This window comes from Taurulus bubalis (genome assembly GCF_910589615.1).
Source record: "Taurulus bubalis genome assembly, chromosome: 10".
NCBI lineage: Eukaryota > Metazoa > Chordata > Actinopteri > Perciformes > Cottidae > Taurulus > Taurulus bubalis.
Window position 1 is genome coordinate 9,927,727 of NC_136598.1, and position 72,089 is coordinate 9,999,815.

General features: G+C 41.7%; 3 protein-coding genes across 4 annotated transcripts; 2 read left to right on the forward strand and 1 right to left on the reverse strand.

Annotated features, from left to right (window-relative positions):
• Positions 1-4,960: 4,960 nt before the first annotated feature.
• Positions 4,961-12,358, reverse strand: rcbtb2 (regulator of chromosome condensation (RCC1) and BTB (POZ) domain containing protein 2; the record flags this gene model as incomplete). 2 transcript variants are annotated; one of them, XM_079225310.1, is made up of 11 exons in its annotated part: positions 4,961-6,541; positions 6,659-6,789; positions 6,885-7,024; positions 8,706-8,832; positions 9,306-9,496; positions 9,796-9,938; positions 10,033-10,140; positions 10,394-10,552; positions 10,638-10,804; positions 11,157-11,307; positions 12,233-12,358. In XM_079225310.1, 11 exons carry the CDS (start codon positions 12,356-12,358, stop codon positions 6,401-6,403), a joined length of 1,584 nt encoding a protein of 527 aa, XP_079081436.1. In that variant the 3' UTR covers positions 4,961-6,400. The 2 variants fall into 2 exon arrangements, with proteins under 2 accessions (XP_079081436.1, XP_079081435.1); XM_079225309.1 differs by having other exon boundaries at positions 9,306-9,527; positions 9,785-9,938.
• Positions 12,359-16,262: 3,904 nt separating this feature from the next.
• fndc3a (fibronectin type III domain containing 3A) lies at positions 16,263-58,226 on the forward strand. The gene is made up of 26 exons (XM_079225135.1): positions 16,263-16,373; positions 19,369-19,512; positions 29,916-29,991; positions 39,978-40,054; positions 40,158-40,404; positions 40,705-41,019; positions 41,773-41,831; positions 42,635-42,801; positions 42,916-42,975; positions 43,067-43,205; positions 43,917-43,970; positions 44,089-44,213; positions 44,416-44,590; positions 45,165-45,251; positions 46,983-47,121; positions 47,943-48,011; positions 48,120-48,238; positions 49,229-49,334; positions 49,575-49,750; positions 49,878-49,991; positions 50,159-50,308; positions 51,560-51,900; positions 52,598-52,810; positions 53,144-53,310; positions 54,483-54,607; positions 55,740-58,226. The coding sequence occupies exons 2-26, from the start codon at positions 19,402-19,404 to the stop codon at positions 56,061-56,063; spliced, it is 3,735 nt and encodes a 1,244-aa protein (XP_079081261.1). The 5' UTR covers positions 16,263-16,373; positions 19,369-19,401; the 3' UTR covers positions 56,064-58,226.
• Positions 58,227-65,807: 7,581 nt separating this feature from the next.
• On the forward strand, positions 65,808-68,671 carry mlnr (motilin receptor; the record flags this gene model as incomplete). Its single annotated transcript, XM_079224512.1, has 2 exons — positions 65,808-66,585; positions 68,364-68,671. 2 exons carry the CDS (start codon positions 65,808-65,810, stop codon positions 68,669-68,671), a joined length of 1,086 nt encoding a protein of 361 aa, XP_079080638.1.
• Between the last annotated feature and the right edge of the window lie 3,418 nt (positions 68,672-72,089).

The window sequence follows — 72,089 nt, forward strand, 5'->3', positions numbered from 1 at the left end:
TATATATATATATATATATATATATATATATATACTACTTACTGGGCTTTTCAACAACAAATGCTTGTCCTGCAGCTAAAAATTGATTCCAATAATATTTCCCCACTTGGAACTGACTCCAGTGATACAAACATAATGTGCTGTAGTTTAGCAACATGAGACTAACTCCACAATGTTTCATCTCGACTTCACAGAGTTAGCAACAATACCCAAACAAATGAAGGAAAATCTTGCAGAGAATCAAAGAGACAGTGGGTGTTTTATGGCCACTGTGCCTCTCTTTGTCGCTCCACCACAAAATAAACACCATCAAGGCTAGAGTGAAATGTTCAAGAAAAATAGAAAAACCTGTACTATTGTCTTTCACTCGCAAAAATAGTTCCATCCAGCACATAAAAACAAGCTCTTCACATGCGAGTATGTGGTCGCTAAAAAAAAACATGTGCCTGAAATCCCTTGACTGTTAAATTTCTCACAATGCCAGGAAACTGTCTGGCACCCTCAAGGCCAAGACTGAAGGCTTCTAAAATAGAAGAGAAAGAGGCATGAGAAAGATAGCAGGTGACATAATAAACTGTTGTGTAACGGTGAGAGGTGGTCAGAAGCATAATCAGACACGGGTTACACATTTGGTGATGACTTCAAAATTCACGAATATCTTTTAAAGAATGCAACAGGAATATGACTTTACACTAAAGGTGTGTTCCTCAACATAGACTGTACCTTCATGTTTTACTTCCAAATTCCTATGCATTTGAAAAGCCTTTTTTTCTATTTTTACTAATTGGTCTGCTGGGGGAGCAGCATTGGAGCCGGTGACACCAACAGACTTAACAAGCTAGTTAAGAAGGCCGGCTCCATCATTGGCTGCAAGCAGGAGTTTCTGTAGCAGGTGGTGGAGAGGAGGACGCTGAAGAAACTTTTGTCCATATTGGACAACCCGGACCACCCTTTCTACCACCTAGTGCAGGGTCAGCGGAGCACTTTCTCCAAGAGATTCCTCACTCTCCGCTGCAACAAGGACCGCTACAGGAGAATATTCCTGCCTACGGCAATACGACTTTACAACGAGTCATCGCTTGCTAGATCTTCTGTGGATTAAACACTGTACATGTTTATGGTTATCTACAACTTCACACTTACCATATCATATTACATACATTATTATTGTTGTTGTTATTGTTTCTTTTTATTTACACCACACACACTAATAATGCACATACATACTTGCACTCTTGCACTTCTACTGTTTAAGTTAATTGAATTTAGTTAATTTAATTCCTAAATTAATACTCTGTTCTTCTTTCTTCTCACATTTTATGTTACTTTATTAGTATTATTATTGCATATATCTTGTATATATATATAAGTGTAAATGGCTGCTACTCGACACAAAATTTCCCTTTGGGGATTAATAAAGTATATATTCATTCAGTTTTAATGAACAGAAGCCTAGAGCATATTTTGGACAGGAGACAAATACAGCTGGTTAAACGTGTCGTAGACCAGAACTGTAAGCTGAAAGATGCTAAAATAGGATGAACCTGCAGTCAACAGGTAACCCCTATGATATTAGTCTTTTGGCTGGTAAAACATGCATTGTTTATGCAGCTGGTGTTCGTGAGCTTCAGAGGTGCTGGAAGGTGGATGTTGTAACCTTTGGACAGAGCCAGGCTAGCTGTTTCCCCATTTCCAGTCTTTGTGCCAAGCTAAGCTAAGCTAACGTACATACATGAGAGTGGAGTTAATCTTCTCACCAAACTCTCAGCTAGAGAGGGAATGACAGCACTTCCCAAATTGTTGAATTATTCATTTAAAGTGAGTAATAGCAATATTACTATTAGCTAATTAAAATGAGATTGTGTGTCACATTTTAAAATGTTATTAAATTTGATGAGGCATATGGACTTGTTTTGGACTCCAAAACCCCAAATAGGTTGGATTTGGGACTCAACTTTGGGATTTAAGAGATTTAAGACTTGATACTCATGTGACTTTCAAAACAATGACTTAATCCCATCTCTTGAAGACGATCTAAAATAACACATCCTTCGGCACTAAAACTCAAAATGAGCAACTCAGGTGAAAACTGCTGAACAAATGTCTAACTTGGCAAAAAGACATTCTGGACCACGGACTGCAACTCAAAGGGCTTTTTGGCTCATTCCCTCATGTTCACCTTGGAAACAGAGGCCGCACAAATGTTTAGCTGGCGTTAACAAATAAACAAATGACAAGTGAAACGGACACAAACCAACAGAACTGCAGTCCGCACATGGACGGCTGAGGCCAAGGATGTGTTCCACGACTGCCACAGAAAGTCTGAGTGCAGTCCAGAGCCCCGACACATCCAGAATCATCTTCAGGAATAAATACAACTAAAATATGTTTCACCAAAGAGACTAAAAGCTTTAAAATGTCCACACAAAGCAAAAAGGGGAAGAGATGTTTCATCAGTGAGACTGTAATATCCTTCTCCAGATTCCAACATTTGAATGAAGCCTTTTGTGATAGTGAGCATCCTAACATTATCATCTTTATCTTTGCTTGGAAAACACCTATGATTGAATTTATTGTCTTGACTGAATTTTAAAAAAAAGAAAAGAAAAAATGGGCTGCTGGTGCTCCCCCACACGGCCTTATCAACAGGCTTTTGACTGCTTTGTAAAACAAATACTCCCCACCCACAAATACACCCTCCCCCGCTAAAACCACCGACTGCATCTAAACTCATTTAAAATGCCCCTTTGCTGCATGTCTTATCAACAGTGTTGGCTTCTTGTTTTCACAGCGTTTTTTTTTTTTACTCGACAGTCTCTGTAGTGGCAAAGCCCAACAACTAAACAATTAACAACACTAAACTAACTCATTTTAAGGCTATATTTACAATTCTGAGAAGGTAAAGTGGTTTAGGAATCAGTAACTAGTGATTTTGGAAGCTGCGTAGCTTATTGTAAAGAGTGACCTACAATATTTCTGCCTTAGATTCATCATGTAATGTTGCATAATATAAGTAAATGGCATGCACCTTAGAGAAAAGGTTTTGAGTTAAGCTCTCTGCTTCACTTAAAACAAACATGAACGGGGTCGTCCAGTCTTCAGGCACCGCTGGCCCGAACACCATGTTTGGAATTTAAAGACCTCGGCTGTTGTTTCCATTTTCTGGATTAAACTCTGTATTTGAGCAATTCTTCACCATCAGCTATGCAGATGGTTTGCATTCTCCTGCTATATGTACATGTTTTACACATTTTACTGGTGTCTCGAGGGTAAAACAGGCTGTACTGCATGCTTGAATATAATGCCGGGAGGTATTTAGGAGGGGAAGACAAGCCAGTTGATGTTTGATTACAGATGTCACAGAAACTGGAGCAAGAGACTCAAGAAAAGGAACTAACACACTGTTAAAGCCAGAAAGGAAATGTGGTGTTATTATCACTTTGATCTACGAGCAGTGACTAGATAGCGCACCACACAGTAGACCAGAGCTGCCCCGATAGACATCAACGACACCAACATTCAGATAGCGGATTGTAAACCACATGAGGTGCAACTCTCTTCTATCAAACCAACAACTTCCTGTCAACACAGAGGAGGATGCTTGACTTTTAGTCAATACTTAACTACCACCTCTCTGAGTAGCAGTTATGGGTGATTCTTTATCTTGAATTATAGAAAACGGTTGGTGGTAAGTTTCCAAAGTATTATTGCTCATTGCTGTACGCAAGTACAATTTCAAGGTGACATCATACTTTTAGAGAGGGAAATGTCAAGGTTTTTTTTAAGTTAAATTTAAAAAAAGTATTTATTTTTAGGAAAACCAAAAGGGCTTTATTGGGATCAAATGAATCCGCAATTTAGTGCATTTCTGTCCAGGCTTTGCTTGTGGCAGAGTGCCAGTTACCGTTGGCAGCTGAGTGCAGTTCCTCATTTACTTGAAAAAAACGTTTAACTTGCGTGTTAGCTCCTTGGGGTAATTTTGTGTGACAATGCACATAAGTTTAGTCTGAGGCTTTATTCATATCACAACATATTAACTTGACTGACAGCCTAATTATGTACACTGTACTATTAAAAGGCCCCTTTTCCTCAGAGACACATGGTAGGGTGAAAAGGCAACTGTAATGCAAAGTTGAAGCAAATACAAAATCAGCAGAGGACCTTAACAACAAATATGTCTTATCTACTGTGGATCACAGTGGGTGCTATCTTCAAAGCCATTTGCCCATACATCTAACATCATTTGTTTTGGGAGTAGCCATTAGCTGGAACAAAGAAACTGAATTATGGTCCGTGAGCTGCTGATCTGGCTTTCATCACGATATTTCCAAACATGCTGTCTGTTAGGGCTCAACACACTATGAAGCTGATCATGTTTTTTAAATTTGTTTTATTCCCAAATTCTATATGTACTCCACACCACGATATTGGATCGTACCTTGTAAGATGTCTCCGCCCTTCTGACCAAACCCTGAATCTATCTGGCAGGTATTTGACAACTGGAAGAAGTCTGACTGGACGAAGCGACGCCGTAAAGCTGTAAAGGATGTAAACAGTCACACATGTAGAATAACAGGCGCTTCCTCTCGCAGGAAGACTTGGAACATCTGTCACATCTCAAGGTGCTAACACAAGTTACATTTTGTTACACATGTTCATTGCCGCCACTTCCTCTATACATGACATAACACGAGCAATAATAAGCATGTGTGGAGTGTGACATTTCTTCAAAACCACTGCCAGTTTCATTTGCTCGCATTGCACTCACTGGACATTACTTTAGGCAACTGCAATATGCAGATAAGATATGAGTTGATGTTTTGGTAAACTCATTTGAGAGCAGAGGGAGACAGGTGTGAAAACCTCAACATGTACCTTCTGGGACTCGGCAGGCTCATCATCCAAATGATCCCACCACAGACAGACCACCAATCACAGCAATAACACAGATATCAAATGATGTAGCTACTCAATTTAATACATGTCAGATTATCAAATGTTACCCTTTATGGCGCTGTCAGCAGTTTACAGCATTTTCCATACAAAATGAGAACAGACAGGCATTTTTTTGTCATTATCAAAAATATACCAAAAAAAGAATACAATTGGCTTGTTAAAGCGTTAGCTACATTTCTATTGAGATAGATCTGGAAATATAACGTGGAATTATCTGGTGACTACATTGTAAGACCTTGTGGTCCTATAATCAACAGTCAGTTGGCAATTCGACACTATTTAATTTCCACGAGGTGCTACCGGGTGAGGGTTATAAACAAAGACTTGTAAAAAGATCCAGAATATTGCTGCCAACATACAAACAATGATAGTTTAAAAAAAAAGAAAATTAAAACACACACACACACTTTTGTAAACATACCAAATTGTAAATGGAACACATCAGTAAAAAGCAGCTGCACCTATAGTGTGACATCCCCCACAGGCTACACAGGACTCCTTACGCTCCTGTAGGTCAGACCTGCCTGCACCTTTTTAATATTTGTCTGCTGACAGTGGCCAACTGTCAACAGCAAATATTAAGAGATGCAAACATCAATCAGGAACCATAAGCTTGGATGGCAAAGGTAATTAGTTACAATATAAAACAAAGTGGCAAAAGTAACTTCTGCAGGAGAACAGATGGTATGATTGACCAGATGCACTGTGTGGATTGTTGTTGTTTGTCTAATGTATGCACCACCCACCAAGACAAATTACTCGTATGTGTATTATACCTGGCAAATTAATGGTTCTGATTCAAGCTACAGTTGTTTAGAAAAAAAAAAGGGGTGCCAAATACAAGTTTTCTCCAAAAGAAGAACAGCTTGTGTTTTTTCCTCATTAAATACTACTTCTCAATCCAGAATGTTGGAGAATCAAGGCTTCACAGAAAACTTGAAGGGTCAATTCATGGCTACAGTGCGATATATGCACATTGCTAATTTGTCTCACACCTCAACGCCAAACCCTTGTATTGCAATGAGGAGCAGGCAGCACTTCCAGGCATCCTGTCTGAGCCGACTGTCATGAGGCGCCCCATCTGTCTGTTGATCAAACAAATCAGACACCTTCCGTTATTAGCCAAGCTTATTGTCGGTGACACAAAGACGGCCACTGTGGCACATCTCTCTATTCGCGCCTCTACGCGGTCTGCTCGTAAGGGGAAACCCAATATTTACGCCCCGAGCAGCTACTGTGTTTAGGATAGCTGTAGTCCGGCGCATCAGTTAGAGGGCGAAACCTAAAGTCCTTTTCCTCCAGCAGTCACATCCCCAGCGATAAAGGGTGGCGTTCTTTGAAGTGCTCGTCGGCCTGGTGTTTACTTTGGTCTCGGGTCGGCTCGCAGGACCTCAGCGACCTGAGACCTCATCGCGCTGAGTCCGTCGCTACCAGGGCCCTCTAGTCAGTTCTTGAAGGCCCCGTAGCGGCTGGCTTTACTAATGAAGTTCTTGAGCAGGTCGTGGTCCATGTCTGCAAAGGCCTGGGTCTGCGTGACAGCCGTTAGGTGGTTGACGCAAAACTTGAAGCAGAACTCCTCCAGGTCCTAAAAATGAAGAGGGCTGTCTGGTCAGTGCTGAGGAGTATAACCGACTAGCTACTTGAGAAGGCCCCCCCCACGCCATCACGTTGTTTGACTGTGTGCCAGGGGCTATGAGCTTACCCGCGCCTCATACTTGACAGCGGCAGAGAGCAGCGTGATGGCGTTCTCCTCAGTAATGCCTCTCTTGATCGTTTCCTGGCACAGCCTCTTCAGCCTGGTCTCTCTATAGTACGTGGCCAGGTCTAGCAAGCCTGCACACGGGGGAGCAACACACCAGTGAGCGCGTTTAGGGACCTCTGCATAGACGTTAAGTGTGTATAGGACTGTGGGCCTTGTGTGGGCTTACCAACAGCATCCTCTGGTGGCAGGTTGATGGTGTCCGTGTAAAGGTACTCCAGAAAGGCTCGGTACACCAGGTAGGAGAACTGGTGAATTTCTATGGCATCCTCATCAGTTTCGTTTAGCAGTGCACGGAAATGCTCACACCTGGAGAGGGAAGCGAAGGATGCTACTGCATGAGTCACTATATCTTGCAGTAGTAAATCAAAAACAATATCCTACTTCCACAGAACGCAAACCCTGGTTTACATTAACCTGTTGTCAACGTGATTGCATCACAGTGAGCTAACGCAGGGCAGTCTGCACTTGGGGCAAATTACATTACCAGCCAATGAAAACTAAATTTGCAGGACAAAAAAAATAATGAGCCTCGAGGTTCGCTGTGATCTGTCGCGCAACTCAAGCAAGAACGCTCATGCTGTACGGAAATAAAGGGGCTGAATATATGAATAAACTGCCGATAAAGACGGAACAATATCTACCCAAATCTGAAACGCTCCAGCCTCATTTTGAAAACATTCAGATGTAGAGTGAAAGATACGTGATTAGTAGTTAAGGAGCTAAAACTTTAGATCTTTATTTCTATTCATCAGTGTTCACGATTTGTCTGAATTCTATGCGAATCGTGTTTCCTCTCCCATATCTAAAACCCACCACCAGCCCAAGAGTTTAAAACTCTGAAAAAGTATGTAGAAACAGCCAAGGTTACTGTAACATTGTAATGTCGGAATAAAAATGAAGTATATTCACATATTCCTGTCATCTAACTTAAAATTCTGTCTTAATGCACACTTCCTGCTGGCAAAGGGTGAGGCCCTTTGCCAACAACTATAGCCCACAATATCTTTCCTTCTGCATTATAAATACTGATTACCATTTTCCCTTGCTGCTAATCCTGCGCCCCCCGCCCCCAACACGGTTGAGAAAACAACTGAGTCTTAATGCTCGGAGAGCATCTCAAACATGTCATTTGCATGTGATCTTGCCAAAGCACGCGTCTTGCTCGGTTTGCATGCATCTCCGTGTGAGCGTGTGCACGAGGGCTCGACGTCGCAGACAGTCTGGCTCCTTCCTACTGACGGTGCAAAAGAGCAAGTGATTGGAACACAGAGACTTTGTGTCCAAGTGCGGTTATAAAAAGAAAAGCAGGAAACAATAAGTCTGTCTTTGCCTCCCCGTGACATTAACAGGAAAGACGAGGAAACACTGTCAAACAGACTTCAGATATATAGGCAGCATTCACTAGGTATATGTTCAAGTCATTGTCACCATTGTGTTTGCTAAAATTGTTTTTTTCTCTGGATTTTATGTCAATTAACAATGACGTAATTCTGCAAAATCAAAGAGCGTTTCTGTTCCTCTGAAAAATCCCATTGTGGTATAGCAAGCGCTTCTATTACTCATGAGCAAGCACAACCTCGGAACGTGAAAAATAGACTCATGTGACCAAAATTGAGAAGCAGGATGCTCTGGTCAGTAAGAAAGGACAATCATCTCTTAAAAACAGAGTCAAGCAAAGAAGAGAGTACAGTGGACAGACATCAGAGAGGGAAACCTGGAGAGAAAGGATGATTGTGTGCATCCAAAAGTCATTTTTAATTTGTGTTAATAAGAACCAAAATAAGAAGATAGTCGAAACGAAATAAAATAGTCTGTGTGAGCAAGTATAGCTCAAAATGCTTACACTCTGTTTTTATTTTATTTTTTCTGGGCTTCCAATTCCATTTTTAAGGAGGCTATTGCACTGAAAAATATTATTGCGAAAGCAAAAAATAATATGAAGTTGCAAAAACTAAAAGGTGAGGAAATAAGTCCCTGTTTTCTGTACCTGATTTTCAGCAGGGCTTTGTGAACATGGATACACTTCCCGTCAACCAAGAACTTCAGGTCGGAAATCTCCGGGCTGTCAAACTCCTTCTTCAGAGACTGGGCCACGGTCAGGTAGTCATCGCCATCTGGCAAGAACAAAGAAAAGTGATTTCATATTTTAAGAACGATAAATAACAAATGCTTTTATTTTTTACGCCAGTCTTTGAAACTGGGCACATGCCAAATTAAGTGTTGTTTCTATTTTACAGTCCTGTAATAATATTTCACTGTAAAGATATAACTCACTTATGTCATAATCTAAAATGACGCCTTTAGACCCTATAGACACAACGGTACACAGATCTCAGAGTCCTCAGTTTGAGTTGAGTTCAAACGAAATCAGTCGGTAAACATATGATTGTTTAATGTGCACAGGAAGCAGACTTTCCTGTTTATGTCTTAACTTCCGGGAATTTCTACCTCGGACACAAATTTGCCCAGTGTTCACCTCTGAACAGTAACGAGGTGAATGGGACAATGTCAATTAATGACGATGTTATCGGGAATCTTGGGCTCTTCTTTCGTGTTGAAAATATCTATTTCCCTATCAGACTCTTACCTACTGAGAGGAGGTGCCACGTGACCGCTGGTGTGGCGAAGCAGGCGAACACGTCGTCCGTGCTGCTGAAATGGGTGAGGTGGGGGCTGGCCACAGCCTGACCTCGACACTGACCCCACATCAGAACCTGGCCACTCTGCGTCTTGGCAGCTGACGTGTGGCTAGTGTGACATGCAGCCACCTCCACCATCCTGGTGGCAAAAAAAAAACTCAAAGTACAGCCTTCTCATGCAGGTTGTATGTGGAAATACGTCTAATAAAGAGGCAAAGAAGGCCTTCTATCCTCGACAAATAGATTTCTACAATGCGCCCTGCTTCGCGAATACTTCTCTAGAGTCAGCAATCAGTCTCTTTTTACTCTATGATGTCAAACCATTTATGTCTATGAGGCATTTAGAAGCTAAATCTCTGAGGATCTTGTCATGGGGGCTTCAGTGACCTGTTGTTGTGTCAGAGAGGTGTTAGTGCTAATTAAGGACCAGGTACTAACCTCTCCTTGTCAGTGTTTATTAGGGTGGGGAGAGCTTGGTTACTCTTGTTGCCTGTTCCCAGCTGCCCATAGGAGTTGGCTCCCCAGGCGTAAACCATCCCCTCGTCTGTGAGTGCCAATGTGTGCGCATATCCACAGGCAACCTGTGTACGCAAGGGATTAAGCTGAACGTTAACTGAAATGAATCATAAAAAAAACCAAGAGATTTACGAGTTGTATCTCACCCTCGGCTCTCACCTGGACGATGTTGACACCTTGGAGAGCAGCGATCCTGCATGGGGTCTGCTGGTTGCCATTGTTGCCCAAACCAAGCTGTCCATTGCAATTGTAGCCCCAACCATAGATCTACACACGGGGGGACACATTTAGACGATGCACACACTACATACATGGTTTTCTGCTTCTATTAGCTTGCACCTGCATATTTGAAGTAATGTAAAAATCGGACACGGTCTTCTTAGTGGAAAAAAACACAACTTCTAATGAATCTGTATGTTTCTAAAAATATATACGTATGCCCTTCAGCCAACTGCTAAAGAAATTACCTACAGGTGGCACTGATTCGCTTGTTGTTCATGCCGAGTGACGAGACCATTACCTCTCCATTGTCCAACACAGCCATAGAGCAGAGCTGACCACAGGCTATGTTCACCACCACTTTGTTCTGCAGGCAGCTGCTGACCCGCCGCGGTGTCGGCTGGTTGGCCGTGGACCCTGAACCTACTTGGCCCGAGTTGTTGTAGCCCCAAGCGAACACCTGAACACAGAGGGACATGTTCACCGACCAAAGAGACACGCAGATTACGCAGAGAGGAAACCGGACACAACTGATGACAGGTTACCTCTCCATCAATCGTGAGGGCAATGGTGTGGTGGGAGCCACAGGCAACCTCTGTCACTCTCTTGCTCAGCAGGTTGGTGGAAACCAGGGCGGGGATCAGGCCGTGGTTGGTGGTGCCGTTGCCCAGCTGGCTGTAGCCGTTATGGCCCCAAGCAAACACCTCCCCGTCTACGGAGCAGCAGGCAAACTTTCATTCATGTTGTCTCAGTGGTTAATATTTTATCATTAGATAGGAAGCAGTGGACTTCACATGATTGAGAGCAGCGTAAAGACATCAGGATAAAAAGGTATTCAGGTTACACTCATATGAATACAAGCTATTAGACTACAATAATCTATTGTAATATGTTTTAGCTCTGTTTTGTTCTAGTTAGGGGAGTTTTGATCATGTCCTGGCAGCATTGACATAAAAAAATTCTAGACATTTGCATGCATCATCTTGTCGTTTGTGACTTCATCCCCATGCATCCTGAAGATACGTTCCCTCAGGGACAAATACGAGTTGTCTGGACGCTATTACCTGCGGTAGTAATCACCACATGTGGTCCCGTTCCATAGCTTAGGGACACAATCTTCTTTCCACACAAGACATCAATCCGGCGCGGCTCTATTGTGCTTTGAAGGTCTCCGAGGCCCAAACAGCCGCTGCAGTTGGTGCCCAGAGCAAAGGCCTGCAAAGACCAAACGCCACTGATGACATTGATGACAAGAAATTATACACTCTGGTGTTTCCTTAGATATACGGACACCACAGCCAACACAACATATTTGTGGAGACAACATACTGGGAAGATGCTGAAGAACAGAAACACTTTGTTAAGCGTATTATATTCATGATTTGAAATTAGGGAGGAGTCAAAAGTGTGACACGTCATTTCACAATCTCAATGAATTGTTCAAACCTTGTTAAATTTTTATCATTGCTAATCCATCTATTATGTTTTTGATAAATTGCCTGAGAAGTCTCCAAAATGTCGGGAAGTTGCAGGGATTTTGTCTTTGTATCTAGAAAATGAGTAATTAACAGGCTTCTCAGCGCTATTCACACAGATAAAACTACACCTGCAAACAAAAAGGTAATCTTTTGGGAGATTCCACTTTCAGAAATACTTCTGATTTCCCAGAATGTTTGTATACTATATGAAATATTATAGACTTAAATACTAACTGCGCAGGCAAGGCAGAAGGATATGTACGCCTCCATTTTAAGTGAACCCATCAAAATATAAATTTTGATTTCGCCACGAGCGACTGCTCCGAAAACATAAACTGATTGGGCCATAGGGACAAACAAATGAGCATGGGTGGCAAGTTGAGACAGGGCCTTTACCTTTCCACAGGATAAAAACGGAGCTTGCTCAGGTATTAGGCCCGTGAGGCTAAAGATAGCCTCAATCTATCTGCTTATCTCTGTACCTGGAACTGCGAGCTGCAGCAGACAAAGAGAGCGAGGCCTTCGCCGCTTCTCTGTCCACTTCTAAATGGACAATAATCAAACCAATATTATGAAAACAGATTACGTCTATCAGAGTCGTGCGACACACCTTCACGTAAACAAGAGGCTTTAAGCAGCCTTGCTTAAAGCCAAAGTGTTACCTCATCATTAACTGTGACATAGAGGGCTTCATTTGCAGCACTGCCAAAGACACAAGCCTGCCGAATAAGCCGTAGTTCCTCAGGAGGAAGGAGCGCAAACACAGGCCACTTCCCCACGTCCAGCATACTGCTCAGCTGTGGATTGAAAAGAACCCCCTGTTAGACAAATGGGAAAATTAGTCATCCAGAGATTTTGATTTAAAAATACATCATTCACAAAAGCAGGAAAGGTGAAGAACGGCCTTAATGGAAATTGGAAACATTTTACCGTGTCTTCATTGCACACAAATTCCTACTGCTGCTGCTTTTAAAAATGTTACAGATGTTAAATGGCAAACATCTGACCAAAAGAAGGCCAAACTAGACGGTTTAATTAATATGACAAATGGTGACTACTCTAAACTAGAAATGAAGTGTTGTCCAGTCTGAAAGCTGAGAGGAGGTTTTCCACGTCTCAAAAGTGACCAACACAGACAACAAGTGGGCACTTAGCCCAGTTTTGTAGACAGATTAAAACATGTTTGCCTGTTAACTTAGGTAAACCCATTAACAGTGTGTTTACTCTCAGGCGGGAAGTCCAGCTCACGCTACCTCCACCCACCATATCTAAAGCCTAATGCAATATTTCCAGTTCTATGGAATGTGAAGGATGCACTCTTGTTTTTAATATACATCATCAATGTTCTCAGGGCGGTATGTATGTGATGTGTACGCAATGGAGCATATTTATCATCCCAAAAAAAGGGAAAGAGGAAAAGAGGAATAACTTCTCGGTAAAATGATGGCGTAATTCTCAGCTGATTTCGAAGCACCAAGTGCGCCAAATGTGACTATATCATAGTACAATAACTTCCAAGTGTCAAAACGCTGTTTAGATGAGCATTATATATCACGGCAATAGTCTCAATGATCATTAACAAACAGTCGGAACTTGGCATGAGCCCAGGCCTCGTGAACCCCTCCCCAGCTGCGGTCAGCCTCCACACGGCTTCTCGGAGATGTCCAACACTTAAGTTTAGATCAATAAACGCCAAAGAGGACGCACATAAACAACGCTAAATTGTTACAAAACGTTGCGTTGCAAATACTTGCTCCCTGGGTTCACCAACTTGAAACGTAAAAGGTTGCTGGTGTGCATTTATCATTAGTGGTACCCTGACTATCAAACTAAACCATCCAACACAGAAGCATGAAGCCAATCATCGGAGCAGCTGACGGTCCGAGCCGTTGACATTACCTTGCCCCGGTGTCCTAGCTAGTGATTCGTCCGCGGTGTCGTTTTCTAATCACTGAACACTGAAACATTGACACATTGCCAGACAACATGTTGGAGAATCAAGTTGCAGACGCAATCATCTCTGCGGTCTGCGGTGGATGTGTCCTCACATCAGCTGCTGTGGTTGCACCTTTTTTATAGTTAGCTTCGATCGCTACACCGCCGACTGACAAAAACACACTACTGTACTTCCTGTAGTAAGATGGTGCGTTCACGGAAGTCGGAGATGGGACACTCTAAGGTTTGACACGGGCAAATATCATCATAACCATCTATTCGTTATTTCAATCTAGTTGTAAAATTTAAATCGTTATTTGTGAAGCAGCTATCTGTAAAAAAGAAATTGAAGGAAACACAAATTATTAATGTTTTCTAATTAAAGCTCCATTACTCCCGTTTGCAAATCAAAAATGTATGAAAAAGAGCTATTCAATTAATAAAAAAAGAGTCAACAATTGCAAGTAAATAAGGTTATTGTATTATAATTTGTATCGTATTGGAATAAATGTAAACCGTTTCAACCCTGATTAATTAAATAAATATTTGATTTTGGGTAATAAGTAAATTAGAGACATTTTAATGTGTATGTACTTACATTGATATTAACATCATACCGTCTCTAACCCCTTACTAAATTATACTTTTTTAATTTTTCATGTAAACAATATTTACACTATACTCAGAGGCACCTGCTGCAAATGGTTACTTTCATGACAGTATTCACTCTTTTCTGTTTCATTATTTATCTTAATTTATCTGTTTATACCCCATATGCCTCCTCCTTTGCTTACTGAAGTCACTTTGCTTTATATTATTTTTACACATAAAGATTATGTGGTTGTCTCAAAGTCAGCATCGTGAAAATAAACATGACGAAATGTAAAACTTCTCCATGCAGCTCGTATGCTCTTTACACACACAAAAAAAATAGCCGAATGGATTCAAATTGGGACAAAAAGTGTAAAAATAGTGCCAGAGTAAAAGTCATGATGTAACCCAAAAGGGTTAAACAACATAAATAGGGCTCAAACAAAGATGCAGAATTTAACAGAGTGTGTAACAATGTGTGTAACTGTGACTGAGTTATGATATGATCATATCTGAGTCAAATGTTTTTCCTGCTCGGATAACTCGACCGATAGTGTTGTTGTTTGGCCAGTATTTATTGCTGTTCACGGAAACAAATTACAGCCTTGAGGTAATTAATAGTCCACAGTTACATGGCAATATGCAAATGGAACAAAAAACAAAACAAAAACAAAGGGATGACAAACATGCTTTACCAGTTAACTGGAACTTACAACAAACACATCACTTAAACTGTATGTAATACAAACAGCAACCAGCAGGTAGTGCAATGCATGACTTATTGTACTTGTTTATGCCAAAGGTTTACAGACTCTAATTTGAGGTGCTGGTATTTTATTTGAAGATAAATTCACAGCCTATGTGTTGGTGAATATAATGTGTGTCTTAAAAATAAACTGTGAGGTATTAATTTAAATAGTTTCACGTGCACCTGTAGACATAAGCTTAATATATTACAAATAGTGTTTGTACGTGTGTTTCTTGGGTAAAATAAAAACACTTCATTAAAATATTTCATTTTGATGCACCTCTTTTTACGTATTACTTAATATGGTTTATCTGGCTGTAAGTTGTAACAAAGGTTGTGGTTTAACAATTGATCTGCATGTCTAAATTGGTGTTTGGCACTGTTGCATACCATGGAATGTAAACCAACACTATGTGAATTTGCTTAAAAGTATCTACTGTGTGAGTATATTGTGATTGATTGATTGTCTGTGATGTTATCTGTCAAACCTAACTTCCTGGGACTTTGTGACAATCGGGAGGTAGAGCCATGTAAATGAATCGCCTATTATGCAACCACAATGTATATATTTCACATATAATGCCACACATGAGAGACCTTATGATTAATTATAAGAAAGAAAGATAGATGGATGGATGGATGGATGGATGGATGGATAGATAGATAGATAGATAGATAGATAGATAGATAGATAGATAGATAGATAGATAGATACTTATTGGTCCTTAAAATAAATATATTTTCTGTACAAGGGAGCATGGTAAAAACAAATGATCAGTACTAATACTATCCTTTGAAGGCAATATGATGCCGTGAAGGTGGACCAGCAAATTCATTAATGTGTATATTTGTCTTGTGTTTCTCTGCGAGTTGCTTGGTCAACAAACCGATCACAGACACGTCAACCTTCAGGTCTTCCTTAATTAACCCCCTGAACATGTAGGTAGACAAATTAAGTACATTTGAACCAAACGGTGTACTGACACACAACCACGATTCAAGCTGAATTTAAACAAAGTGGCAATATTATAAATGTTTCTTTTCGCTATCTTGGAATTTGGGATTCGTCATGATGTGCTGTAACACACGCATGCGCACACAGAGCCCCGTAAGCGATGGTGAAATTCCCTGACTTTTATGCGAGCAGGGTTGGATGGAAAGTTACCTCGATAAAACTGGCGACCAGGCTGACATTATCGATGCTTAGCGCCGTCTCCGTCGCTCGCTAGTGACTTCGCTCTGTTTTAGTCGTAGTCAATGCGATTGGTCGTCGTTCAAATTACGAGAAAAGCACCTCTTCGTCTTGCTAACGGTTAGCTCTGTGGCATTCGGCAGCTAACGCTAGCATGTCACATTGTGCCTTGTCTTGTGTTTATCTAGGTAGCTAGCAAGGTACCCGCCTCAGGTGTTGCAGAAGACAGCTAACGTAGCTAAACATTTCGGGAAGAGCCGCAGAGGAGTCACCACCGTGCATCGGCGTGTCAGTCGAGACTGCTGTTGCTGTTGCTGCTGCTGCGCCGACTGACAGAGTGAGTACCGCTAGCTGAATGACCCTCTTAGTTGCCGACAGTCTGTGCTACATTTCGTACGGGGGACTCGAAGTAATCTCAGGTTGTCGCTTTGTGAATTAGCTAACTAACTTCTATGTTGCGTTGCAGTTCGATAACGAGCAGCTAACGTCGTGACATAACGTTAAGCACACACACACGTACACACACACACACACACACACACACACACACACACACACACACACCTGTAGCTAGAGTAAACAGTTGTCTTGGCTGCACGGTAGCTAACCGATGTTGGGTAATTCAACGTCAGCCATTAAACTACCTCCGAACGGTGACTTTAGTGTTGCTAGCGCGACATGTTGAGCATACTTTGTAGTTGATATCACGTTACGTCGGAAGAAGGCAGAGACGGGTTTAGTCTAGTGGGTAACGGTGAAGTCAAATGAATGCACTGAATGTATAACCAGCTGTTCCACCAGGCGAAGCTGCCTGGCATAGACACACTTTTCTCCAGGTGTTCAAGGTAAACCGCCGAATTGGTTCAAACCTCGATCAAAATGAGTCGTTTCTCGTCACCGACGTTACACACGTCATTGTGACTTATTTTCCTCATTATCATGTTGTTGTCTCTTCCCTTTTTCTAAGGGTTGTTTCGGCACAGTGTCCTATTATTCCACCCGTTCGGGGGTGTTTTCCCCATCTCATCAAAACTGTAACTGAAAAACAGCTGTTGTGCGCTTATTGACTCCATTAGTCAAATATAATCGACAGTCAACAACAGATGTTGCCCCAATTTCGATGTAGAAGTATTGTTTATTGTGCTGCAGCGGGAAAGACTGTGCACAGGCTTTAGTGAAATGTAACAGCAGTGGACTTTTAACACCAGTGTCAGCTGGTGTTTTTATTAGGAGGCCATGGGGACTTCTTAATTGGTTATCATCAACTTTTACAGCCACATCTTTTCCTAGAAAAGGCACAGGAGCAAATATGGGAAAGTACCTACACTGTGTGTGGTTTCAGTGCAAGCACTCAGCCTGTAACTCTTAATACAACACAATTGTAGTACAACAAAATATGTATCACCCATTCACCCTTTTTTATTAAAAATGTATAATCAACCCTCAAATCTTGTTTTCCAATGCAAGTATCAAATGCCATTTGCAGTTTCATAAAGTGTGTGTGTGTGAACTGGGTGGTCAGGGACAAACAAAAGAACAGAAGTGTTACTTCTTCGGTCACTAACCCCTAGCTAGCTGTTGTATGAGTGTTCTTGGCAAATTATTACAGTTTTGAGCATGAATCAACGTGAAATTGCCTCGTTTTGGAGACTGATATGCCAAGTGATTGCAGTGATTAACTCGGAGGCCTAATGATACCACATGTCGGTCCTCCACTGCTAGCAATAGTTGCCTCAAAGCCATTATATTGACCATCACACAGTGAACTGACTTTGTTGTTTTAAGCTTAAGGCTGGGAGGGGCTAAAGCTAACAGATAAGCCAGATCACTGTGAGGTTTAGGGGCGCATGCGCTAGATTGTAATTAGGTTCAAGGGCACATGTTACAGTTCTCTCATGGTGTTCTGTTGTTTTTGACAATTTCTGACAGCCAGAGTTCATGTTTGTTTTTTCACAAGTGATCAGTCAGTGTGGCCTTTTTTAGTCTAATGTCATTGCAGTGTATTTCAATTATCTGTATCTTTCCTAGGCACTCTCATAGGGTTTGACTTGACTCAAGCTTTAGTTTTTTCCCTCTTGGTTGATATTCATTTGTCGATTGCTTGAATTGACTAGATATTTCATATTTGTCATTGTTTTTTATGTGAAAGATGTGAGCAGTATGCACATGTATGTGTTATGTGGCCTGAGAAATATATATATATATATATATATATATATATATATATATATATATATATATATATATATATATATATTTCAGTTGAAGGGGTTAACACTTTTTCATAATACAACAATTTCTAATTTCCTTCTCTTTTCTCATATTCTCCCCCTCATTGTTAAAACAACTTTAGTAGACACACATTCCATGTAAGTGGAGCATGCAACATGTAGCAGAGGCAAGTACCAAATGGGATTAATGGACAACATTGACTCCATGTCAATGTTGTCTATTAAAGCACTTAAGGAAATGCATCAGATCAACCTTCTCTTTGGTTTACAATCAGTTTAGTTTGTATGGAATACATTGTCTAACTTGGGCACTCAGCTCATTGATGGCATCAAAGAATATATTTTACAGTCAGCTGAACTGGGCTGCTGTACCAAAAGGCTGCCAGTGCATGACTGGCAGTGAAAAAAGTTGATATGCTATGAAATTCATTATGATGTGCTCCATATTCCCACTCAAATATAGCTAGTCACAGCATCTTTAATGCGAACGTTTAGGTTATTTGCATCCAATTGCCCAACAACTGTTTCCAAATAATATCTCCAGTGTCTTGTTATATTGTGTTGTATATTGTCACTCTGTCATGTTGTTTGCATTATAACCAAAAAGTTATAGCATCATCTATAGAAATAGGTAATCTATGTTGTAGTGCTCAGTATGATCGTATCAATTTATAGTAATCAGTGCAAATATCCACATCCATGCACCCATGTCTTCATCTAGCCATCCTTTCATCCTTCCATCCATCCATGATCCTTCATTTTCATAACCTGCTTCAATCTTAAAGCCAATAACAATAGCAATTTCTTTTCTGTTTTATTATTCAACCTGTAAAACCTAAATAAATCACACTTTTCATGGTTTTCAGAGTAAGCTTAGTTAATCATCATTTTAATATAAGCATTCACATCCTAACATTATACAAATAGGTGATAATGTGCTCACACTCTATACTAGGGGAGGGGAGAGAGGACCCACATCCTGTGGACATTCTGGGTAAATGTAGTTCTCAGCACATGTCTAATGACTAGCAAGACGATGACACCACAAGTCTTCGTGGTATACTTTGTGCATTTTCATCGATTGCAGTGTATTTGTTGCAGGAGTTCCTCTTCAGTGGTGTGAATGAGGGAGACATGGCAGACCACATCTCACCTTTGGAGTCCGGCCAGCTTCTCAGCCCTGAACTCCCAATTCTGGCCTCACCACCGCCCTCAGCCATGGTCAATGGGGAGGGCCCCCAGCAGGTAACTCAAGCCCCTCTGTCCTCATGTCTTCCTGCTATTTGTCACAGTTGCTGCATCATCAATTCTGTCATGCCCAAATTGACTTTTAGCAATCTGCCTTGTAATTACAGTTGAAGGGCTTTGTTAGAAGCAGTGCCTCTGGCTTATTCTGTCTATTGAGCTCTTTTGAACTGTTTTTCTTTTCGGTCCAAGTAGTTGAGCCTGTGATATGGGGGAGGGGGGAGCCATAACAGCTTGTGCTAACCTTTTTTGTTTGTCTGAAATATTTGTACAATTTCATGCATAACATGCAATTTCATGCATAACATGCAAAGCAATAATAGTAGTGCCTTAAAATGCACTGCATTCATGCGCTTAATTGGGATATTGAAGCAGGTTCACATAAAGCACTTAACCACGTACTTCAGTAGTCACACTCAAAGGGAGTGACATAGTGGATGGTTTGACCAGAACAGCAGGGAAACACTAGTGTGCTATTTGGCCAGATATGTTGTCCAGCAGTGGATGGAGCCAGGGTTGTGTGTGGATCAGGGAATAATAAATCAAAGTGCCTACATGTGAAGTCGCTTAATATAATCACTGTAGAAAAATCAGATGCCACTGTGCGAATTGGTTTAATTTGAATTCATATTTAACTTTTGCCTCAAATTACTCCAGCAATATTTTTAAAACAATAATCTTTTACAATCAGGCTGATGTAAACTCAATCTGAACTATTTCTGTATATTACTGTTTCTGATACATTGACAACGTTATACAACATCTTACGAAACCTTCTTCGTTTGGTGGCTTTTTTTCAGATGCTAAACAAATTATGCACATTTGGGTACGTATTGAAACAAGTACTGAAACAACCCAAACAGGCCTGCTGGCCTCCCTCGCCAATATGCTCATGCAAGATATTTCACAGGCAACAGGTGCTTGTTAGTTAGGAACCACAACTCTTTCGGTTTTGATCGCAGCCTCTGCTGTATGGGTACAGGATATGGGGTGATATCCCCCATCAACTCTTGTCAGTATCCGAGTGAGATTGAGTGGCCCTGACAAGGCAGGGGCTATTTCCCTGTCATTTTTATGGTCATCTGTTCAATTTGCTTAAGTTTCCATGACTTCCTTCTAGATGGGGTTGTACCCACAGTTATATATTTTTCGTCATTTCCTCAGGCTTATGCAGTTTGTCTAGATAAGACTCGCTAATATTAGCTCTGGCCAACAAACATGCCTTTCCAGCCATCTTGTGATTTTTTTTATTTTTTTTTCCAGTGGAAAGTCCCTCGCCTGAATCCGGCTTTGTTCACGCAGAGATCAAATTTTGCTGGTTGTGAGGGTGTTGTTCTCATGGAATTCAGTTTCCTTACCAGCTCCCACAAAGGTCACCTGATTACCTGTGCTCGTCCCCTGTCTGTGTTTACGGTTGTGTTTACATCAGAGTTAGAGGAATACAGTGCTGCTACAGCCAGTTCCTACCTGGCTCACATCATTGCCACCCTGCTGCCTCGACCAATTTGAGACACTGCATGTTCATGATTGTTGAAATGTGCCATGAGGAGGAATAACAAGTATCAGATAACACAGAGTGGGTTCTGTGGTTTTCGAACGACCGCATGATGATGTTTATGCACCAGAGGTATTAGTGTATTCCTCTGACATATCAATACCCAGATACATGATATACAGTCAGATACTGAGACAATTAATTGCTATTGATTTAACACTTTACATGATTTTATGTTTTAAATTCTACATCAAATACATTGAGGTTTGAATAGCGGTAGCTTAAAAAAAAAAATTATTAATGGCAAAATATCAATCAATAGTAAATAATCATTAATTTCAAGTAGAGAGGACCCTTTGGCAAAATATGCCTACTGTTGCATCAACAACAAAGAACAATGGGCAACAATACAAGGCCAAGCCTTTTGGGCAGCAACCATTACGCATGTGGTTTTTCAAGGAATGCTGCCAGAACTGGATATAATGCACTGCTTTCTCATGGTCAGTATCATCCATCTGTAGCCATCATTTTCAACACAGCTATATGCGTGCCCGTCCTAGCACATATAATGGCTTATTACTTCAGTTTTTACCTTTGACCGTGAGGAGCTCTGTGTGCGTGGGTAGTTGCTAATGATTGCATGGCTAGCTTGCCTTAGATCAACTTCCCCTGCAGGTAACATTAAAATATATACCGCGTGTACAAAACTATTTAGAAAGTATTTTATAGTCGCTTCATGTTTTGTATGGTTCTATTGTTTTTTTTAAATTTGCTTCATTGTTTGCAAAATCCAAAGATCTTTCTGCCTAACTGTTTACTTATTAGAAATGTGCACTAAATACCGTGGTTCTTTTATACTTTTATCCTAATATGGCACATAAGGTGACTAATTTCATGATGTCTGACTACTGATCCTGATGGGGGAGAAAAAGGCATCCGTTTTTTTGCATTATGCGATGTAGGGCTTTTTAAGGGCTTCTGTTTGCGTGTCACTGTGAATAAGATGTAGCTTATGTGTGTTGTGTGTCTGAAGAGGTGTGTAAATATCATGACAGCTGCAGAGTGAGGCGCAGGAATCACTAGAGGGGTCTGGGTCCTGACAGAGAGGCAGGACTGCGGTGACAGTGAAGAGGATTCACAGCGATGGCTGACCCCTCCTTCTCTGACCTTTTTAGTTGGAGAAGCTGCAAGAACACCTCATTCTTTGTTCTTGGTTTCTTTATCCCAGCCTCGGCTTGGTAGTAACGCTCTGCTGGACCAATTATTCTAAGTCAGAGAGGAAGCTATTGTCTCGGGGTCATTACCTGAGATGATTCCTTTTTAGAGATGGACCCCCCCCCCCCCCCCCCCCCCCCCCCAAGTCATTGCTCTTGTCGTTTGGTTTGTAGCTATATTGGTAACGGATGAATCAGTCTGTTTCTGTCAATGTTTAAGCCCAGCTAATGGCTTATGTACTTAGCTGTTGTCTGTGCTGATGGCTATGTATTTTTTTCTTCCATTTTGTTCATTACCCTTTTTTATTAGATTAAAAGCTTTTACAAAATATCCAACCTACCTATATTACACAACTGGTAAATTCACTGCATACAAACCTTCCATTTAATGTGTTCATGTTCTTTGGGCTTGTGTTACTATTCTACTGTTTTGATGGTTTTTTTTTTTATCTGTGTTTTGTAACCTGAAATACTCAGTCATGATAAAAACCTTCTTGAAAAAATGTCATAAGTTAAAAGTAGACATGGTTCATTGGCAGTTATTTTCCAAAATATATGATCGAGGGATATGACTTTTTATGTCGTGCAGTTTGCTGGGAAAACCCGGGAATCAGCCAACATTTCTGAATTTTTCAAGATCTTTCAAGACAATGCAGGACTTTATAGGGATAGCTTTGAAAGAAAAGTGGACAGTAAGTGTCATGTTTTTCTATTGGTTTGAATTCCCTTTCTATTCTAATGTTGTCAATCAAATCATGTCGTTTTTAAATCTTCTATAACATGAGCTGAGATTTACAATAGGAAAGCTGTTTACGCTGGTTGTGTGAGAGAACCCTCGGCATTGAATCGTCGTTACAAATTGAACAGGGAGCGCACCGCCGTGAGTGTGTGGTCTGCTTGTGGCTGCGTGCCATGCGTGGGCTAATGTTACTGTGGGATCTTGAGACCTCACCCCCGACTCAGCCGTCTTTATTGCTGGCCTTGTACGCTATAGCCAGACACAGGAGACAGGGACTTGGACATGTGCCCCTCACTAGTTGCCTGAGGGCTCAAGATGTTGTGACAAAAAATAAATAACGCTGCTCTGCTTGTCTCCTGGTCTGCCACAGATTTGTCTGTGAAGATGGGGGCGGGCCCAGTATTGGAGGTGGACAGTGCGTGACTCAGTGTTTTGGACATTTTCCTCCAAGCTAGTGAGACAAACCATGCCAGTATTACTGCACCAATATTGAGAACAGACCCAAGTGCTGCATATTTTATCATGCAAACCAATCAATACAAATACTGATCTAAGCTCCACTCAATAACCGTACAAGCACCGCATTGATCAAGATGGGCACTGAAGGCTTTAAGCAAACTCTAGTACAATACATCAACTGTCAGCATTTATGTTCACTTTTGTAGAACATGGTGCCTTTACATATTGAGTAAACAGGCATAATATTAATCAAACGGAAACTTATCAGAACGTTCTGTTAGCTTAAAATGGCAATTTGTCCTCATAGTATAACTAATAATTCAAAATGACTAAATAAGTAGTGGTGGTAAATATATTTAATTACGTATGAAATGTGTTCACATCATGTTTATAACGCAATCAATTGCTTCTTTTTTTGCACTAAAATGACAAATTTGTATTAATTTCAAATTCTAAAATTTGAAATCCATATCTCGTCTTCTGTCTTTTACTGCTAACAATCTGGCCGGATGAAACAAGACAAACCTGGGAGCAAAATATCTGTAAAAAAAAAAGAGTAAAACATACATTTATGGAGGAGCACATAAGGCTTTGTCAGTAAAAATGTCCAAATGTGAAACTACCTTGACTTTTCCCTAGACTCCCCAAACAAAGAGATCAAGCTAGAAGGACCTTAGCAACGAGGCTGATCTGGATCCCAAGGACAACTCTGACATTCGTTTAAAGTACCTTAACTTAATGATGAGAGATTCCTCTGAAAGGACTACACTCGGTACAGCACTTCACAAGTCTGTGCTATGTGGTAGAAGAGCCAGATGGAAGGCTCTCCTGAGGAGGAGGGAAAAAAACAAAAAAAAAACATGCCTGGAGTTTAGAGAAATTCATGTGAAATTTTGAGAGGGCAAGAACCAAAAGATAATGTGGTCTGATATAACACAAAGTCAGCTGTATTGGAGAGCTCAGTAACGGGTCTATAATAACCTATCATCTATCTGACACCAGCTCCACTGTGAAGAATGGTGGTGGTAGCATCAGACTGGAGGGTTCTTTGGAGAAGTCAAAAACAGGCAAAGTCACAAGTACTATCTTCCTATAGCCTCCTTACTTATTGGACAATGATCCGAACCATGCAGCCAGGTCAATACTGGAGGGACTTTATTTATTTATTTTTATAATCCATCTTATTTAAAATGAGTTCAGTGATGTGATGTCAAATTGAGAAAGAAGCAGAGGCTTGACAAAGTCCAGCTGTACCAAACTAATGAAGACACAACGGCCTATACAGACTTCTATGTCAGTGGTTGAATATTTACTGAAAACAATAAAATGGCATCACACAATTTTAAACGTGTAACACTAATTTTGCTAAGAAGATACTACTCATATCTACAAGGACCTGCTGCTGCAGCATGGACACCTCATTGGAAAGGTTATAGTCTCCCCTACTTTCCTGTCTCCAGGTAATCCTGGAGGGTGGAGGATCATCAAATTGCCTTGAATTATCATTGTGCATGTGAGCATATGCCATCAGCTGCAGGGAAACCGGGTTGGTTCCTGGCTAGTTCCGCCACTGGCAGGATTTTCCCTGTGTTATTTGGCTCCTGTTTCCTGTCCACCCAGCTGCTAGTTCACATCAACGCACAGTAAACAATTAGGAGGAACAAATAGTGAGAAACCCGAGCTCTGAGTCACCAACGTCTGAGAAAAACGTCAGAGCTAACAGCCATGAAAGCACAGAGCTGGCCTTTTCGCCTGGGTAATAAAACACAGCAGTGGCTACCATAATTGATCCACACTCTTATTGCACAGGGGTTTATAATTTACAATGGTGGGAATAATATCTTTGCAGTATCCAAGCACCTTTTCTATTAGTCTATGCACTTCCAAATGAAGTCCTCGTCCAGTTTGTGATGGCAGCTGTACATTCAGTGACAGTCATCCTATAGCAGGGCCATGGCTTGAGCAGAGCTTGACTGTATTTGACAGTAGCACTGTAAATTCAGCTTTTGAAGTTTATCAGAGCTGAGCCTCAGGGGATTTGAAAGTTTGGTTTGGGACTAGTGGTGCAACAGATCATAAAACTCACGGTTTGGATCTGAGTCACAGATCGGATCAGCACAAAATACGAAAGATAGCAAATATAACTTTTAGAGATCCCTGATCATGATTGTAGACAATGCTACACAAATACTGGAAACGGTAGTGGTTTTGCCTCTTGAATGTCTAACATTAGGAACCAATCCTTTTGAAATCCAAAGCAAAATAGTTAAGGCAATATTAGCAGTCCAAGCCTAAAATAATACCTATCCATCTATATTCTAAACCCTTATCACATCACACACAACGGAACAATATTTTGCAGTTGTAACTTTGAAAGTAAAAAAACAATCGCAACACCATTTTTGACACAACCTCATTCCAATTTCACAATTTTTTTTGTCACATTATTTGTCACATTTGTGTCCTTGGGAATGCCAGCAAGGAGCAAAAAAATGTGCTTGCTGCAACAGGTGCTTGATTTTGTGTTGCCAAGTTGAAGGCTTATTTGATCTATCTAGTTGCTGAGGGTGCTGACAGCCATCTTAACTGTCTACAGTTCAATAAATATAATCTCAGTAGATGATTTACCAAGGCTTTGCTGTGGTCACTGTCAAATTTGATTGCATTTGACTATTTATTTTTTATTTATAGTTTTTCCCTGCCAAAAAGACAGAAAAGCTACATGTTTGGTTTATTTCTGAATGTATTTTAGACGTATAAAAAAATAAAATGAGCCTAAAGGGTGCATGATTATCACTAAAGAATAACTCCTTATTTCATCAGATTCTCAGCATCACGACCGTAAAAGATTTTTGATTTGATCAATGCAAAGTCTAGCCTGTTATTAGTGTTTTCTTAGCAGTCTCCTTCCAAAATATATTTTGACATCATATTGCCCTAATTCGCTAAAAATAATGCTGATCATTGCTGCTAGTCTTATTACTCTAATTCTTTAAATTCCAGCTTTTTTTCTCTCTCCATTTTTAGGATTTAATATTGTGGAGGATGTGCCATAGGTGTACCCCTTGCGCATCAGTATCAGTGACGCAGAATATCTGTTAACTTGGCACATGCTGATCAAGTGACGAGCACTGTCTCTTTAAGGAACGATCCATTGAGAATGAATGAGGACAGATGTTACAGAAGCACTGAATACTTGTGAGTTCTTGTTTATTGTGTCGCTGTACAAATTATGACTCTGTTTTGACTGTCGGTGGGCTGCTTTGTGATCTTTGAAGACGGTGGAGAACTCAAGTGTGCGATTGTTGCTGAACGCAGGAGCTCTGAAATTGAACTCCCACCACCTCATCTCCTCCCACATCGATCGGAGTATTAAGAGAGGGTGTATGGCATGTCGCTCTGTGAATGGGAGAGAGAGCCAGAGAGAGTATGAGGGGGAGGGAGAGAAGCGGGGGGAGGGAGTGGGACTGTAGCGTAGTCGTACATGTCAGCCTCAGAGGCTGCGTGGGTCGCTCAGCTCCCTCACGCCATTGTTGTTGTTGTGAAAAAAGGCAGAACAAAGGACTCCCCACGCTATGGAACCCCTATACCTTTGCCAGCTTAGCTGTGTTACGATCACGCCCTGATGGAGTGCTATATAAATTAACCACATTACGGAGCCGTTAACGGAGCTGGCGCACAGTCGGTGACAGAGAAGAGAAGGGAACTGAATAGCAAACCGAGGCATCGTCCCTCTCATATTTCGTTCCGTTTTCTTGGGTTTATCCGCCTCCTTTTTCCAGAGAGTGGACACTGCTGATAAGGTTTCAATCCCTTCTCTGAAGGTCTGGCGCGGACATCGGCGCGGCTTATTTGTTGAAGGGGTTGCTGTGGATACTGACGGTAGGGAGGCTGCACTGGAGCCAGAGGCAAGAGTGAACAAGCCGCCCTGCTGCAGAGAGTGCCGCTATGGAGCAGATGAGGCTGAACCACGCTAAGCAAGCATGAGATTTACGCCACACTTTCTGTGAAGGCTACATCCAGCGCAAGAGACCAAGCCCCATCCGCCTACATTGCTCCTGCTGCACTTCTTGCCTATCACCAGTTTCTCCCTGGATTTCGTGCAGGAGTTGATGGAAGTGGAGGGTGTAAGGGATCAGCTCAGCCAGATGTGTTAGCATCGCAGGTCATGTGATTTTCTGATGAGGGTTGGGTAAAGTGGTGGAGGGTCTGGTAGACCCTAGAGCATCTTTTTTTTTTTTTTTCTCTCTGACCGCGTGAATAGCGACACCTGAATGAGAAAAAGCAATGCGGGCAACAGTAAGTAGGAGTCACATCTTTTGCAATGAATGTATCTGTATTGATTCCAATGTTACGTCCACTGAGAGGATTACATTGGTAAAGGGAGGAATCATAGCTGGGGTGTTTGCTTCACAAAGGGGGTGGACTGCAAAACATACACGCACACCTGTCTGTGAAGTGCTGAGACTTTGATTCAATTAAATGCACATCTCGCCCCCCCCTCCCCCTCAAATCTACACTTGCTGCTGACGCTGCCTGTGTGGGTGTGTATGAACATGTGTGTGTGTGTGTGTGTGTGTGTGTGTGTGTGTGTGTGTGTGTGTGTGTGTGTGTGTGTGTGTGTGTGGGGCAGTCAAAGGGCTCTTTCCGCTCCCTGCTGAGCACATGAATGGGAGCAGTGTCAGAGATGGAGGTGCTGATGATTTCTGTGCTTGAGGAGAGCCGTAGCCAAAGCCCTTTGCCAGGGGAGTGTAGATTCTATGACACCGAATTCCACAAGAATGAGGTAACTCGCGCCCACACAAAGTGCTGGACAACTAAAACCCTATTTGCGTGTGTGTTCTTTTTGGAGATAAGAGAAGGAAGAATCTCTGACGTATAACTGAATGGAAAAAATGATGTATAACAATTATATTGTTTGTCTTTAGTTTTATTTGACAGCAGACAAAAGAAAGCGACATTGTCAGGAATGTTAAATGGTTTGAAAAGTTTGTTCTGTGGACATAATGCACCTGTTTTTCTGAGGCTTATTCTTGTTATTTTCCGAAGTCTTTTGAGATGACAGAAGCAGCATGACTCAGTGTAGGGTAGCAGTGTGTACCCGATATTTCCAATAGTCATGTTGAACTCTATGAATAGGATGACTAGGATATGAACAGTTTAGAGTTTGTGAGGTTTATAGTTAAAGATCGAAAAATGCTTGTTCAGCCTGATGACTCAAGAACAGGGAAGTTGTTTTGCTCTAGGTATGGGTAGCAGGAGTTCAGTTTTCAACAACAATCACAAATCCTTTGATGACTTTTATGTTTGAAATATTAGCCCAATCGATATGTTTTAGGCATGGAGGCTAATTGTTAATTTTCTATGTTTTAAAAATGGGTTGAAATAAGAATCTCCTCAGATTAATTTTTTTTTTCCTGCTTGCAACATCCGTTTAATGTTCCTCAAATTTACAGGTTGTTGTTGTTTTTATATCATATTTACAGAAAGGAAAATTACACAGTTTTGTAAATACTCATAAAAGTGAATGCATTGCATTACCACATTGAAAGTTATCAAGTTAAACATTCAACCTTTTCATCTCATTGATTTACAAAATGAGCAGCCGTTTAATTATATTGGGTTGTCACCCAAACCATAATTTAATTATTTTAAAATGTTTTAATCATTAATCATGATTAGCTGGTGAGGTGTTTTTTTTTTAATGCATTTTTCTAGAGGCAAGGGTTGCATGCCAAACTGATATGTTTCTCTTTGTCGCCTTCAGTTATTGGTTTATTAAAGTCATCCACAAAATCTTTTAATATGTTTTGTGCAACCAAAATGACCAAAAATGCACATTTGATGTGAGGTTGAAACTGCATGTATTATACTGTACTGCTTATGAGAAAACAATCTCACACTCTATGGATGATATTGGCAGTGAAAAACTGGTGGAGAACATGAGCTTATTGATTGTGTGTGTGTGTTACACTCAACAATCCCTTTCTCTCTCTCTCACTCACACACACACACACACACACACACCCCGTTGTCCAGGTATGGCAGTGATTATTGGTGTTAACACTTTAGTCTCCCATGTGGAAAAAAAAAGAAGAAGCTTTTACTCCCACCAGATTTAATGAATGCTTATCCCAGCAGCTAAATTGATGACCAAAGTCAACACTGGAGAAAAGTGTGCCCCCTCTTTAGCCCCCGCAGTCTGTCGGTCTTCCTCTCGCTTAATTTCTTCTGTTGACTCCGTTGCCACAATCTGTTTTGTACTGAAAACAATTGGTGCGATAGAAACCTAAGTTTTCTTTGTCCTTATTTTAAGCAAGCTGTAAGGACTTGCCCAACTGTGGGCAGCTTTGTGTGTTTTGGTTCTTGATGCTGTGTTATTTCTGTTGCTGGTACCTGCCTCTTCCAAACGTTTTCCCCACTGATTTTCAAAGTAGAACAAGTGTGGAAGTTAACTTGGACAGTCCAATGAAATGTTGCTTGTGTTTCTCCACAGGTAATCCTGGTGCAGGTAAACCCAGGGGAGTCCTTCACTATTCGACGAGAGGATGGTCAATTTCAGTGTATCACAGGTAAGACAGCTGTTCTGTTATTGCGTTTGCAATTTCAGTGTAATTTTGAATTAAAATATGTCTGAAAAGCCAGTGGTAAAAAATGAATTAACGCCTTTGTGCAGAAGGAGAAAAATGTAAATAAATACAATGTGTTTTAGCTTTGAAGAAACAAAACGGGTTTAATGGATGTAATGAAATCAGAGTCCATTTTTAGAGCTCACTCTTGCCACAACGTTTTAATATGGTTTGATCGTTTTTTTTATACAGTTCAGCTGTCTCATATCATATAGTTTGGATATGTCAATTCCAAAAGCAACAAGATGAACACAATTATTTGATCAATGTTTCATTCAAGTTATAGCATCACCGTCTGAACATAAAGACATGCAACAATGTGCACAGGCTCATTGCATTTAACAGTACCAGTAATTGTCAGAGCTTTTTGCTGCAAGAGTAGGGCAAAGCACTACTGCTCCAGCAGAGAGTGCTCGAGTGAGAGCAGACAACAATATTGAGTAGGAGTTTCAGGGCATTGTGACCGCAAGACAAATGCCTTCTTGGCTACACTCTTCACAGGGCTGCCTCCAGGAAATGTATGGCTGATTTAAAACTGCTTAGCACTCTGCTTCTACTATCTATGGAAAGGTATATCATGATAATGTGCAAATAAACAAACGTGCCAAACCTCAAAAAGGTCTTCACAGGTGCAAAACATTATTTTGCTAATTTCTTTCATGGAAATTAGTTTTGAATCTTTAATTTGTTCACCTGTAAAAATGCACACCCATTCAAAGAGATTGTGTTTCAAGATAATGTTTGACAAATTATCACTTTTTCAAGCTCTTTAAAACTAGAGCTGTTTTACTGTCCATTTGTATTTGGCAGATGAATTAAACATAATCTACACATGAGATTGCGAAAAGCTCTTGCTGCTAAAAGCAAATTTCATGTAGGCGCTTAAAATCACACTGACAAGTTATAAAAGGCGTATCAGTATAATCTGATGAACATAGCTAGATATTTGCTTTAACCTCTTTATTTCCAGTAATCACCATTTTTCAGTGTGTGCAGTGAAAAGGGAAGGGGCTTGGCCAAGATGCATTGACGTATTTTTACAGGAATGTCAAGAGGATGACAGTTATGTCTCACAGCTCCCAGGCTGCTCAGTGCAAAGAAAAGTACGGCTGGAAAAATTCTGTTATTTAAGTGCATCAATATGAAATACACAGAGCTGATGAAGCTACATAATGTGGATTGACATTACACTTGTTAGTATGCATGTTGTAACTGCACAAAAAGTAGTTAAATTAAATATGAAAAGAAATTCTAGCATGATAAATACAGGGCTGCTATAGATGTAGAGGGAAAACGCACAATACGCTTCCTGACATCATCTTCATTCTTTAGTTCAGGAACTGGGATGTTTTGTGCACACAAATGCACTTTCTTTGGTTTTTATTTAGTACTTCCTGTAGTACATCTCATCAGCTTTGCTCCCCGAATATGATTTTGCATATGCGGCTCTGCTCTGGCTAATTTGACAGATGATAAAATGTCAAATGAAACTGTGCGCCTCTATACTTTCATAATGTAGCATAAGCATATCGTATGGTTGCAGTGTGTTGGAAGAGGAGTTGGGGCTGAAAGGCCGTGTTTGAGTAAGATGTGTTACACATTCTTATTTGTCCTGATGGCAGTCATTTCCTTCTCCTCAATTGTTTGTGATTGCACTGGCTTTGTGACCGCAACAATGAAGTCTGGCTCCAACACGTCGCTGACATTGTGAACGGAAGACAGCTGGAGTAGTAGGAGGTAGAGCTGCAGGGCCACAATTGTAAATGATTATGATAAAATATTGTTACCCGGGGAAAACAGATCAGAAAATGATTTGCTTTGTTTTGTTATGCTCTGTGGACATCCCTCCGCGTATTGACATTTCTGTAAGATAACTGCCTCTTTTTTTTCTGTTAAATGTTCGATTTGATAAAGAAAGATAAAGGATGTCGGCAAAATGAAGGTTTGTGAGTGAATAATTATTGCTACCCTTTGTGGCCACAGTAGGCAGGCGCTCGACATTTCAGCATAAATTTAATGACCCATGTATAGACTTGTGCTGATTATCGCACTTGTATTTCTTGACAGTAGCCTTTGACTATGTCTTGTGACATACATGAATTACAATGAGACAATAGGCTCGTGCAAGGCCTCAGGCATCCAGGTTTGGATGACAAAGGAGCAAAAGCAGTCCTAAAAAAGCCATCATACGGTTCCCTAAAGCAGGGGCTCTTCTCCCTACTCCTGTCTGACCGAGCTCCCACACCGGCACCACCATTATGAGCCGAGTAAACCTCCCTAATAGGGAGCGAGCTCACATAGTCTCTCTCCATCAGAGGAGAAACAAAGGGAGAGAGGTGCCACATAGATCAGTGCGACTGCTACTAACTGGCCTGTCACAAGGTGCACTCATCTCTCGGTGACGTGAATAGAGGGATGACTCATCGCTTGCAGTGCAAGGAGGGAGGAAGAAGAGTGTGGCGGGCGGGGGGCATGTATGCGCGTGTGGTTGGTCAGTTTTGTTTGTTGTGTGTTCACAAGAACAGATTATCTTTGTTCACTTAAGTGTCTGTTGTGCATATGCATGCTTTCACCTTTTTACCCTAGTATGTACCGACGGGGACAGCGTGACAGTTACGAAGCCAGGATGATCCGGTTTACACATATTTTTCCCTCCCACCCACACCAATTTGTGTATTCAATTATGTATTTTTAGCAGCTTAATGTGTGCAATTGCTTCGTGTTAACGCATGACAGACTGCTCGATACAAACAGACAATCTCATAAAATGCATTGCATGGAAGGCATTTTCCCTTTTTGATGTGTGCCTCGGAGGAGGGGCAAGGGAGGCTAATTATCGTGGCCATCAAGTCTCTTCCTGCAAGCTGTCCTCCTTGCCATAAGGAGAGTTCCGTATGTGAGTGGTCATGCCCGTCATGACCCCCAGCGCTCCATGGGTCGTCTTCTCTCTCTGTCTGCCAATGTAGATCTGAAGGCTGTATCACTAGCACCCAGCAATAGACCACCTGATAAGCTTGGTGACTGATGAGGCAAGCCGGCATCGGGACCACTGGGTTGATTAGATCCACCTCTTTATCGGACTTGGCCTGCCGGTGATTCACATCACTGTGGATGATTCAGTCTCTGGTTGATGGCTGAAAGTGTCGTCTAGTTCCACTTAGCTTATTGAGCCTGATAGAGGTGTGCCTTCTCAAACAAAAGCCAAGACGGCCATTCTGGCATCTCGACAGGGAGCTAAAGAGTGTGCGAGTGTCTGTCTGTTAGTATGTGCTTGCATACATTCACCTGCCTTTGTTTGCAGCCATTTTGCCAGTGTCCTCTTGCCTTTTCTCTCTGTTAGGTACCGGTTGGTCAGTTAGCCCATCTGCCTACTTGTCCCTTATCTCTGATGCCATAGCTGTGAAACACCTCATCTCATTCCTGATGGTGCTGGTCTATTTTCTATCAGGGGGACTTGAGGCTGTCATGTCCTCTGTGCCTGAAACTGAGCAGCCAGGATGTGCACTGTTGAACATTTTACATTGTGGTGAGGGGGTATCCATACTGTCAATGTGTAGTGGGGTTTATCTTGACAGAATTCCAATGAATTTTACTTTTAGGAAGCTCTACTGCTGCAATAGACATTTTCTATAATGTATCTGTTCTGTACAGCTTCAAACATTGACTGTATAGAAGAAGTGGATGCCATGACATCACCCATTGGTTTGTGGTCTGTCTTGAGTTGGCTCACCAAAGTCACCATCTTTGTTTTTGAAGCGACCAAAAGGTTACAATAAATTTCCATGAACTGAAAACACAAAAAAAATTAAACTTGTAAGACGAAAACACAGACAACTCTCAGACCAGACAACTTTGTCGCAGGGACCTGTCAATCGCAAGGTAGCTACGCCCTACAGCATACCCTGCTTTATGGTCTATTGTACTCTAAATGGGACCATAATTTACGAAATAAACTTCATGCTGTATCGAAGAAAACTTTAAACTAGTGATTTAGACCATAAATCCATGTTTACAATGTCTACTGAGGTATTAAATCATGTTAGAAGTAGGGTCATTTTCTCATAGACTTTTCTCATCACTTCTTTTTGCAACCAGATGAATCGCCCCCTGGTGGCCAGTAGAAATAATGCAAGTTTAAGGCTGTTCACTTATCAGATCCAGAGGTTGCCGCCTGGCAGCAAACGACATTTTCCATCACATATCTGTTCAAGACAAGTTGGACTAAATGGTATCATTAAATGTAATTGGTGCTGCTGGCTTGGTTATTTTATGATCGGAAAGAAGTAGATTGTAGCTGTCAAAGAGAGGCAGGAGACGCAATATTGTTTAAAAGGGGTAGGATTCACTTCTTAAGACACTCTCTAGAACGACAACTCTAGAACGATACTATTATTCTTGTTTGTACACGTGAAAAAGTGCCTTAAATAGGTGTTAAGAAGATGAAAAAAGACATCTCAAGAGTTCACACCCAGCTTCACACCCAGAGGTTTGGGGGTTTTGAAACTGTTCGACTGTCCGTCTCTCAGTCAGAATTCTCAATAGGCATAGCTTAGTGCAGTGGTTCTCAAACTGTGGGGTGGGGCATGGGAGGGTGATGCTTTTTTACAAATATATATATATATGAGGAAAGCAGCCACTAATACTGATACAACGTGATGCTCACACATCTGCACTCATTTTGTTTTGCACAGGTTGAACATTATTGTTATTATCTTGAAAATATATTCAGTGCAAAAATGGTTATCTGCAGCCACAATAAGTATTTATTTCGCAAAATATTAGTTATTTTTTGCACAGATAGAACTTCATTTGCATTGTTCTAACAAAGTGATTGCAATTTTCTATTATTTGAAAAAGCACGGATGGAGGAGTCACAAAAAGTTGGACCATTTTGTTAAAAAAAAAAAATTCTTCCAAAGTGGGGATTGAGAGAAAAGGTTTGAGAACCACTGGTTTAGTGAAATCTAGACATAACTGTTTTACAATCTGGGAATTAAGGCGTCCTAATTCTTACTGAAGGGAAAGATTCCAAATACATTTGACATGCACAATTACCCCCTATCTGAGACATTCTGTACAAGAAAGTATTTGCCACATTGTCGAGGGTAAACATTATGATATCAGAAGGAGTTGCATGAATGAAGCAAATCCACTTCATATGGAACTGCATGGGTTTGGACCCGCATGGGTCGTATCGTATCCATTAAGATTGAAGCTCATGTTGTGGGGTGGTTGCATGTTTCCTCACACCCAGCCCCCTTTTTTAAACAAAGCTCATTACATATGGTTCACATAATTGGACCGCAAACACATTAGCCGCATTAGCACATTATTTTTATACTCACTGCCTCCCCCACCTCACTCCAAGTACCCGTACACAAACATGTGCGTAGGGACGCACACACAGACAGGGTTCATTCACAGCGAGTAGAAGGACTGAGCTTGTGACTCATTCTCTCATTGCTGCGTTGATACAAGGGGGGAGGGAGAAAAGGTATAGAGGATGATAGAAGATGATGTGAGGGAAGGGTGTTTGAGAAAACTTGTGTGTGTGTGTATATATATATATATATATATATATATATATATATATATATATATATATATATATATATACACATACATACATACATACATACATACATACATACATACATACATACATATTTATCATAGTTGATCAAGGGAGGGATGTCCGGAGAAACAGGGCGATCCCTTTGTCCACTCGACTGTGTTTTGTATTTGTTAAATTATCCACATCACTGGGTTTGTGAGGTTAGCTTCTCGTTACATGAGGAGACAGTGGTTTTAGAGTGGAATCTTCATATCCTGAACGGAGCCAAATAATTCATTATTTAAAAAATCCGGCCCCTGTGGTCATCGCTCTGTGTTTGTCTGGCTGAGAGCAGCAGCAGCAGCAGTGTGATGATTCTGTAACGAGCACAAGCATGAAGGTTACTGACTCCCTCCTGTAAACGTCATTCATGCTGGTGGGTTTAAAAGAACCATGCGGAAGCCTTAAAATATCCGCAGTTCAGACGAAGTTTACGAACGCCTATGAAAAAAATATTGCGACACTTATTCATTTGTTCCATTGTTTACTGTACAGCTTACTTCCTCTGGCTTTTATTTGCACACCGATCAACATAGAATGCCCTTTTCTTCTTTTTCCACTTGATTCTCGCCTCTGTGTGCCTGGATTGGTCGTGGTCTGACTCTAAAGGGCATGTTGTGGAGAAATCGCCCGGCCGAGGATGAGCGTGTACATCCGTGGCTTTGTAATCAGCTAATAGAATGTTACGGTTATTGCAAATTACCGCTCGTTTAATTGATGGAAGATCTTTCCTGCCTGCAAGGAAAATGGGCCATGCTGTGCAAAAAGAGAACCATTTGCCACAGTGTCATCACCAAAAATGAAGGTTAGGTTGCAATTAGTACTTTTTTGTTTTACTGACAGTTCAGTACTTAGCCCCTTCCCCATGCTTGTAATTGTTAACCTCTCAGTCCCCTGCCTATCCTCTCTCTCCTCTTTATTTGTGGATGGAGACGATGTATTAGCTCTAATTAATAATCAAGCCCTCTCCATCTTTATAGGCTTACAGTTCATCATGTTGCCATTGAGAGCTTGAGAGCTCCCATGTGAAACCACAATGTCTCTCTACCGGTCTCACTCTTGTCCTTACTGTCTGCGTGTCCTTCTTGATTTTCACATTTATCTATCTAGCTTGTCTTCTTTTTATTCAGCTTATCTAATTGAGGGTTAATTTGCACACCCGGTTAAACCTGGCGGTTTGCTTGGATTGTCGGACCGTTATTTCGGAGGCGGAGTCTGACAACTTTCCTTGGCTTGCCTATGCCTCAGAAGACCTTCGTAAAGTCCCACTTGAGTTTGATCTGTTTTCAGACGAGAGGAAGCAGGTGGGTGCTCAAAGTGGCGTTCCCACCCTTTGCGCACCTGTTTACGTGTATGCGTGTAGACATGTCTTTCCTTTTTTTGAGAAGTCTCTCCCTCGGCTTTTCCCCCCGACCTGAACCATTGTCCCCGTCTCCTCGCAGTAATCTTCAACCCCCTCTCGACTTCGACACGCCACACCAGTTGATACTGTCGGCCTGCCCCAGGGGGCGTGGAGGTGAAGACGGGTTATGTGATGTTGACGGGAGATGATGGTGTTCCCAAAGTATTGCCCAGCCTCTGTTTACACTGCCAGAACGGGCAGCTTGTTTGTGGCTATTCTTGGCCTGCCGTTTCGTGGAGGAGGACTGATGTTTTTCCTGTGGCCGCTTCCTCTGGAAGGCAGGCACTCCACGGCCACGTCAGCACAACCAATGCTCCAGTTGACTCAGGCGGAGGGAGGGGAGGGGGGGATGAGGATGTGGCCTTTTCTATCTGATATCTGTCAGCACTCGTGCGTCAGCCTGATGTAAAAGAGTGGGTGTCTCCCCCCCCACCCCTCCATTCTCCACCCTACCTCTTTCTCTTGCTGATGTGTGTGACTCCCATATCCTACCTCCCTCCCCCTAAGCTTTCTGCTGGTCCTCTCCTCCCTTCGCTCTCCAAGGTGGTACACATGAAGTGTCTCATTCTAAACAGACAAACAATCGCATGTTGTATGCTAATGTCATTTCACTAGATTTTCTGTTAGTCAGCATCGACTGAAATTGCCTTTATCAATCATCACTCTGGGGGCACAGAGGCACTTGGCACAAGCAAGATATCTGTTATTAGTCTTAAAAGTGAGTTGAGTGAACACTGCACACTTTGAACTCCCACTCAGATGATGGGAATCTGAAATCAATGAGGATTGAACAGTGCGAGGCCGAGCTCTCCCATGCTCCCTGTATTGAGATTTGTGTCCTTGTGTTGTGTTCTTAGGCAGTGAGTCACTTCCCCACCCATCAGTCTGCTGCTTCAGTGTACTAAAAGAGGCTTCAAAGCCCCTTTTTATATATATATATATATATATATATATATATATATATATATATATATATATATATATATATATATATATATATATATGAGGTCTACCTGCTATCTGTCTTTTCCAATGAAGTGCATAACCGGTATACTAATGTAGTATACAGTTACGTTTTTTTTCTTCAAACAAAGTAATACAATGTGAGGCATTGGAGCGAAGAGAACCGTGAAAAGAAATTTTAAGAAGAGTGTATCCTTCAGTACACAGTGTTGCAAATCCCGTTTTGGGAAATGTCTATGTGGCAAATGTATGTTCAAATTAATCTATTCCAGGCCTGAACCCTGTTATATTTTGTGTTTCTGATACAATTTTCATATTATTGCTATCCTTATGATAAAGTACCATGTCTGGTTAGCTCTGTTAATCCTACTCACACTTGACCACTGTACCATGGGTCTGGTAGGACTCCTACTGTACCATGGATTCCTTATAGCTCAGTGTTGGGCAGCAGTGAAGCATAAATGAAGGAATGGCAGGTTAGAAATTGAGTGTAGTGTCAACATCCAACCAGCTATATTGCCTTGCAAACATGGCGTGTCTCATTATTGAGTCTTGACAAGTGTACCTGAGTTGTTTGTGTTCAGGTGCAAACTCAGTTGTCAGTTCATTAGGTACACTTCGCTAAAACTATTGGAACCGTCCTACAGTAATCTGTATGATGATTATGAGGAGGATGAAGTTTATCGAGTTGCTGAACGGTGCTACGTTACACGGAGAGGTGTTTTTAATATTTAGTCATTTTATTTAGGACCATTTTATTATAAACCAACAGTACCACAAACTTTACTCTACAAACTGTATCAGACTGCATGATCTTATCTGGAAACGTCCTTATTCAGTTGTTGTTACTCTCCCTCGAGAGGTGGAGCCTGGACTTCAGCACCTGGGGAGGGGGTACGAGACGTCTGAGGTTTCAATGTGCCATTACAAAGCCAGCCTCTGTAGTCGTAGGCCCATTATGGCTGCTCATTTAGAAGTAAGTGCCTTCTCTCTGCTGATGCCAGCTTTAACAAAATGAAGAGAAACTCTTCCTCAGGCAGGCTGCCGGGAGGTCAGTATGTCAGTCTCTCTCTCTCTCTCGCTCTCTCTCTCTCTCTCTCTCTCTCTCTCTCTCTCTCTCTCTCTCTCTCTCTCTCTGGTTTTCTGCTGAGCTGTCACTTCTCTGAGCTGAGCTAAGCCGCTGCACTGGACCCTACAACAGACCCATGCAGGGAACTTTGTTGTGTCTCAGCACTTTTATAAAGTGGCCTTTCTTTGCCTTTTAAAAAAAGAAAAGTAATTGATAATACAGTTGGTTTAGAACAATGAATCAGCTGTAGGGATTGTTCCCCTAAAGCGGTAGCATTTGAGTTTAGCTCTGGTGAACACCTGGTAAGATGGGAGGAGTTATTATGGTTCTCCAGAGTTATGGATATAAAAGCCAATGCATTATCTGTAGAAAGTTTAAAAATCATGCAAGATGATATCGGCAAGTCATCGGTATCGGCAGAGAAAGGCCTTAAAATAGAATGTTGGCATTAGCCAGAAATGAACATTGAACCATGCCAAGATAAACACGGCATGGTTTAAATGTAAATTACCTTTTTAGTTGAAGTCGTTGACTTATGGCCAGTGATTTTGGGGGGTTATCTCGACAACTGTAGACATGATTACGTGTTAATTCCAATAAAGGACCGACTTGATGTTCACTGCATTTAGGCAGGAAAAATATGTGATTAACGGTATTGGCATTCGACCAAGCTGGACATATTGGAATATTGGATAACAGCAAAAATGTAATATAGTGCATCCCTATTTGTTATGAAAACATTTGTTTGTTGGGCCCAGACTAGAGCTTGAATGATTCAGGTCAGACCATGGGCGCACTACTACTTTCAACACATCACCCACAGATGAAACCGCTGTTAGCCCTCAGGGAAAGTGTTTGAACTGGTCCTTCCGTCTTCACAGGTCCTGCTCAGGTTCCCATGATGTCTCCAAATGGTTCAGTGCCTCCAATCTATGTGCCTCCTGGATACGTTTCACAGGTATTTATTCTGTACTATTTCCAGTGCAATGTTTCTGATTGGCATCTGGTCGAACTCGGAGTAGCTTTGATATCTACTATCGCTGTCTGTGTTTCCTCTTCAGATCATAGAAGAGAACGGAGTGCGGCGGGTTCTGGTTTTACCTCAGCAACCGGAGTTCCACCCAGGGGGCCACTCCCCTCTCCACCACCCTCCACCTCCGCCCCACGCCCACCTGCCTGCCTTCATCCCACACCCTGCCATGATGCCCCCACCACCCCACCTGTACACGGGCATGGCGGGGGGCGTGGGTGACATGAGCTCTCAGTACATCTCCCAGTACCATCCAGCTCATATCTACTCAGAGCAGGGTGAGTTGGAGCCAGCTGTGTCCGGGCTGTATTGTTATATTAAGACGTTATTTATTTGTCCCCAGCACTTCATTTGCACAGTGGAGTTTTATAATCAAGGCCTGAGTCAAACTGTTAAGTCTTCGCGACTCTTTATCTCAGGGGGTTTACCTCAGTACCGCCCTGTTATTTATATCCCCTTCGTAGTAACCTTAGAGTTTGCCTTTTTTTGACCAGTTTCTATGGCTGTCAGACTGGTCTTTATCGTATTCCTGTCTGTATCTCCACTAGCTCACACGTCTTGTCTTTTTGCCCCTTCAGTCTCTACAGATCCTCACTCCCAACACGGACGCCCTCCGTTTGTTCACAGAGACGACAGAACTAGCAAAACGTATGAGCGTCTGCAGAAGAAACTGAAGGACCGTCAGGGTGGTGGCGGAGGAGGAGGAGGAGGAGGGGGGCAGGTGAAGGACAGCCCTCCCCCTTCGCCACAGAAGACCTGCAGCAGCCCCCCGATAGTGGACATTCACAACGGCGTCGGAGGGAAAGGGCTGGAGGCGGAGCAGAGGCAGCTCAGCCACGCAGTGGCCGGCCCTGACAAGCAGACAGGCAAGGGCAAAACTGGAGAGTCAGGAGGTAAGGAGGTTAAAGTGCAGAGGTTTGTCGAGGTTCACAATCCGGCTGACGCAAAGCATTCCCAGTATTTTCCGGATGTTAGGAGTGTGTTGTGTTTAAGCGCTGAGAATAGTGCCTCATTAGCCACTGCAGCTGGTGGCAGTGAGGGATTAGCAACACAGCCAATGTTATTCTTGATTACATGAACTCTGCTCATTAATCATGGAGTTTGACACAGCTTTTGACAGTGGAGGGGAAAATAATTTCACCTTATGACCTCATGAAGGTTGAAGAAATTTAAGAACATGAGCAATCTGACAATTGTAATGGGATGTTCAAAGTCATGCTGTTACTTTTGGCAATTTCTGGAGAAGGGGGAGTCTTTTGCATTCTATTAGAGATGAGCATACAAATGTGCCTAATTGGCAAGCTAGTTTGTGAACCTGGAAATCACTTTAACTATGGCAGCAACCCTCTCCAAATTGCATCAGTTATTTTAGGTCTCGTGAGGTTACCGTCGCTATTAAAATTCTTAGCATCACCTTATCCACAGTTCAGTTTACCTGCTGATTCTCAATGTTAATATGTGATATTGACTTCATAAAGACAAAATCCAGCAGGAACAATTATGGGCAGAGATTAAGTCAGTATTACACACTTAGATAGAAACTGCACTTTATTTATCGCATTAAATAATTGTTTAATTGTTTCTTCATTTAATAAACACAATGCTGTTTTTTTTTAATCCATATTCAATTGTGTTTCTCTTCTCAGAGCTGGATGAGGAAGCTCAGGCCCTGCAAGCATTATTGAGTACCATCAGTACCCCAGTGGTTAGTATTCACTCCTGCTATCTCCTTTTATTGTTTTTCTTTATCTTAGCAATACAATTTGGATGATGTTGTGTGACTCTATTAGCGCCGTGTTCATGAGAACCCATAATGATGCAAATGCATTGCGTCATTAAACACTCTATTAACATCCATGATGGATTCTTGCTGACATCTTGCTAATGGAGTCAGACCTGCTTACTAGCATCCATGTGGGGATTTCTATTCCCAAAGCTGCCACCAAACATCTATGCTAGCAGCTACTAAAAGGTCGGAGTCCTTTGCTAAACAATTACTTGTCTCTCACATCTTCATGGTAGTATGCTCATAGATGATAATTACCATTACTTTTTGGCCTCGGAAATAATCGGATGGAAATATACACGTATGCAAATGTATCTTTTTGTCTTTTGAAATAACCAGTGGTATAATGATGCAGGGAAGCAATGTGGCTAAATAAAGATAAATCAAAGAGGAGCATAGCTGTTTTCATTAGTAGAACTGCAAAGATAATTTCCTTGACCTCATATAAAATGGGATTTGTCATACACTGTCACTATGGTCCGAACTCTTTGTAAAAAGAGCAAACCAAACCGGAATCGAAAAGATGATGAATAAGGTTAAGGGAGGATATCTCAGGGAAGCTTCTGATTTTATTTATTTATTTATTTTTTCTTCTGACAGTTTAGAAAAGTGAGCATTTTTTGCCTTGGTTGAAGGGATAAAAACTTTCTTTCCATGTCCAGGTTTGGTTTGATGGTTTTATGTTGACTTAATTGTGACCCTTGAAACCTTTTACATGATAGGTATCAGACATCCAGGCCAGAGGTGCAGTAGCGAGCTGGGTCGCGCCCACCAGGCCAGAGAGTGAGAACGGAAGCGTGCAGGACGACCGAAGCACCCAGGAGCCCTTCAGCTATGAGGTCTCCATCTCATTTAGCGGCAAAGATGGGAAATACAAGAGCATGTACTGGTGAGCACTAAAAGCGAGATGCTACAAGATCCAATACCAACTTCTCTAACAACATTTGTCATGGATAGTTATTTGAAACGATACTAAAGAATGTTTTTTTTGTTTTTGATGCAGTGGGGAAGAACTAAGTGCTACTTTAGAAGACCTTCGACCAGCAACAGACTATCATGTCAGGTTGGCTCAACCTACTGCCTGCTTCTGTTTGAACTACAGTGTTGGACGCACGGTGGGACATGTTGTAACCGCGTTGTTCCTCTTTCCTCAGGGTCCAGGCTATGTGTAACTGTTTACAGGGAAGCCCGTCAAAGGCTGTGAGCTTCACCACTTTAAACTGTGAGCCGGATCCGCCCAACGCTCCCAGGAAGTCCAGTGGGACCAAGAACACACTGGTACTCCAGTGGAAGGTAATCCCAAATAAACCAACAGTGTTAGCGGCTGCTCCCCAACAATTAGCAACCATATAGATGTGACAGAAAGCAAGCAACAGATTAACCAAACCTTTAGACCATGTTCTCTTGTGTGCACAGTAATAATACCTAGGTGAAAAAATGTGTTTGCTAATTGGGCGCCAAAGCGCCTTGAATCTTGTTTTGTGTGTGATACCTGACACACTCATACATACACGAAAAATGTGACTCCCCTTCTTCAACAAGCATTGCTGAGATCACCTTCAGTGTGATACTTTACCTTCTATGGCTTCGTTAAAGTTGCTCAATTGGAGCATTAAAAGGTAGTGGTTACACAGATCACCTCCCAGGTGTAGGTGTACATGTGTGAGAGTTAAGCGAGGCACTTCAAGAACAATCGTGCATGCTCAGCACTGATTTAATTAAAACATAGAAGAGTATGCACACCTGGATGCACATTATTTGTTATTAGTAGGGCCGAAAATGGCTTCTTAGTAATTAACGGCAGTAATGGGAAATGTTTAGCACAAGATTTCAAATGAAGTGTGCTGTGGTTCAAGCCATCCAAACATGTTACTTTGGCTCTGTGTGTGTACATTTAAAGTCAAATAAATAACTAGATATTGGTGTGTACATTACTGGTATATGTATTTTATACATTCATCGGATTGAGATATAATAATCACTCAATGCATGGTTTATCTACAGGCTCCATGTGACAATGGTTCCAAAATCCAAAACTACATCCTTCAATGGGATGAGGTAATTTCTTTTATTTGTTATGAAGGAAATGTTGATCACTGCACCGCACTCACGTGCTTTATGTGCCACTAAGATACCAAGTTGCTTATTATTAATACTCAAATGTTGTTGTCTTCAGGGTAAGGGCACTGGGATCTATGATCAGTGCTACTATGGACCTCAGAAGCAGTATAGAGTGACCAAGCTTTCGCCAGCATCAAGATATTCCTTCCGCCTTGCAGCTAAAAATGACATGGGTGTAAGGTAGGCACTCAAGATCAGCCTCGATTTTATTTCCTGGATGGCACCCTCCCTGTTGTCCATTTTTATGTCACTGTTTCTTTCATTCACTGTCTCCATCTGTGTGTGCATGTGTGTCTCTCACTCTGTCTCTCCTGTCCCTTTCTACCATTCTCTCCCATCCTCTGTCTCTCTCTCTCTCTCTCTCTTTCTCTGCCCTCCCCAGCGAGTTCAGTGAAGTGGTGGACCTGTTCACCTCATGCAGTGTGCCATTGCCACCCTTCCCTCCAGAGCTGGAGATGACGGGGGTGACCTGGCTGTGTATGAAGTGGCAGAGGCCCACTAGCTCTCCCAAGGAGGATGACATCTACTATATTTTGGAGATGGAGGAGGAAGGCTCGGTATGTCTCTCAGGCTCTTTTTTTAAATGGAAAGATCTGGTCAGCTGAGATTGAGATGCACAAATGACCTGGCAATAGGTGCTGCGGTTGCAGGGCCATCACTTTTTAGAGGGCTGTATTGCCAAGTTTATCTCTTTGATTTAAGTTTATCTACAGACGGCATGAAATATCTATGCTATTGACAAAGTGCATCCACAGTTTTCACATTTAAAATCAATAGATCATAAATAACAGACACACATTTTCCTGGTTGATGTGCATTCTTGTGTAGCTACTTGGTGTGTTTGGGTATTATTCATTTCAACCCAGCCCAGAGGGAAAATCAAAACACTTGAAACCGTTTGCGCTAAAAAGTTATGTGACATTTATAGCTAGTTACTGTCACTTCTGTCTGCACCGCCTCAAGCAGCTACCTGCAGACACAATGCCTGCCAGGGAAAACACAAAAAACTGTTCCCCTATAGCCGTTTGTCTCCTGCAGACCACTTTATTTTCTGTGCAACAATGGTTGTCTTGTAAGTCATTGCTCTCTTAGTTGTTTTCATTTTCCCTCTGTCATTTGTCTCTGTCCCAGGGATATGGCTTCCAGCCAAGCTTCGACGGCGATGAACTTTCCTGCACCGTCAGGAATCTCCACAGGAGTACCAAGTACAAGTTCAGGGTAAGGGAGTCCTGTGATGTTTGCAGTCACAGTTGTGATCTGCAGGTTGCATTTGAGCTGCAGTGGAGTGTGTCTGTGTGGGGGGGAAAGACTTCACACGGGGGGGTGCTCAGGCCCACAGTGGCCCTATGACTCATCTGTTTGCAGGATTCTGCCAACAGGGCGGTGGGCCACTAACAGCATAAACAGGAGGACTATACTGCTCATCATATGCCTGGCCCCAGTGAGAAAGCTAGTCGAGCAAAGCGTTTAAGCCAAGGTGGCTTTGTGACCCGAGTTTGTGGACCGACAAGTGTCTTTCTCTCAATGTCACTGCGTTTCTCTCTTCCGTCTCCCTCCCTCATTTCCTCATCTCTCAGTCTGACGTTCTCTACTAAATTATTTCTCTCCTGGGGATTTGACTATTTGCTACATGGCTCTGATGAATCACATATCCTTCACTTGTTTCAGACAGAGACCATTGCAATAAGGACACATGATGCTGCTGATAATAAGATGATTAGTGGAACTCAAGTGAATAAAGTTGGCAGAGATTAATAGAAAATCTACAGTATATTGAAGGCCATATCTAACTGCATTTTTATAGGGGGGTCAGGGGAGTATACAAATATTTGTTTAAACTGGCATTCTTCCTCTTGTTGGAAATAGATTGATTCAATATATAGTATATAACATTGGCTTTGTGAAGGCTGCAGAGAGCCTCTGTGTAATGAGTGGAATCAGAGTTTGACTCTGTCAGAATGAAGGGGGGGAAAGCACAACACATCTCATGACCTATCAGTTGATGTTTTTAGAACCTTGAAAGTTTTAGGGCAGGATACACACTTTACAGCACTGTACTCTTCTAAATGTGATTCAGTCCTCCAGTAAGGCCATTTATGCTCAGTCATAATATTCAAAGTACTGAATACAAGTACTTTAAAGTTTTAACTCTGCCTGTGACTGGAAGCCCTGGCTGACATTGGCATATTCAGAAATGTGCCTGTGATTCATTATTTTGTGTTATAAATGTATTTTAAGGGTTCAGTGTGTAGACTTTAGAGGGATCTATTGGCAGAAATGGAATATAGTATTTATAACTATGTTTTTATTTTATAAAAGGAGCGTGTTCTCTGCACGGGGTCCTCCGTGTTGCACCACAATGTTTCAACAGCAGCCCAGAATGGACAAACCAAACACTGGCTCTAGAGAGGGCCTTTTGTGTTTTTATGTTAAAATGTTTATTACTCAGTATCAAGACTCCCTCCCTCCCTCAGTTCCAATTATCCAGTTGCGCAGTATGAGGGAAGGCTGGGTGCTGTGCAGGTTTGTCTTGGTACAGTAAGTGGATGAGCTGTACTCGGCAGGCTCACAGAGATTTCCATATTATCGCAATATTCGCAGATGTGCACTGAAATGCAAATGGCAGTAAAGCTTATTGCCTTGTTTTTTGATTGCAGTGCTTGTGGAGTCTGGTGTCACTGTTGTTGAAGTTTGTGTATAGATTGTAGGAGCTGAATCTTTCAGATAATATGGTATTTGTCTGTGGCCATTATCGTTGCAGGCAGAGAGTGTTATACTCGCTCTTGGAGATGCCTCCATTACACTCCTGAATCTAGGAAGTGCTTGTCATCAGGAAACATAATGACCTTTATTCACTGCCCTCATTGACCAGCTATGCAAACAGTGGCCAATATTCCAACTGAGGAATAATACGACTCCTCACTGCCAGCATGTATTCTGTTCCTCCAGGTGACAGCATACAACTCAGAGGGGAAGAGTAACCCCAGCCAGGTGGTTGAGTTCATCACCAACCCCGACAGACCCAGCAGTCCCTGCAGGCCTGTCATCAGAGGAAAAGTCCTCCCCAACAGCTTCAAGATGGCCTGGGGTGAGTGTCTTTCCTACCAATTATCAGAACTCCCTAGTCTAACATGTAGTTTACAATTTCCCTGTTCTCATTGAGCTCTGCCTGAGCACATGTGAATCTGCTAGAGGCCGATGACATCCCAAGTAGTCTGTATAGTAGATGACTGACAGTTCTCCTTTTCATTCAGACATCAGCATGAATCCTTCCAACACCTCACTGAAGAAAAGCATCAGCAGCAGTTTAATACTGGCAGCGCAGTGGAGCTACTTACCTGTCAGTGTAACTGTGCTCAGTCATGGTTCACACTTGTTATAAAATTACAGCGCCGAATTGCATTCTGGGTAGAGTTCGCCCACAAAAAAAACAGGAAGAGACAGACCGGAAGACACGCCACACAAACAGCTGTTCGCCGCCCAACTTCCCAGCATTCAATTTGGCCGTGTAATTTTGAACCATAAGTGAACCAAGTTACCCTGACAGCTAAGTAGCTAAACTGCGCTCCCGGTATTAAACTGTAAAAAATAAATGTTGCCGCCTGCTGTTCTTGCGGCTATGCATGGCTTGTTGACGGCGCTGGTCGCTGACGGCACCGCTGTCTAGTTGACCGACGGTTACGTGTAACCACCGGTATGACGGTATATGGAAAATTCATGCCGTATGGAAATCTGAAACCGGTATACGGTTTGAGCCGATATACCGCACAGCCCTACATCTTACTGCAATTTATTATTTCTAGATTTCCGGACATAGCATTAGTGAAAACAGAACTTGCTGCCATTGTCTAGTTGAATAACTTGTTTAGTGCAGTTTGATCATTTTTGTTGGTTTGTTTTGCCATTTAGAACCCCCGAAAGACACTGGTGGAGCAGAAGTCACAAAGTATGTTGTGGAGCTGTCTGAGGGCTTAAGCGGTAAGTTGCAAGTGTTGATAATATAAATATTTAAATTGAAGGGAAAATTGTGTTTTTGGACATTGAAAACATTAGTTTATTTGACTAATTAAAAATATTTGTGTTTAGGCTTGTCATGGGAGCTGGTGTACTCGGGGCCAGCCATGGAGCACGTGTGTGAAGGCTTGAAGCCCGGCTGCTCTTACCAGACGCGAGTTTACTGCATGAGCGAGGGGGGGCAGAGCCCGGTGAGTCATTCAGCATCAGCACACGTGCACACACAGCCGCGTACACAGCCTTGTGTTTTGCCACAGAGAGTCTAAGACTTCGTTGATCAGGTACAATCGTATTTGCTTGCAGACATCATGCACATCACTTCACCTGTTGTTTTTTTTGGTGCCAAGATTATTCTCAAAATTTAGAATCTGTGACACAGATTTGCTTAACGCATTTTGTCTAACTTAATTTAGGATTATTCCATATACACAAACAATATGTAAACAGACACTTTCCTCTTATTAGCTACTGCAGTTCACAACAATGTAGCTGCACAGTGTAGTATGCAGTGCCAGGGTAGGCAGCCATGAATCTCACCGCATCCCTTGTTTGATCGGTTACATTTTACATGAATCCTTCTAGATAGGCACTCTATTTATGGGGAGGTTTAATAGGAAATAGTCATTCAGCCAGTGTCATATGTTGGGAGAAACTATGCTTCCTGGTGTGTAAGAACAAGGCAAAGCCCACTAATCGATTAACCCTCCCTGCATGTGTCAGAGGATGTTTTTCTTAATTAGTTGAGTTCACAGACACTCTTCATTAATTTCTTCATCAGCTGTTAGTGTATGCATTTATTCATGATTGGGCTTGTGAAGAACCGTGACTCATGGTGGCGAGATCCTGTTTGTTGGTGCAGCACAATGTGACATAACACTCACATGTTTGCCTTTTGTCACAGTAAAGGTGTGTCTGAAAAATGAAGACCTATTTTTTTGCTCTCGCCAGACAATCTGTCTAACTTTATTCAGGGCTCTGCATGCCGGTGTTATTTAAACGATGCATTAGCATTTCTCTCCTTTCTTGTCGGTTGTGGCCTGGATCAGTCTGATAAACCGCTGAAAATGACAGTTTGTACCCACTGTGTTTGTGTTGTGTTAGCGAGAAAGGGAGGAGGGGATGAAATTGTAAAAAAATGTTTTGCACTGGGTCTTAATTGGTGCGTTCTCTTCCCTTGCAAGCTGTCTGAGACCCTGCAGGTCCAGACTCCCGCGGAGCCCCCAGGGCCCTGCCAGCCCCCTCGGCTGGTGGGTAAGCCCAAAGCCAGGGAGGTGCAACTGCGCTGGGGTGAGTCATTCTTCTCTAACTCAGATCTGTGTGGGATGCATTCTCGCTTCTGTTGATGTGTTTGTTTGTTGAGCAAACGACCTCAAAACCAGTGAGCTTTGATGATTTTGTGTGTGTGTGTGTGTGTAAGTGTGTAAGTGTGTGTGTAAGTGTGTGTGTGTGTAAGTGTGTTAGTGTTATTATTTCTTGGAAAACCCTTTTTTAAAGTGTATTGATTTTATAAATGCACAAATTTCCTAGGTCCCCCTCATGTAGACGGAGGCAGCCCCGTGTCCTGCTACAGTGTAGAAGTGAGTGGGCCGCAGTCTGAGGAGAGCAGGGAGGTTCACCAGGGTCCAGAGCTGGACTGCTCTGTGGGAGGCTTAATGCCTGGCAAAACCTACAGCTTCCGGCTCAAGGCAGCGAACAAGGCTGGGGTGAGAAACTGTCAACACTGATCTATCAATAACGTGGGAATTGTTTTTCTCCTGCTACTTGCTTTAAAGTCAGATTTAGTGAGATTGGGTTATGTATTAAATCGTTTTTGTTTTTCTGTGTGGATAGTTTGGACCTCTATCGGAGCGCTTTGAGGTCACAACCGGCCCCGGGGCCCCTGAGCAGTGCAAAGCTCCCTCCACCACATGCAAATCCCCCAGCTGTGTTGTTGTGAGCTGGGAGGTAAGACTAGCTCCACTTCTATTCCCCCACTGACAAACATGAATTATGATAACTCATGCATCATTCTGAGGATGTTTATTGGAAAAGTCGCACATAGCTGCATTATGAGTAAACTGTGTCATCAAGTTAAGTGCTGGTCGGCATTCTCATTGGTGTTTGTCTTCCAGGCCCCTCCTTGCAACGGAGCTCCGGTGACAGAGTTTCGTCTGGAGTGGGGAGCTGCTGAGGGCAGCATGCAGGTGTGTTACAGTGGACCAGGGCTCAGCCATGAGATGAAGGGGCTGCTGCCTGCAACCAATTACTTCTGCAGGATACAGGTGAGCACTAGTGAACCCAATTTGAGTGATGCCATTTTTGTCATAATTATTGTGAAGCTTTCAGGGGGCTTCCAATAAATTGAAGACTTGTTTAATTTCACAATGATTAGATTAGTACAAGTTATCTTGACTAGAGTTTGCTGGATAAGCATAGAAAATATCCGTAAAACAACAAAACATTTTCCATGTGGGTCTATGAGAATAAATCTGACCTGAATCGTGTGGTGAATCGTAAATAGCCAGGTCAATATAAATCATTGTGGCTTAGTGGGTAAAGCGTGCTCCTAAAACTGGATTAGGGGTCCAATCCCACTATGGCTTTCTCCAGATTTTCAGGTTTTGGAGATTCCTTCCTTTAGCTTTTAGTTGATTGGCAGTGATTTGGAGAACATTTGTGAACTTTTTGAACTGTTCTTCTCACATCAGAGAAAAGGGATGAGTCAGTTTGAATATATTAAGCAACTGCGTAGCAGAGGATGATGATACATTTTTGGGATCAGCTGTATTGGTTGACAGAGGTTTGATTCAGTGTGTTCCTGCCTGTTATGATTGGCTAACTAATGCTTGTTAAGAGCTAAATTACCACGGTTTACAATCTCACATTACAGTTAGTTCATTTCTTACCTTATCATGATGATCGTTCTGATATAGCGGTGAGTTAGACCATGTCTGTATTCTGCTGTTGCACTGAATGCATTTTTTAGACTGTGACCAATTGAGCCAGCATTTGTGTGAAAGAAGGGACAGATTCTGGTCTTAAAACATTGGCTTTGTCTCTTGGGTCTGATTCGGGATGAAATTTCAGACCGTGCTGTACTCTTGCAGCCGCTTTTGTGGTCCAAAAAAGGAAGACTGTGGAGACACTGGTTGCTTATGGGTTATCACACTTCCAGTGTGTTTATTTCCCTCACCGCCGCTATTGGTCCAGAGTACAGACAGTACTTGTACCCAGACACCCCTAAATATCACACTCTGGTCAAGCTATATAACCAGACTTCCATCATAATAGTTGATTTTAAAAACATAAGCCGTATGGTCCTAGTTTTTCAAATATGTCTCTTTCTTTTTTCTTTCACTTTATGGTTTGGCTAGAGAATAAAAACATTATACTTATTGGTACCCATAGCAGTTATGTTTACATTGTAATGCCACCTTGTGCTCAAACATGGGCATTACACGTTTCCTTTCACGTCCCAAGTGAGACTTGGCGTTGGCTTAATTAGCTGTCTCTCTTGTCTTGCGGTTGTACAGGCTGTGAATGTGGCGGGCGTGGGGCCCTTCAGCGAGGCAGTGTTGTGCCAGACGCCCTGCTCCGTGCCTGCAGCCGTCAGCAACATCTACGCGATGAAGGAGTCCGCACTGCGAAGGTACGAGACTCCAGCAGACGAAGACGAGGAAGATGAGGATGGCGGTTCCCGGCCGCCGCCTCTCTACTCACCGTCCACCTGCCTGGGCATTAGCTGGGACCCCCCATGTGACCACGGCTCTGAGATCACTTCCTACCTGATTGACCTCGGTGAGCGCCAGCCCATCGTTGTTGATCCCGTCACCAAACACATCATCCAGCATCTGCAGCCCGACACCAGCTACAGGTCAGTACTTCCTCATCAAACTCTAAACGCTTCCAAAATGCTGCTTTACGCTTGTACTACACAACTTTGCACCTTTTCAGATGTCAACCAGAGCTAACAGTTTTCAAACTGTTGGATCTCAGTGTTTACAAGTCATTGAATGTGATACAAATTGATTGCACACACACCACTGTGTTGCTGTAAATGCTGGTTATTCTAGCAAAGGGCTGATGGCTGTTTAGAAAACATGAAGGACGACCCTGCTCACCACTGAGTCGCAGTGTTAAATTTAATGAAATTTCCGCTGTAAATTAATGTTTTAAGAAAGTCATCCACGCGGGTGTATTTAATAATGGTTTGATTATATGAGGTTTATTTTTTAAGCAGAGGTGTGGCAGTTAAGTAGTGCAGTATGGAGGCTGTACAGTGGAAGCTGGACATTGCCATGCTTTTCATTGTTTTGGCTCAACATATTGGACTTGCAATTAAACAAAGACTGCGATTGAATTAAAGCTCTGACTTTAAGCGTTTTATGCAGGATGAGAGAATTCAGAACCCGATAAAGAGACAAAACGGCATAAAATGTGTGCTGAACATCAATATCTGCCAGTGAAATAAAATACTGTTTATGCCACTTTGACAGTCAATGCAGTGTTTCTGCTCAGGTCCTTTATGTCCTTCCAGCTCTCTGATGATCTCTTGTCTGCTTCTTCCACAGGATCCGAATCCAAGCCCTGAACAGCCTGGGAGCAGGCCCCTTTAGTCACACCTTTAAGCTGAAGACGAAGCCCCTTCCCCCACAGCCACCGCGCCTGGAGTGCACCGCCTTCAGCCACCAGACCCTCAGGCTCAAGTGGGGCGATGGCCCAGCCAAAGCCACCACCTCAGACGCCCTCCAGTATCAGCTGCAGATGGGGGACAAGAGTGGCAGGTCAGTGGCCCATTAGTCTGACCAGAGGAAGTGACCTGACAAGCGATAAGCCGATAAGAGAGGAGACCGGTGTTTGAGCAAAAGCTTCAGACGACTGTACCGAGAAGGGCGGGGTACATAGAAAGTAATGCTCCCGACAGAGTGTCGTTACAGGGAGATGGAAACTGATGATGTGCGTTATCCCACTGTATATTTCTTGAAAGTCACTCGTCCTGCTTTTTGTCATGTTTTGCTCATTTCTCTCTCTCTCTCTCTCTCTCTCTCTCTCTCTCTCTCTCTCTCTCTCTCTCTCTCTCTCTCTCTCTCTCTCTCTCTCTCTCTCTCTCTCTGCAGATTTATATCCTTGTATAAAGGACCATGCCACACACACAAAGTCCAGAGGCTTAATGAGTCTACCTCTTACATGTTCCGCATCCAGGCCTTTAATGAGGCGGGCGAAGGGCCCTTCTCCAATGTTTACACATTCACCACCCCACGCTCTCCTCCAGCCCCTGTGAAAGGTACAGTGGCAGTCCTTTCTCCTTATCTCTCCCAATGTATCTATTTATATCTTGCTATAGCTCTTTCTCTCCCCGATGTAGATCAGCTCTTATTATCTTTACAAACACGTACTGCTGACATACAGACAGCCAGCGTGCTCAGATTTTAACCTTAGTTGACCCAAGTTTGACTTGCATTTGATTAAGACCCGGCAGCTCGAGATTCACTTGTCGGCTGTCATCACGAGTCGGCTTGTTCGGCACTGTGCTCTGGTCTCCACCAGCCTTTGCAAAGCCTCCTTTGATCCTACACATTGAAGTCGGTAATGAGGACGTGGGTTTTATTCTCAAAGCGGCACCTCTTTTTATTCAAGTAGTCATATGGCAGTTTGTCGGCTTTACTCAACAATGTTTGTCTCCCCACACAGTGAAGTGGACTCTCAACCTTAACTGTTTGAATTTGGACTAACAGTTTCGACATCATGACAAAAATGATTCAAATTCTCCTGGCTACGGTGTTTTGTAATGATTACCACACCAGGGCACTTAACTAGTTCAAAACAACCACTTACTGCTGTTGTTTTTGCTTCAAATGCCACCTACCTAAAGAAGAGCATGGCTCATAGTTATTATGACAGTCTGCTGACAGGGGAAATAATTCACTCTTTATTCATCAGCTGAGCCAGTGCACATACCAAAGTGAGTTCTCTTAAAGCAAAAGGTTTCTGTAGCAGTTGCACTTTGAGAAATCTGATTCAAACAAAATGTTTACAGCAAGTTTGGTGTTTATTTTCTCTGCTATTTAGATTTTTTTGATATTAAGAAAATTCAAAGCAACAACCGGCTTTAGCGAATGTGTTTTTTTTTTCTTCTGAATTATAACCCTGAGGTTTTTTACCAAATGGGGGTGTGGCTATTTTTTCCTAAAGCTGTCTTTCACACATGGCAGTGGCAGTAATGTGGCACCACCCTTCACACAGCATGGACCACTGATACAATTTCAAACTTTACAAGAGCTGTTGTTGGCAGATGTTGGTGTCATTTATGGTGTTGGACAGTAACTCATATTCCTCCTCATTAAGAATCCTTTCTTGATCAGATTGACCGATCTCTTTTGATGTTGAGATGCAGATCTCTCCCATCTTCAGCAGTACTTATTTTTTACATCTGCGCTCTCTTCCTCCAACCTCCAGTCCCTAAAGTGGAGCGTCTGGACGACAATTCCTGCGAAGTCACATGGGAGGCTCTGTCGTCCATGAAGGGGGACCCGATCCTTTACACCTTGCAGTGCATGATGGGAAACTCTGAGTTTAAACAGGTACTGATGTTGTCGTGGGAAGGTTTGGTTCTCCCTCTTTGTGTTTTATGTCCTTACCGGCTGACCTAACGTTCATCACAATGGCCTTTTATGCAGATCAGGATACAGACGGATGCAGGGCCTTAATGTCTTCACCGTGGCTTTGCGACGGTCTGCATTAGTCACCGCTGGCTTTAAATTGCCCATTATGTAAAGGTCATTGATCCATGAGGTGTCCCAGGTGTCTAGCCCCTGCCAGCACATTCATCCTTTTCATTGGCCTCCAGCCATGTTAACCTGGAATAATGGCCACTGCAGGTTTATGCTAATCCCACCACATCATGGCAATTGAATCAGGGAGTTTAAATATGTGGCTGCCATCCTGCATGACTTTGTTTTCCATCCTTATTGTCAGTCCCAGTGGCCTGGACTCTGAAAGCCATGTATGAGAAAGGGGAATTATTCATTTGCTTCCTGATAGGAGTTTTATTGAGGCTCTTCAGTCTTTGCACCAACCTGGCTAGTGTATTTTAGCTGATGTATAAAGGAATTCTGTTTACTTCTGATAATTTGAAAAAATATTTAAAAAATGTATTACATTCCCAATTCATAACCAATATGAAGTATGAATTTGTTTAATCAAATGTTTGGCTTGCTGTGACAATTTAAAAGCAACCAAACAGATACACACGGTAGTCTCAAAACGTGTGTATCAAACGGGTGTGTCAGCTGTGAGTAAACGGCAGATGGCTTCCCCCGACATTCACGGCGACAAACAACATAAATCTAAAATATATCAGAAAATATTCTACGTGAGGGATGGAGAACAGTTTTTTTTCCCTATTATGCTTGACACTTGAAAGAGCTGCAGGGCAGTTCCATCCAATAAGCAGAAGCACTAATATGGAAATTATCAGCTATATAGTATATATACAATATAGCTATATAGTCAGCTATATTGTCGAGTACAAGTTTAAATTAACAAACCAACTTAATTTCTCAAAAAAGCGTCACCAGTTTCAGGATTCCTTAAAGCCGCTTGACAATAGCATTCCCTTTAGTGACATATTACCATTAACATTATGACTGAAGATCATAATCTTTTATCTTTGTTTTAAATCACACTTCTTCTGCTCTTCCCTCCCGGTCGCAGGCCTACAAAGGCTCTGCCACATCTTTCCACGTCCAGAACCTGCAGCCCAACAGCGACTACCGTTTCAGGGTGTGTGCTATCCGGCAGTCCCAGGACGCCCCTGAGCTGAGCGGGCCCTACAGCCCCACAGTGACCCTCTCTCCCCAGCGGAACGACACGGCGGTGGGCGCCGGTGCGGCCGCCTCGGGCTCCAGGGCGAGCACGGAGTCCAACCGAGCCAGACGGAGCTTGACAGACGAGCAGTGCGCTTTCCTCCTCCTCATGGTTTTCGCTGTCATCGCCATCCTCATCGCTTTTGTCATCCAGTACTTTGTCATTAAATAAGCAGTTTGCACCACCCAGCTGCAGGGTTATAGCTTTATTCTTTCCCTCTCTTTATGTTGTTTTGTATTCTCCGTTTTGTATCTCTTGTTTTTTTTGTTAACCCCTCCGCCCCTATGCTGTCGACAGAGTAATCCCGTTAGCGTCATTGGGGTGCAGAGGAAGGGAGGGCTGGTGAATAACCGCTCAATAGCAGTTGATCATTGAGCGTGTAACGTAACACCTTAGTTGGTACCTGTGACTCCTTGTAACCCAGTCCCAACTTTGGTATCTCTTGTTCGGTTTCATCATGATCAGCTTCCCGCGCAAAAAGAAAGGGCAGGGATTTGGTTAATTTCGTGGAGAAGGTAGGGGAGGGGCGCTTCGACTTATGTACTTGTTGATTACAGTATATATAGATATATATATGTGTATAGAAATAGTCATTATTTATATTTCAATTTATGTATCCAGTATGAAACAGGTTTTGATAGATGTGTTCCAAAAATAGTATGTAGGTGAGTCTGTAGCCTATGTGCTATTTTATCCTGGGACCTGGTGGGCCAGTGTTTGCACAGAAGGGGGTGGTGTCCAGTTGTGTGTCCAGATGTGTATACTGTATGTCGTGAGTGCCACAGAGGTACACGGCTGGGAGGGTTTCAGGGCTAGATCAGAACCCTTAAAACCCCGGCTGGAGTTTAAGGATTCTGATGCGAAGGAGAAACAGGAATGAGAATCTTGTTCACACTATAGAGCATTCATTTAGCACTTTCCAACCTTTTTGATGTTCAGAATGTTTAAGGATGCAAAAATGACTGGAGAAATGTTAGTATATTTTTGTACAGTGACGACACAAGGACCTGTAAGTTTGAGGAAAAAAAAACTCAGTATAAAGTTAGAAAACAAACAAAAACCAAACTAACAGCGAATTCTAATTATTTTTACTATCATATAGTTATACTGCTGCTTTACTCCGAAATATTGTTGTTCAGCACAAAAAAATGTATGCTTACCTTTATGTTTTGTTTCATTTTGTTTTTCCCCAGTAATTGATTTTGCACCTTAGTGAAAGAAAACCTTGACTGACTGCGTCTTGGTCTTGTGATGCATTTTATAGAACACACTTTGAGATTGTGCAACCCTACTTGTGTTTTGGGTGTTTTTAAAAGTTGTAGTACCACATAATGTGTCACTGAAACAGCTGATCTTCTCAGCAAAAAAAAAAAAAGAGGCTTAAAAAAAAAGTATGTACCAGTTGTTTCAGAGGCCTTAATTGGAGAGGAAAAAAATCTCGGGAGAATTTTCTTAATTTCTCTTAAGTTTTGATGTTGGTTTGTTCTTCTTTTAGTGTACACTTTCAATGTGTTTTATTTACTTTTATTTGTGCAACATTTTTTTGGGATGTTAGAAAACATACGTAATTGGGAGAGAAATGGAAAGTAGTTTTATGTATTATTTGTGATTTTCTTTTGATTTCTTTCGTCAGGTCATACATGTGTGAAGTATATTTTTTTATAATATTGAAGTAATATAAGTTAATACTCTCCAGAGAAAATAATACATCCTGAGTACTCATGAATCATGGAACGCAAATGGCAAATACAAAATGTGTTATATCATGTACTTCCTGTGAATCTAAATTTGCCTTTTCTCTGTGTTAAGTATTCGTAACAGATTTCTGACGCTGAGTCTTCAGTGGTAATCTGGCTGTAGGGTCTAGTGTTGTCTGGTTTTGAGGCAGATAACTGCTGTTGCAACCGTAAAAATGAAATACAGGTACCTTGCAAAACGTCTTGGATAATTACATGATTTGGTCCTCCAGGCATTCTGCAAATGTCTTCTCCTTGTCATTTAAAGAAATCAAATTCCTATTTTTGATAGCGATTGCAACGTGTGCCATTTTAACACCTCTCCATCCTGGGCTTACTACCTTTGGTTGAGGAGATTAACAAAATGAGTAAAATATGCACAAAAATAGAGACCATTTTTATGTAATTTGAATGTTTGCAGTTACCTCATACACCGTACATTCCAAAATGAAAATTTGTTATACTATACATACTACCAGACATATCACTTTAAAATGTTCGTTATGGGAAAAATGTATAATCATAGATATGTATCTAAAGTGTATCTGTATAGTCATGATATCTACAAAGGATCCATGCACAATAAAAGATTTATAATTCTTAATCGTGTTTAAGGTTCTGGCATATGTTTGTTTTTGGATTGCTCATCAAATATAACGTAGCCATGAAAATACTTGTTTTTGATTGGCCGTCAGGTCAAACGTATTCATGATGAACAATTCATCTGTCTATGTCGATATCGATTAACAGAAGATGAATCGTCAGATATTCTTATGATCCATGAACTGTTAAAGAAATGTATCAAGCAGAACCGCTAAACATTCACTGGTTCCAGCTGTTGAAACGTGAAGATGTGTTTCTTTTCTCTGCTTTTCATGATTGTAAATGGCATAGTTATTTAATCTGGACCGTTGGTTGGACACAACATTTGAAAATTGACATTTTTCTGAAATCTTTGATTCATAGGCTTTACGTTATTTTTTTTAAATTGCAGATTATTTGACGATAAGTGTTACTTGCACCCTTTAATTGATAACAGTACTGCTCAGCTGCTGCTTGCTATGGCACGCTAGTCTGCAGACGCACTGAACAAGACGTGGCCGCATCATCTTAGGTGGTTGGTGGTATAAGTACAATAATGCTCTTGGATGATACCCCGCACCATGGTGGGCTTCTGCCTTGTCCCTTAGTATTCATGTGCAGCATAATTGAATACCTCACATCTAACCAAGGAACAGAGCTGTTAATCTCTTGACTATATTTCCTTTAAGAAAGGGACATTAAAACAAAAACCTTTACGAATCTGATAAACTCTGCATTACATACCGATTGTGCCAGCACATAGTATTCAGACTTCAAATAGAGAAAAGGAAGGACCCTGTCGGATGCTTTCATTGTATAAAGATCATCTACATTGCTGGATTACCGCCATTGTATTTCCTCAGATGATGATACAAACAGGTGGTTGCAACGACGTCCCTCTAACGGCAATGGAAAAAGCTCCCTTCCATTTCTTTACTCGCCTCCTTTTCTTCTGTGTCTCAAGACGAGAACATTTGTGTCCAAAGCATTCAGAGGAATATGATCAACTACCAATGGAACATCAATACTATACAACAATGTTTGTCTGGTCTCAATCTTGCTGGGACTTCAGAGGTCAACGCTGCTGCTGCTGCTGCTGCTGCTGCTCACAGCTTTGAGTCTATGTGACAAACCCTGTTAAAGGGAAGCTTCTGGAAGAGGAGGGAAAGGTTCCTGTTCACTGCACAAGTACACCTATACAGTAAGTTGTGTGAACAGGAGAGCAACGATTAACTAGAAATATCCGCAAGAAAATGTTGATGGTGTGGCTACTACTGCTGTAAGACGTTGCAATATATGTACGCCAATAATAATAATACATTTTATTTGTATAGCGCTTTAAAAGGTAAAGCACTTTACACGGTAAAGACAAACAATAAAAGCAACAAGAAAGAGGACAGTAGTACCAGCAGTAAGATGTGTTATTGAGGTTATTATTTGTATATAGTATGAGTGAAAAAAAAACGTATGTATGCATGTATATATGTATTTATGTACATATAGATTTGTGTGTGTATATATATATATATATTAGTGTATGTATATATCTGTATTTATGTATAAGAAAAACTAAAGAGACGCTTCCTTTATACATTTTCATTTTATAAATAATTTTATAACAGTTTGGGAATTACTGTCCGTAGCCCAATTTAGATACTGGAGTAAATAATATGCAGTAAAAAGTCCAAAAGAATATTTGCAACACAATCATTTATTGTTATTTTAGTTATTTTAGTTTAATTTAATTTTACCACTTGGGGCCTTCCGATATAACTCGTCAAATGTAAGTCTGAAAAGGGAATATCACTCTTTGAGCAACCACAAAACCTCTTAGAAGCACCGTGACGAGTGCCAGGTTAAATAAAAAGACTTCCGACTTTATTGAAACAAACGTACACATATTAAAAGTGATTTTTAATTAAAACTTTAGCTAAATATAAATGGAAAAAAAAATGTTACCAGACTCATGATTTAAAATCACAAACCTATTTCTTAATATTCAAAGTTAGAGTTGATTTTAATTGTTACCAAGCGTCACTCAACTGATTTTTAACTTCGATTAACACTATAACTGTGTGTGTGTGTGTGTGTGTGTGTGTGTGTGTGTGTGTGTGTGTGTGTGTGTGTGTGTGTGTGTGTGTCTTCTCAAGGAAGATGGAACGTAGTAAAAGAAACAAAGGAAACTCAAAGTTTAGACATTTTATTCTCAATTCATTTAACAAGGTACTCAAGGCACTTTACATGGTCGAAACAACAGAAGCGACAACAACATAAACAAGAGAGATGACATAACAGTAAGAAACTAAACACAATATGTGGTCTCTGGTGCTGTAGTGGGAGAGGAGACGGGCAGCTGAGTTCTGGATGTATTGTAGTGTGTTGATGGTTTTAGTGGATGTGCCATACAGGATGCTGCTTGCAGTGGTCCAGTCAAGAGGTGATGAAGGCGTGGATGGTTGTTTCAGCGGCCGAAGAGGAGAGGTAGGGGCGTAGACGGGTGATGTCTTCAAGATGAAAGAAGGCGCTTTTTGTGATGTGCTTGATGTGCGTTCAAAGGTGTCGGACAGGACCAGGGTCCAGATGCAACCACGACACAATGGAAACCTGTGAGGGGAGAAAGCTCAAAGACTCCGGGGAAGAAGCAGAGTTAGTGATGTGCATTGATGGGACAGTAATTCATAAAAGAAGAGAGACAAGAGGAGAGAGGAGCTCAGTGTATCTTAAGATGTCCCCAGTAGTGTAGGCCTGTAGCAGCATGACTAGTGACATGCTGCTACAGGCAGTGACAGAAGTTGAGACGGTCACTGTTGCAGCTCAACACAGTTCACTCACTGACACTATTTGATCCACACTGGTTTCATTTATTTTAAAAATGATAATATTATGAACGCTGCTGTTCATTTCCTGCTCGTTACATTTCGTAACCAGACTTCTATGACTTTGTTGTTAAAAAATACCTGAGAATCCAACGCTGCAAGTTCAAACCAGAGTTTGACCTTTGACCTTTAAAGTCTCACTAATATCTCTCACCATGGCTTTGTTTGCAGCTTTTGAATTAGTGAGCCGTAGAGATGACTGATGAAATAGTGTCGACTTTCAGGTTATTTATGTTGGATATGAGCTGCTCTACACAATTCACTTACATTTAATTTACTTTTATTATCTTGTTAATTATGTATAAAAATAGATAAGAAATGGTCTTAAAAATGGTTATAAACTTAAATTCATACTTGAGCCCATTCAGACAGGATGTACTAAAGCCCGACTACCTGCAGTTATTCAGAGTCACTTTGCATTTTAAAAGTGTTTATACATAGATTCTGTTTACTGAGTTTCATCAACTTAGCTGTCAGTAAGACAACTGAACTGAAGTAATAGAAAAGGACGAGTGATTAACTCATCAGTCAACTCACACTATAAGGGAAATAAACATTTCTGGTGAATAATGCTATGCTTAAAACTATCCTTAAACCGCTCAGTGATGAACATTACATGTTTTTTTACTGTAGAATATAAGTGTTTATTACAGAACCAGCTCCTGCCCTTAACCTAAAATACCAGTTGGAACTTCTTTTATGACGTCACATTGACCATGTTATTGATCAGCTTCATTTTAGTTAAAATCACAACTAAACATACACCAGAACTTCTTCTCTATAGTCACCATCATGTCATGCACTTGTATTAATACTGTATATATTGAACCAGAGAGGCAGAAACATTTAGTTGATTTTACATTTATTTTATTTAATTTTGTGTATGAAGGGGAGACACCTGATCACAAGGAGAAACCCTTTCATAATTGATTAAAGTTGATCATTTAGAGTTTCCAATTAGCCTAAGGTGAATATTTTTGTTCTTTTTGTGGGAGGAAACCTGAGTACCAGGGGAAAACCCACACAGACACAGAGAGAATATGCAAACTCCACACAGACAGAAAGAGGAAATAATCTGAGTATGGAGCCAAATCCAGGCAAAGGTTTTGATCCTTTGAAAATAAATTTGAACCTGAAAGTTCAAGTTTTGGTCTTGATAAAAAGAAAGAATGAAAGAAATATAAGTGACAGGTTATTATTGTTGTTATGTATCCGGTCATTTTTCACAATAAAACATATTTAATTTCAATTTAATTTCAATTTTTCATTCATTCTTTCTGTGCGGCCCGGTGCCGGGCAGAATGAGCATACTTATAAACGCACTGTTACAACTCATTCATAGTGTCATATTGCTTTTTGGAGAGCAGAGTAGATGCAAAAATATACTTCTGTACACTATATTATGTTATTAAAATTGTTACTCCTGGATGGATCACAGCCAACACAATTATGTTATCAACACAACTCCTGGTCCTCGGTCACGGTGGCCACAGCACTTAAAAGAATACACTTCATAATTCTCCAAATTCACACCCTTTGCTTTTTTATTAACAACATGTACTTGTACTTTTACTTTCAATACTTAAGTACATTTTATATTAGAAAAATACTTTTGATACTTAAGTACAGAAAATATCAGATACTTTAAGACTTTTTACTCAGGTAGTATTTTAATAGGTATCTTTACTTTTACTCAAGTATGGCTTTTGGGTATTTTATACACCACTGGTGAAGGGAACATGAGAGCTTAAGACTGGGAGTGGATTGTCTACAAAACCATCTGTTAAACCCTGGCTTCCGAGGCAAAAACATGGCCAAATCACCAAAATAGTACAAGCAAACTGATTAGAGGCAGACTGGACTGTGGATTTAAAGAAATAACCCAGTCAAACTACTGAATTTGAAAAAAACATGACTCCGAACGGCAAAATATATGAATCGGGAGAATCATAAGACTTTTGTGAACGTTTAGGTGTCCTCAAATGTTTGTGTGGTTTAGAAATGAGAGATTAATGGCAGTTCAGAAAGTGCTCCTGTTTGTTTTATGTGAGAAAATGGTAGTCAGATTTAACATGGAGTCCAAAGGAGCAGTTGGTTGGACTTCATTTATCCTAATAAACTCCAGAGTTTTGTTAACGTTTCAAACTTTAAATCATTTTTCTACGTTAAAGTATGGCGAGTCACTATGGGCCCAAAGATGATTTTTCTTGCTCTCTTCACACCGAAACCCCATTTAAGTGAATGGAACAATTTCTCGCTGTTTCTTGCGCTTTTCAGGGAAACGGACGGGCGAATCTCTTAGAAAAGTAATTAATAAATACACATGTCACTTTAACATTACACTTTAACATACACCTACAGTATACTTGTTTACAGTACTGTTATCTGTTTGTCTCTGCACTTTATTTGATATTTGATATTCTATTGCAAATTGAATATGTTTCTATTGCACTGTGTTGATTGCTGATTGTTGTTGTTTGTCCAATGTATGCACCACCCACCAAGACAAATTCCTAATATGTTAAACATACCTGGCAAATAAATGGTTCTGATTCTGATTCTGAAAAGTCATAGAACACGATTCCTGATGCAGGCCACACGTTTTGATGTATTTTGACGCATGTGCTTGCAACGCACTTGCGGGAGGAGATACAGTCCAAAGCTTTGTGCAGGACTATGATTATTATTATTATTATTATTATTATTATTAACCCCGCAGGAGTACATGCAGTGTACACACTGAATGAGGATGAGAGTGGACTCCATCACCATTCTGTGTACAGCATTGGCTCTTGTTGAGAGAAGGCCTGGAAAGCTTATTTTTTTTAAAGGAAACTGCAAACTGCTTTCCCTGTCGTGTTGCTTTGGCAGGTGTAAACAATGACAGAGGAAGGATTCCTACTGCCCCTCTGAGGTCCGAGTGGTGCATTCGGCTGTGGATCAGCTCAGTGTACACACTCAAATACACCCCAATGTCAGTGTGACTCTTGCTACAACGGTTCATTTCGATTTAATGGATGCGTTGGCATTGAACCAACAGAGCACACCGCTGGCCCTCCCGCAGGTCTGCCAGGCATCGGTGACTAATGTTTCCTTGGACACAAAATAGGAAAACCTGTAGATCAGGAACTGAACAATAAACAACTCTCAATGTTCATGACTTTCAAGCTTAAAACACTCACTCCAAAATTTGGAATCAGACTGAAAACCTCAAAATTTGTGGATTAGTGGGATGTGAAGTCAAGAACACCGTGCACTGACTTGCTGCACATTGTTAAATTAAAGCTTGTATTCTAATTTTGAAAACTGGACTGCAAACTGTGACCAGGTGGAAGAACTCGCACAACTTTTGACCTTTTAAGTCCCTGGTTATAGCTCAAGGTACTGACCAAACTTCTTCGAATGGCATTCCTCTTCACCAGCATTGTGGAAGTTTATTATAACAAGCCTGATCGGTAACATGAGAGTGAGGAGGAGGAGGAGTAGAAGGAGGAGGAAGAGGAGGCGGAGGAGGAGGAGAGGAGCTGGTGGGTGTGTGGATTGATGGAGCCAAGCAGACGGACAGTTTGGGCTGGTGGTCAATTAACCAAACACCCAAATTGCTTTTCAGTGACAGCTTCCAGACAGCTCGGCAAACACCCGTGGATATCACTGATTTATGCATTAGTAAATAAAGTTGTATCCCTTTTAAATTTGTATTTATTTTATTTTTATGCTCAATCCAGATTAGTATGATCCTCAATCTGCATTTATTCTCCCAGAAGTGCGGTGGGGCGGGGGGTCCGTCAAATCATATTGCCTCCATCTTATGCCTTCTACCATCATCTGTTCTGTCGTCATTTGATTACGAAGACTACTTAGACACACACACACACACACACACACACACACACACACACACACACACACACACACACACACACACACACACACACACACACACACAGCAGACAACCTCCCTGTTGCTGCCTGAGTCCTCAGCGTACTGTGGAGGAGGTGCTCCTTTCTCCAGAGCTTGACTGGTTATTGAGCATCAGGGACCGGCTCTGCCACTTCATGAGATTCTCTTGCTGCTGCTGCTGCTGCTGCTCTCCATTGCCACACAGCAACCAACAAAGTTAAAAGGTTTGAGGGATTCAGCTCAGTTTTAAAGGTAAAGTCACCAGCAATGATTTATTTCACAATAGGATGTTATTTCTGCTTTTACAGTTGAAGTTAAGGGATCATACCAGTTATTTTGCCTACAAACTGCTTTTACTATTGAATTTAATTTGTTGTGATGTTTCACATTTTTTTATATACATTTTTCTAGTAATCCGCTGATTTCCATTTATTTCTGTGTAGACAACTAAGTTTTGTAAAACTAAAATGCATCTTTAATTCTTGCTTCACAAAAATGCAGGGCAATCATTTAAAATTCACTTAGCACATTACCTTGCAACAATTATGAAAAAGAAATAATGCAGACTTTATATTCACCGTGTCAATCACCAACATATCGTAATATGATCCAAGATGCCGCAAACAGATGTTCATAATGCACACAAATGAATAGAAACCAACAGCTGCCTGTAATTAAAACCAATTCTCTTTTTTCTCCACAGCAGATAGTCGACATAATGTACAATTTAGAGAGATAAAATAAAGTTGTCTGTGTGCCTGTAATGGTTTATTCTTTCTCTCCTCAGCTACTTGTTGAGTCCTGATTTCACGAGGAAGGCATGCCCTGGACCAGACCCCAGGTGGACCTTCATGCTGCTGGAGCAGAGGCCATGGACCAGTACAACATAGACGACCACCACTACGAGGGCTCCCTGTTCCCCACCTCCACCCTCATCCCTGTCACGGTCATCTGCATCCTCATCTTCATCATCGGGGTGACGGGCAACACCATGACTATCCTCATCATCCAGCACTTCAAGGACATGAAGACCACCACCAACCTCTACCTATCCAGCATGGCGGTATCTGACCTCATCATCTTCCTCTGTCTGCCCTTTGACCTGTACCGCCTGTGGAAGTACGTGCCGTGGCTGTTTGGGGAGCCAGTGTGCCGCTTCTATCACTACATCTTTGAGGGCTGCACCTCTGCCACCATTCTTCACATCACGGCCCTGAGCATCGAGCGCTACCTGGCCATCATCTTCCCCCTCCGGAGCAAGGGGGTGGTGACCAGGCGCAGGGTCCAGTACATCATCCTCGCCCTGTGGGCTTTCGCCCTGGTGTCCGCAGCTCCCACACTCTTCCTGGTTGGGGTGGAGTATGACAATGACACACACCCAGACTACAATACAAGGCAGTGCAAGCACACCAACTACGCCATCAGCTCCGGGCAGCTGCACATCATGCTGTGGGTGTCCACCACCTACTTCTTCTTCCCCATGCTCTGCCTCCTCTTCCTCTACGGCTCCATCGGGTGCAAGTTGTGGAAAAGCAAAAATGACCTGCAAGGTGCTTTGGCCCGTGAAAGATCACACAGACAAACAGTCAAGATCCTGGGTGAGTGCAGACGGATCCAGTATATGTTTATGTTATGCTTTCTAAAACCTTTCTCTGCTTTTCATTGCCAGGAGTGACAGCATATGAAACTCTCTTTGTCGGTAAAAAGCTTGAACCAGAAATCCATCTGTTTACAAAGTCAGTCTGCCGTTCATTGTTGCTGAGGCAAAAAAAAATGAAACAGGCTGACCGATTCCTCTAGAATCGGGGATTTCTTGTTTTCTGCACTGGGTCTATTGTGTGTGTGTGTGTGTGTGTGTGTGTGTGTGTGTGTGTGTGTGTGTGTGTGTGTGCGTGTGCGTGTGTGTGTGTGTGTGTGTGTGTGTGTGTGTGTGTGTGTGTGCTTGACATTGTACATTTAAATGTGGTTTTCATATACATGTATATCGAAAGCACTGATTTGTTCTACATTTAAAACCTAAAAACCTGTTTTATCAAATCCAGCTCTCTGTTGTTTGAGTGCCATGTGTGTTGTTGTATTCCATTTTGCTCAACTAATCATGTCCTGCCACTGCACATACTGATTGGCTTAATTTGCAGCTCTGGCATATTGCACAGGGAACCCTGTTTTACAGTAAAGGACCGTGGCTAGGCCAATCTGTATTAACCAAATATTCAATCAAGATGCAGCCATTAGGATATTAATGTTGTTCATTAGCTGAGCACAGACTTGCTTGTCAGACTTGCTGTCATTTGTATCCACATTTGTTGAATCCCAAATTGGATTGTCATCAGAGCCCTCCATAAATCAACCATAATGAAAATGTACATGCTCCCACAACCCTGGGCTCCTTTAAATCTGCCGGTGTCTCACATCTCAGGAGTCACTCAATGATGAAAGACATCATCTGAACAAAACGGTGGCCTCTGTTCTCTATGTGAGTCCATGATGTATTTCTTCAATTTAAAGATAACAGGTACTGGTTCATTCACAGTTAATTAGGCTCATGAGCCAGATATACTCCTCTTCTAATTACTCAATGGACATTTATTATCCTTATAGAAATGACTGCCCACATCGGACACATTGATGGTAATGTTATCTGCGGGGGCTTCTTGATCAATACCAGTGACTCAGTGATGAGCTCACCCAGCACGGAGATTTCTGGCTTGTAGAAGCCAAATAAAGCTTTGTTCTGTTTTGGATTTGTGACATGTTTCTCTGGAGTGGTGTTTCTGCTACATACATGCTCTAATCAGCACGCTCACTTCTCTGAAACGTGAAAATGTCACTTCATCGTTGGGGGTAATTGTAGGCCACCGTCAATTAATGCGGGTCGTGCAAGTGAGAGAGTGTGCGTGGGTGTGAGGAGAAGTTCTTTTGATGGTAATTGCTGCTGGTCATTAATAAATGTCAAGTGTGACCATAGATCATAGATCATAGACCATATGTTAACTGAAAACCCATTTTTATTTTTCAGCTTCTTGTGATAAATGAGCCCAACACAAAACACACTTTTATCTGAGGTGTGGGTTTATTGATCCTTTCACTGCTTTGAAGCAGACAGGGTTCTGTACAAAACTAAAAAGTCTGAATTTAACAATATAAAAAACAGAATTGTTGTCATCTGAAAAGATGCAGCTGATTAAACTATTCCCACTCAGTCCTAATAAAGCAGATTGGCTGAGTGTGAGACACATTCATTTTATAATTAAAGATGTAGAGAGGTTTTAATCTTCTCATCTAACATTCAATAAGAAGGGGAAATAAGCGTAATTTCCAAGCTATTTTTTTTAATCCGCCTCATCTCCCTCTCCTGACTTTGTTTCCCGCTCAGTGGTGGTGGTGCTGGCCTTCATCATCTGCTGGCTGCCTTACCACATCGGCAGGAACCTCTTCGCCCAGGTGGACGACTATGACACGGCCATGCTGAGCCAGAACTTCAACATGGCCTCCATGGTGCTCTGCTACCTCAGCGCCTCAATCAACCCCGTCGTCTACAACCTCATGTCTCGGAAGTACAGGGCTGCAGCCAAACGCCTCTTCCTGCTGCACCAGCGGCGCAGGCAGGCCCTCCGCGGCCAGAGGCCGCTGTGCGTGATCGACCACACCTCCACCCTGAATGAAAGCCTGACTGGGGTCTGAGGGGCCTCGGCACACTCAATGTTTGAGCAATGTTTTTTTTATTTATCACAGGCTTGTTTGACTCCACCACCAAGGGAGAGTTTACAGGCTTTCTTTCAAGTTCAAGATTGCAGCTAAAGCGGAAACTTGATGAAGATGTTTCTTTGAGGGGGAAAGCAGGGCTGAGAGCTTCACTGCACTTCAAATTATGATTTACTATTCAGTGGCATTTTGTTCAGAGAGACTGGATGATGAATTTCAACCATGTCCCATTTAATTTATGTTTCTGTTTGTGAGGAAAATAAAAATGTATTTACGTTGTCCTGTTTCAGTGTAACACTAAATGCAAAAAATACAACTGTACATATTGTGTGCCGCTGTATGTTTCTGCTTGCTTGGTGTCTGCGCTTATCGAACATGTAGGTTCAGTTCACAATTACCATCAATCCACAGCACTGATTATTAAGCGATCCCTCTTTGTTAACCATAGATGGCGTTTGCCACATTTGAAATGACCGATCATTTATAATGTTGTAAGATTGGATTTGTTTAATGTATGGTGTGCAGTTGTTATCATACGGTGTGTCTGTTGTTCCCATAAATCAAGAAAAACAAAACAAGTGAACCTATTAGCTGTGGTCCATTAGTTGTGCAGATCTGACATTGGGTGTTCCGGTGTGTGTGTTTACAGGGCTGTGTACCATCTCTCCAGTGAATAGATGGAATAAAAGCACATTACTATGAAAATGGGACATTTGATGTCTGTGTGCGTGATACAGAGGCCACCTGAGCCCTGAGATTTTGGGGCCTTCGTACGTGCCGGCCATCATGTAATCTGACACGGCTATTATATTACCTGTGCTCTGAGTTAGATTAAAGCCGGCAACCAATGTCCCTGCATCACCATATTCAAAGTAATGGCCACTCTAAGTGCATTTCAAAGAGGAAGAAAAGGTATTAGGTTGTCAGCAGCAGCAGAGCTTATTGATTTTATTGCTTCCACTTGCAAAATCTTGACACCATTGTTCAATTCTCGTGTGATGTTGCATTTTGGATTAGAAATTGTACAGTTTTGCACCTCACGCACTCTGACAAGAAAGGTAACGTAAAAGTTATGTATTCATAACTTATAACCGGAGTTGTCCAGGTTCTGTCTACCATATGTCCTTCCTATGCACTGTCATGATTCTGCACATGAATCATCAGGCCTTGGTTTGCACAAATACAAAGAGACAAAGTCGCTCTGGGCTGAATCATCCTCATAACACTTTTTTTTTTTTCACTGAGCCATTCATCTCTGTCTGAAGCAGCGGGTAAAAGATTATTTGCCACAGACCATCCTGCCATCACCTGGGGAAAGATCAGCGGGCATCACGACTCCTCTGGTGGTTATTTTCTTCCCTGATAATGAAGAGAGTGTCTGTGAGCGGCTCTTCCAGAGCTGTCAACACCCCCCCTCAGGACCTCTTCACACCACCTCACATCAGCATTAGAAACACAGTTTGTTTGTTTTGACTCAACTTTTCAGGTCATGACTTCTTCGGTATCAGCAGACATCTAACACACTGCACACTCCTCTTCCTCTCGTCTTTTGGAATTGGAATATTTAGACAGTGATTTATTTGAATAACAGAAATAATTTTTAAAAATGGATCAGCATGATAACATATTTTCCTGAGAGATGTATTACGTTCATGAGGAAAAAAATACTGTTATTTCCAAACTGACAAGTAATCAAACAATTACTACAATCATAGTATATTACTGCTGCGGTTTACCGTGTAATCAGTGTTGGCCTCATTTCAAAAGTGCATCAGTCCTGAGGCCTGTTATTAGGCAACTGAGATGGAAGCATATTTGTTTTTAATTCATGAACAAAACATCTTTAAATTGATTTGCAAGCACAGAATTTGGATGACTGCGTCTGCCCCCTCAGACAGTGTTTTACAATTGTTTTGATATTATTTAAGAATTATGCCAGCCAGAGCCGGCCCTGAATAATTTGGTGGACTATAGGTACGATTTTAGCGAGTGCCCCTTGTGTCACAGCCTAGTCCACCACCATTCACTGTGTTCACACAAACACTGCATAGCTTTTAGTCTTTGAGATTAAGCTATGCGGCCCACACTGAAAAGATTCTTTTTTTTTCCTAAAGTGATGTTGTAGGTTATTCCCCAAACACCTGAATTATCTTTCCAACTTTCCCTTATGAATTAAGGTGGGAGAAATTTCATAAATTAGCTTACGTTAATATCATCCAAAGTTCGCCAACTCGAGTCGGCTCCAACGGCATCTACTATGTAGCACACTTACAAGAGAAAGTGCCTTTCCCAAGATGTTGTTGATACAACAGTGATTCTGCAGAAAACCCACAAAATGGGTGGGATTTTTGTAGCAGTTTGAAATGATAGTGTTGAAGTGGTATAGCAAAAAAATTGTACAAGTTATAAATTCGAGAAATATGGATTTTTTTTCTTGCCTCATTTGGTGAGCACCGATGGATGGATGATACCCCTATAGCCTTCAAAGATAAATAACATAATAAAGACTAAACTACGAACATGACAGGGGGTTGTGGGATGTACTGAATTGGCAGAAAGTACATAGATGTATACATAACATTGCAATGTCACGCCACACTGCTTTGCAGTCTGTTTTTTTTCTTCATTTGATTTCATCTCCAAATGAAACTTGATGGTGTTCTGATACATTTGCACATGCCATCATTTCAGTGGTCTTTTCCACCAAAAGGGGGAGCCAAAGGCTACTACTGTCAGGGGAGACAAACTGTGTATGTACTATGCGGTGGAAATGGTCAATTACATCAATATCAATAAGTTCCTAGTATTCAGATCAGTCCAACATTGCTGTTAAACATGCTCTTTAAGTTTAACGTTTCTGGTTTTCTCTTCTCCTTGTAAGAAATCAGCTTCCCCTTTCAGCCCATTTCCACAAATTATCAGCCAAACATATTCACTTCCTGTTTGGCTCCCTGTGCCTGCTGGTCTATGCATCTGGCCTCAGGAAGCTGCTCTAAAATGGAGGATATTTAGGAGAAGAGTCTGCACGATAACTCTTTCTAGAAAGTCTGCAGCAGTTTACTATCTATCCTGCTGCTTTCTCTTCTCTTCATGGCCTCTGGTGCCATCGTTTTCTCTTGCCTCCTCGGCGAACCCGAATGCTTTTCCCATCCCGGTCTGATTGTGACAAATGTTTGCTGTGAAAGCTGATGAAGCAGAACCTAGAGAATTCGGTGTCAACCTAATTTAGAAGTGGAAGGGAATGTAACTTGTGCAAACACTGTAAGAGCCTGAAATGCCACAAAGAGCCAGGCGTGAGCCGGTGACATCTCACTTTTATTCTGCGCTCTCGTTGCTTTGATGAAAGGAAGACAACACACACAAACGTGTCTTCGGCTTCGACAAACCATCCGGCACT

Coding starts and splice junctions, on each gene's coding strand:
- fndc3a (XM_079225135.1), top strand. CDS start 19,402: ATGGCAGACCACATCTCACCTTTGGAGTCCGGCCAGCTTCTCAGCCCT. Junction 29,992..39,977: donor TCAATTTCAGTGTATCACAG/GTAAGACAGCTG, acceptor CCGTCTTCACAG/GTCCTGCTCAGGTTCCCATG. Junction 48,239..49,228: donor GCGAGGGGGGGCAGAGCCCG/GTGAGTCATTCA, acceptor TTCCCTTGCAAG/CTGTCTGAGACCCTGCAGGT.